This window comes from Diadema setosum, chromosome 16 (assembly GCF_964275005.1).
Source record: "Diadema setosum chromosome 16, eeDiaSeto1, whole genome shotgun sequence".
NCBI lineage: Eukaryota > Metazoa > Echinodermata > Echinoidea > Diadematoida > Diadematidae > Diadema > Diadema setosum.
In genome coordinates, this window is record NC_092700.1 from 14947390 (window position 1) to 15008453 (window position 61064).

General features: G+C 37.9%; 2 protein-coding genes across 2 annotated transcripts in view; both read right to left on the bottom strand.

Moving 5' to 3' along the window:
• Positions 1-2665, bottom strand: part of LOC140239550 (uncharacterized) — a 10559-nt gene extending 7894 nt beyond the window's left edge. The window contains exon 1 of the mRNA XM_072319383.1: positions 2650-2665. Within this exon, the coding sequence (XP_072175484.1) occupies positions 2650-2665 (16 nt within the window). The remainder of the gene's footprint in view (positions 1-2649) is intronic.
• A 7424-nt stretch (positions 2666-10089) lies between these two features.
• On the bottom strand, positions 10090-36516 carry LOC140239600 (uncharacterized). Its single transcript, XM_072319431.1, has 12 exons — positions 36501-36516; positions 29894-29967; positions 27507-27555; positions 25631-25798; positions 24798-25076; positions 23554-23773; positions 21720-22131; positions 20012-20057; positions 16753-16929; positions 15942-16196; positions 14393-14621; positions 10090-10490 (listed from the first exon to the last, which is right to left on the bottom strand). The coding sequence occupies exons 1-12, from the start codon at positions 36514-36516 to the stop codon at positions 10097-10099; spliced, it is 2319 nt and encodes a 772-aa protein (XP_072175532.1). The 3' UTR covers positions 10090-10096.
• Positions 36517-61064: the final 24548 nt, after the last annotated feature.

The following is a 61064-nucleotide window of genomic DNA, read 5'->3' on the forward strand; positions in this document are numbered from 1 at the left end:
GGCACATGAATAAACCCAGGTAGCTCGTGAGAAATTTCCGGCAGAGACCGGCGGGCCGCCGCCGGTACGCCTACGGGACACCGATAGATGACCTATCGATCACCCGTCGGTCTCTGAGCGATTTCGTAAAAATCGACCGGTGGCCGGTGTGAGATCGTCCAGTTGCCGATGGGGCATCGCTCGGTGACTGCTCAGTCTCTGCGCGGAGAAGATCCCCATATTTTGCATTTTTTACCTAAAATCGACCGGTGACCAACAGGATATCGACAGGGCATCGCTCGGGCATTGCTGAGATTTTATTAGCCTGCTCGACATTTCCAAAAACTGATGGGCAGTGCCAAAATTTCAGCAGCGACCGAGCAGGCTACAAATCGGTCGGTCGACGCTCTGAGTTGTGACCGTAGCCTTAATGTAGTGCCCAATGACATAAATAATATAAGTTCCTATACGATGTCAGTGAATTAAAGTAATAAAGTAAAGTAACTAATTGTTTGATTTTCATGTCTTGGTTATCTTGAAAGAATTTTCTGTAAACTGTATAAATGACAGTAAAGTAAGTTAACATGTTTCCATGTAATCATGGTATCTTCTAGATGTGGCACTTTGTAATCCAATACCAACGTTTATAAAACGTATAACATGTATAATGCGCCAACCCATGTAAACATAATTGGTAGTCACCAATTTTGACCAAACCGACAAAGGGTGCACTTGGTTACTTACTGCTTTCGTTTTCGAATGGATTGCGCAAATGAAAACGTATTTTTGTATTTTCTCTTGAGCATGATATGCTTGTGTGTCTGTGTGCGTGTGTGTCTGTGTCTATGTGTGTGGGTGTGTGCGTGTATTTTTTATGAAAAAGGAAAAAAAGTATCTTGTTTGGCAGGTTTTTTTTTCCTGTTCCTACCGGGGAATACCAGTCACACAAAGTCCTATATTATGTACTATGGATTCTGAAGTAGGCGACTGAAATAAATCCCGACAGAGCCCGTGTCAGAGGAAGTACTGAAAGGTTGTCACCACACACAGGAGAGGATGGAAGGATAAGGTGATCAAATATACCTCTTCAACTCTTAATCTGACAAAGTCTAAAAAGCAACATATTAGTGGTCCTGCATGCGCAAACCTTTTTTCTCTCTTTTTTTTTTCTATCATCGCTCGTATCTGAAATGCAAAAGGAAACTGTAGCTGCGCTGTTTCGTTTTGCTCCATGCTATTGTCAGAGTTCATGATCAAAGGATTATTCTTAGGTCTTGGGTTTCCCCACCTCCTTTGTGTCGTCATGCGAGAACAAAGTAATTACCGTAACGCATGGTTAATAGTGAATTGCCACGAAGTTTGTGTCGTTCAGTTTACGCGTGAATACTTTAATGTTGGAGGTTTAAATGCATGGTAAGCAGAGCTAGAGGTAAAGCAGTCGTGATATAGGCCATATAAATAAAATGTCAGAGATATGTCAGAGGGTGAAAAAAAAAATCACACGGGCAATAATACCCGTGGAATGAAATGCCAGGATTTAATGTAAATTTGGGCTGGTTTTAATGTCCAATTTTGCGATTTTTTATTTCTGGTGTTTTACCTTCAACATTGGCAACTCTGGTATTTAAGAATGCTCTGTCAGTTTCATCTCAGCAAATTTCATTTCGAACATTTTGTTAAATATCTGACTTTTCTTCCTTAAACAGCGTTAATCTCTGACTTTTTTCTCAAGAGGGAAGTTCAATGTTCAGTATTTTACACATAATTATTGTATTTCTGTTTGTTATACGGAAGGAGGATTGACCCAATTTTACAATGCATTTCAAACACTGAATATACATCAGTATTGAATAGTTGATAATCGAAATTCGAACCACAATTCCCTCCCATTCACAACGTATTACTTCAGTTGTTAGATCCCCCTTGTGTTAATTAATATAATAGGCGTATTGTATGCTAAAGTTCCCTCCCTTAGACCCTGTATACTTCATCAGGACTGCCTAAATTTCTGAACCCCCAGAGTGCGGCAGGATTTTCTCCGACTTTTCTTGTCTTGGACCCCCTCCCAAGTCTGGAACACCGCTACATGCCCCTCTTGAGCTTGCATTCCAAACTCCTCTCTCAAGAACAGACACCCTCAACATTGACCATGTCCCTATATCAGAGGAGCTGTCACTCTCGATTCCCCAGCCCATCCCCATAACGATCATTCTAGATCAGAAATCATGTAATTAAAGCACGATTAGTACACACGACAATCAAAGACACTGTTTTTCAGAACGTAAACCGAATATATATATATATAATCAAGAATGTGAAGTAGCAATCCCTAAGGAATTCACAAGACACAAGTCATAAGCAGCATCAAGCTTTGAGTAGATCGGTAGTTGAAGACCGTTATCGCTGATTAGGGTTCTAGAGCAATTACCCTCTGGACAATATCATTATTATCACGTCCTTCCCCTGACACTAACCCAAATCCTAATCCTGAACCTAATCATATAGCCCTAACCCAACCTGTAACCATAAACCTAACTGTAACCATAATCTTAAATTCTAACCTTATCACTAACCAGTATTTAGCCGGGGGATAATGATTATTGTCCTCGGAGGTAATTACCCAGATACGCTGATTAGTTAGGATTACTATAATACAATGTATGTACTCACCTTCGGCTGCCGCCATGACGCCAGCGAAGCTTCACAGAAAAAAAAACAAACAAACAAACAAAAAAAAAACAACGATCACAGCTTCTAAATGTCAATTGAATGTGACAAAAGTTACACGGGAAAGAGCTCGTCACCTGATGATTTGTCTTTTTCTACGATCCCAGAAATTTGAGCGCGGGCTGACCGAAAATCAGCTGAGGCTGTCTGAAAGAAATCAAAGGACTTCCTCTATCCTTGGCTTTGTAGCTTGGTTTTGTGGGCACGGAATCAAGTAGCGAACTGACGGACGTCTCTGATGTGTTCTTTGTGTGTTATGTTGTCTGTGCGTGCGATTCGTTGATTACAAGATTGCCCAGATTGCCAGACCCCGAGTGCAGTTGTATATTATTTAAGCTGCTGACATAATCATACTATGCTATAAAAGTGCAGAATGTCATCCTGAAATGTCACGTTCACGTAGCCAATACACGTATTGTCATTGCCGTTGCTCGCCTTGATCCATGCACTGTTATGTGGCAGTATACAATGTGTGATGTACGTACAGCACACGGTACTTCCCCTTTGTAAATTTCAGTGGGGGAATCCCCACAGTGATGTAATGTCTGTAGCAAAGGACATTAAATTAATCCATGGGCCAAGACCCGAAAAATGGGTTATTGGTACCACCTGAGGTGGCAAAACCTTTTTGGTGTCATTTTGTTTGTCGGGCATAGATATGCTTATCAAGCTATGATAGCATTTCCAAATGAGTAGCTTAGTCATAATAAATGAAATTTTAACCAATTTGGTCTCGTTTTTATATCCCTATACTTCTGAATCGAAACTAACCGCTATACAAAGAAGAGCACTGTTTTCTGTATGTCCACAGGTGTTCTGTTGTAAACGCGGTGCTCTTAGTCTTTATCTAGAACAATGTACCGTTATCATATCTAAAGTTCCTAATAAAAGGGATTATCTTTACTGTTTTTATACTACCCTCTAAACAAATACATCAGTTTTAAACAAAAATCACTCTGTTCATTTACAATATTATTTATTATAATGTATTGTAGTGTACCGGCACATTGTTTTTGCATTATCTTTCATTGTTGGATGGAAATAAAGCGACATTGGCATGGTATTAGCGTTTTCACCGTAGCGTTTTCACCGGAAAATGATAAATAATTGAAAAATACGGTAAAATTCACGAGGAATTTGTTGTTGTTGTTGTTGTTGTTATTAGATTAAGGGATATACACTGTATCATAAGCTTTGAATATTCCCTTCGCCGTCTTGAATAAAGACTAAGCGCACCGCGTTTACAACGGAACACCTGTGAACGTACAGAAGACAGTGCTCTTCTTTGTATAGCGGTTAGTCTCGATTCAGAAGTATAGGGATATAACAACGAGACCAAATTGGTTAAAAACTGGCATTTATTATGACTAAGCTACTCATTAGGAAATGCTATCATAGCTTGATAAGCATATCTATGCCCGACAAACAAAATGACACCAAAAAGGTTTTGCCACCTCAGGTGGTACCAATATCTGGCCTGGCCCATGGACTAATTCCACTACAAGCCTTTGTGAAGCCTGTATTTGTAAAAACGTCTCACTGGGATTTGCAAAAACGCTGCCGGGAAATGTAAAAATAATGTACTTCAATGGTATTACATACCGATGGTATAGATGAACTCGATGTCAAACAAAACTGCTCATGAACCTTTACCGTTTTCATTTTCTTGTAAACCCCACAACGGTTTTTTCACCAAACTTGGCAGATAGCTTCTTTATGGTGATAATAATGTGTGCTGAATTATCATTGCAATATTGGAATAATGGCTTCAGTGGGCTAGTAAAACAGCGTACCAAACGTAGCGATTTTGTGCATTATAGATGCGCGCAATAATGCGATTTTCGGCCTTCCATAATAAATTTAATGGGCTAGAAAAATGGCGTACGAAACGAAGACACACAATGATCGTTTGTGCTTCTGACAACTTCTCAGTAAATACAGGGGCGGATCCAGGAATTCCATAAAAGGGGCGCCTTTGCAAAATTAAAGGAGGGGCGCATGTGCCCCCTCCCATTTTTTCCTTTTTACTTCTTTTGTTTCAACAAAAATTAAAGAGGGGGCGTGCGCCCGGTGCGCCCCCGCCAGGATCAGCCACTGAATTATATAAGATTATATCTTACTATAATCTCAAAGTTTAGGATGAAAGTCCTTCATCTCTTGGTTCTGTGTAAGTTTAAAGGGGAAGTCCAGTCAAAATATAAGTTAGTCTGATAAAAAAGAGTAACATTTTACGAGTTCAAAAATTTGACTGAAATTGGGTGAAAAGTAAGGAAGTTATGACATTTTGAAGTTTTGCTAATTTTTGCAAAACAGTTATTGTACAGTGGATATGAATATGCAAATGAGTGAGCTAACCATGTCATAACCTCACAATTTCCCATTGATCGTGTACAAAAAATGACGAAAATTCAATGTTTCTGTCATTGAAGTCTGCAACATGATGTTATTCCTGGTTGAATAACTTCAGAATAGTGATCAGTTAGATATACGAGGATTTCAGCCTCGGGCATAATTGCGTTTGAATGAAAAACTGGAAATTTCAAAATTTTATGTACAAACTAGGCCTATATGGAAAGTTGTGAGGGGATGACATGCTCACTTTGTCATTAATTTTGCATATCATATTGACCGTTCAAGAAGTGTTTCCCGAAAAAATAGCGAAACTTCAAAATGTCATAACTTCTTTATTTTTCATCCGATTTCGATCAAAATTATACCGTTGAACTCGTAATATTTTACTTTTTCTTATCAGACTAACTTATATTTGGACTGTATTTCCTCTTTAGGGCTACAGTATCACTTTGTTCACAGTTTTCGATTAAAATAAAAAGGATTTAATCACCTTTTGTGTGTTCCGAATTCCATAAGATTACTGTTTAGCGTAGGTTATACGCTAGCGTAGGTTATATACGGTATACGTATAGTGTAGATCTGACAGCTACGCATTGTGTATTATGCGTTATGTAATAGAGTAATCATAACGTCGTAGACTTGTATTTTTCTCTTTCTTCTATCACTTTAGCCATGAGCTGACATGACGTGTTAACCAGAGCTCAGAATTGTCTACACGGTGGCAGTCCAGAAGTAATTCACAACTTCTCAGACTCAGAATGTGATCGATGCTGATGTTGAACTGTCCAGTTTATTGATTGATACTTCCAGGTGAAGATTCACATGTAAGAATCTAGGTTGGATATGATACATGTGTTAGTGATGTAATTCACTAGCAACTTCTGTAAAGTATCTATATGTTTCTGTTGGAATGGGAAAATGAATGAATGAATGAATGAATGAATGATTGAATGAATAAATGACAATACCGTGTAGAGTATTGGCCCTACTTAATCAAGACAGGATTTCTTCTTTTTTTTTTGCCCAAATTATCCTTGTTGAGTATAACAATAATTATGCTCGGACATAGAAATGGATCGTGGCGATGTAAAAGTTCGCATAATAATAGGGCCTTTGCAGTGCTAGCAATGCTGAAGAGGTCATTCTGGGTCAATATATAGGCATACATAATTATATATATATATATATATATATATATATATATATATATATATATATATATGTGTGTGTGTGTGTGTGTGTGTGTGTGTGTGTGTGTGTGTGTGTGTGGTGTGTGTGTGTGTGTGTGTGCGTCAGGCTCTCATGTCATGCTGTCCTTTCTTTGTTCTGTACGATTAAGCATAAGTTTCTCAGTTTAATTACGTTGATTTTGTTGAATGTTTGTATTCGTTTCACTGTGAAAACGATGGTGATATCAAACGGAATTCCAATATCATTAAAAGAGTGTGTGTGTGTGTGAACTGGGAAGTCCCACCACCATGAATTTTTAATCATCTTCAACCTACATCAATGCATCAACACAACATAGAGGAATCTTAAGCAAAATTAATCATAAATACAGAAACACTATGACGAAAGGTAGTTAATCATGTACACTGTTGTATTTTGTACTTCATAAAGATTTACATCACTATATGTGGGGGTTTTAATGATCACCGTAACAAACACGAAACGCGATCCACGACGGCCGGAGAAAGCTACAACACTTGATTACGGAAAGACCTCAGGACAGTTTGCCAGTTTGCTAATGAAAATAAATGATAATGTGTCTTGTTTTGTCAGCACCAAGGATCCGATTATCAAGTCATTGTAGATACAAGCACATTCCACTAAATGTATTGCATCTTTTGTATCTTGTATCTTGAAGGTTAATCGTATCTCAAGCATACTAAGTAGATGACAATGTACATGATACATAACTCTAAAAGCCGCTTCACTCTTTGTCATTATACAGCATTAGTAAAAAATATTCTGCTTATATAGTGCAATAAAGATATATTCTTAGTTACCTTCTCATATCAATGATTACCTTGAGTGATATAGACGACAGAAATATAACTTGATTTAACCATGGACCCTACCACAGGTCCATGATTTAACAATGCTCCTCGACAAAACATTGAAATCAGTGGAAATATAATGCAGACAATGTTATGCTACAAACGGCGTGTTCATAATTGATAATTACGACAAACGGCGCGACTATACACATGCAAGTCAGGCCTTTAGGTGATCATGTTAAGCACATTGTTATAGTGTATCTATCATCATAATAATATAGCAGTGATGAGGCAATGTCGTGGAATGAGAGTAGCACACCAATACGTTTAGGCAAAGATTTCTATACCATAAGCCGCGGAACAAAAGGGGAAGGAGGGTGGTCGCAGTCCTCCCCACTTTTGGAGAACATTTTTGGAGAACATTTTGGAGAATATTTTGACTGAAAAAGAGGTAGGTTTATTACTGCAGAATACTCCGTCATGGTCCAATCTGCGTAAATGTACGCACATCCGTGCGTAGCAAGCGACTAAAGGTAAGATTATAGTGTATAGACTGATATAGATAGCACACGCCCTCAAAGTTATGACGGAGTATTGTGCAGTTGTTTCAAAACAGAAAAGAAAACGCACATTGTACATTTTGACAAACTTCACGCTGCTCAGGAAGTTCAGCAGTCTTCTTCTGGACAAGATGTTACATAAATAATATGTTACGAAAATAAGACATTATATTTATCACCATAAATGTTCTTCACAATAACAAACTAAAGCCTATCAAATTGATACAAAATGACAAACCGGAGGGATAAGAGAAGGAGAATGTTTGAACCTGCAAGGCAAGGACCACATTGTACAGTGCTCCTAAGATGTTTCGCAAAATAACATCAACAATAATCCACATACATGCATTGAAAATGTACTAACCCGAAAGTGTTTAAGACTTCATTATCATTAGTAGGCCCTATATACCTTGTGTTCGTCATTTCCGAAGGGTCCTCTGGGGACCATCTAATAGCTAGAATATGATACAACAAACTAATCTTACTACTTTTATACTCACTTATAACTCTCTTGTCTGATGGTGGGATGCCATCAAGTTATCTAAACAGAGCTATGCCTAAATACTTCACATCAACATTGCGAGGCTAAAAGTCAAAGAAAATAAAAAGGAAATTTTGCCAAGAATTGTGGTAGGTCCTATTCATTGTCACTTCGTTGTTGTTGTTGTTGTTGTTGTTGTTGTTGTTTTATTATTTATTTATTTTTTTTTTGGGGGGGGGGGTTAGGGGTTAGAGAAAAAAAAACTGGACATTTATAAATTTTTCATACAGTATGTACAGAGCTCACATAGACATCCGACTCTGAATATTCACTATCCACTTCATAAAGATTCACGAAATCAATTATCTTTGTTTTGTTTTTTCATGATCACCTTAACAAACACGAAACGCGATCCATACGATGGCCGGAGAAAGCTTGACTACGAAATACCTCAGGCTCCGAAGCAACAATTCATAAGGTAATGAACAGTTTGCCAGTTTGGAAAGGAAAAAGAATAATAATGTGTCTTGTTTTGTCAGCATCAAGGATCCGATTATCAAGTCATTGTAGATACAAGCACATTCTACTAAATGTATTGCATCTTTTGTATTTTGTATCTTGAAGGTTAATCGTATCTCAAGCATACTAAGTAGATGACAATGTACATGATACATAACTCTAAAAGCTGCTTCACTCTTTGTCATTATACTGCATTAGCAAAAACTATTCTGCTAATATAGTCCAACAAAGATAATATGTTCTTACTTACCTTGTCAAATCAGTGATTACCTTGAGTGATATAGATGACAGAAATATAACTTAACAATGCTCCTCGACAAAACATTGAAATCAGTGGAAATATTATGCAGACAATGTTATGCTACAAACAGCGTGTTCATAATTACAAAAAAAAACGGCGCGACTATAGGCTACACATGCAAGTCAGGCCTATAGGCGATCACGTTAAGCACATCGATGCAATGTATATATCATCATAATAATATAGCAGCGATGAGGCAATATCAAGGAATGAGAGCAACACACCAATACGTTTAGGTAAAGATTTCTATACCATAAGCCGCGGAACAAAAGGGGGAGGAGGGTGGTCGCAGTCCTCCCCACGTTTGGAGGACATTTTTTGAGAACATAGTTTTTTTTTTTTGACATAAAAAGGGGTAGGTCTGTTACTGCAGTAGGCTTATACCCCCGTCATGGTCCAATCTGCGTACATGCGCGCACATCCGTACGTTAGCAAGCAACTAAAGGTAGGGTTATAGTGTAGAGTGATACAGATAGCACATATCCGCCCTCAAAGTTATGAGGGAGTATTCTGCAGTTGTTCCAAAACAGAAAAGAAAACGCAGATTGCACATTTTGAAATCTAAAGCAATTAACAAAACTTCACACTACTCAGGATGTTCGACAGTCTTCTTCTGGACCCGATGTAACATACATAATTATGCTACGAAAATAAGACATTATGTCACCATAAATGTCCTTGACAATAGCAAACTAAACCCTATCAAATTTCACCAAAATGACAAACCGGAGGGATATGAAAAGGAGAATGTTTTAACTCTCCCTACAAGGCAAGGACCACATTGTGCAGTGCTCCTAAGATGTTTCACAAAAAACATCAACAATAATCCACATACATGCCTTGAAAATGTATACTACTACTATGAAATGATACAATAAATTAATTTTACTGCTTTTATGCTCACTTATAACTCTCTTGTCTGATGGTGGGATGCCATCAAGTTATTTAAACAGAGCTATGCCTTACTTCACATCAGCATTGTTAGGTTAAAAGCCAAAGATGACAGACAAATTTTGCCAAGCATTATGTGGTAGGCCCTATTTATCATCACTTCGTCGTCGTTGTTGTTGTTGTTATTAATATTTTAGTTATCATTTTCTCTCTTTTTTTTTTTGGGGGGGGGGGGGGTTAGGGGTTAGAGAACAACTTGACATTTATAATTTTTTTCATACAGAGCTCACATAGACATCCCGTCCTGAATATTGGCACTGTTAAGCGACTCTCCGAATGACGTCGGCTCTACGTCAGGATTTACACCGTCTACCATCTCGCGCGCCCTCAAAGGATCAATCCGGACCCACACCAAGCATGTGTTCACAGGGCAGGCGGCGCCGTGCTTCTGTGCAAAGCTCAGCCAGATTGAAGGTAGTACTGTTTCATGCTGCCGACTTTCGCGATATCGGCTTTGGACGTGGGCGGAGAACTCGACGAAGTCGAAAACTTTCTTCACTTTGTCGTGTTCCAGTTTCGATGACTCTTTTTTGGTTGTCTCGACATCGGACCAATAGACGTGCGTCTTGCACAGCCTTCTGACGAAGATGTTTCCGCTAGTATCGGAGTATATTCTGACTCTGCGCACGAGTGAAGAGAAGAAGACAAATATCACATCATTATGCCATGAATGTACACATATTGTGCATCTAAAACATTGATATCCTAATTTTGTATCTTGATATTACATTATAGGTAAGGATTTTCAACAATGGGTCAATGGTTTGGTAGCGCAAAATTGCACCCAGTCACCAGAACTCGGTTCGGAAAAACTTTACACGCACTGTAATTCACTTCACCGACGGCCGACGAGCGAATCCAAAAATTTCATTGTAAGTAACTTACAAAAATATTCAGTGGCTTCTCCGAATAATCTTGTATGCATGTGTTCAGAACTCACGTTGTTATCTTTGCGAGGCATAATACTGTGGTCAGGTTTTACCACGCGCTTTACTTGCGCCTGTGCCAAACTATCTCACTTAACCATTTTTCGCCTTCATGTAAAACGTAGGTTCGTTACACCTACGTTTTTTGTATTAAATAGCTTGACTGAATAAGGTTTGAAGCAACAGCTACCAGTCTTATGCCCCTGTCACACTTTGCAGGATAAGGCAAACACATGGGAAGCGAAGGTCGATTTTTGGCATCATTGATATCCGTCAAAATGCGTGTAATGTCCTTTTTATCCTTTGGATGGGCGTTTATCTTCCGGTGATTTCCGTCAGAGCGGCCAGAAAACTTTGTGCATGCACAAAGTTTTTCCTCGCCAAAAAACGGATAGCGCGATCCGACCCTTGTCCTATAGTTGCTCGTTTTTCCTGTATCTGTACTGTACTTTGTCGTTTTCGATCCGCTAGGCCTTCTGTAAAGTCCGTTGCTGCAAGAGATGGAACGGGTAGAACAACTATGTTCAGCACATCGAACGCATACCCACGGCATAGTCACATGACAATTACCGGGCAAAACGCATGTAGTCACGGACGACAAACGGACAGGACGATCATTAGTGATGATTACAGCATATCTCAAAGTTATCTACAGCACATCCACAATACGAACAGCTAAATGAAGCCGATGTTTAACGAATATATACCAGCCTTGCTACAGATACAAGGAAAAAAAAAAAGAACGTCTTAGGACCTCGCCCTTTTCAGTTAATGCCTCTCTGTCTCGATAAACTGCTACCGACTCCAAGCTGCAGTATATAAAACATCGATACAGGGCAGCCTTATAGGCAAATATGAATCTGCAGAATGCCAACATGCATGACCCTCAAAAAGTATATTGCCGCCTGGAGGAGGCAACGCAAGCAACAGAGAAGGCAGATGCGGTCCAAGAAGTGGCAAATTGGTCCTGAGAGACACAGGCAATTTAGTTTGTACGACCAGTTATTGTAATAGACACAAAGGCGAAACAAATTCGAAATACTTTGCTAAGTCTCCCCGAATTTACCATGCAAATGTTGTGTTTCAGGTGAAAAGATGGGAGGCACATCAAAAAAGAAAGCAAAATGCATATGTTTTAAGGTCGGAATGACCACCATCTTCTTAAGGGAAAAAACAACTTCTCATCCCTCTGTGACAGGACAACAAGTCTTTCGGAAAAGCAAGATTTTCAGTCAGTTCACTATCATAGATTAGCTGTTGTAAGAATAATGAGGAACTGCAGAGATCTGAACAAATTTAGTGCAGCATCATTATCACATATAAAACACTAGTTGTAGGTTTTACCACCAAAAAGGGCAGCCTTGATCAGATTCGCTATCATGGGGCAATAAAGTAGATTCGATATGACTGGGCATCAGCTGAGATAAACTCTTGGATATTCACAGGTTAAAAGTTGTGAGTGAACTTTGAGTTGAAAATGAGAGAATGAGTAGAAGCCATCAAAATTGAAACCCATGACGTCGAGGTTCGAATAGCATTAGGAAATCTAAATGAGCCATCGTACTGTGATGCATTTGATTTGACGTATCACAGAAACTATTTAAGAGAAAATAAAGACTGCTTCAAACCTTGAGTCAATGTCCAAACATGAAAATTGTATTGCTGACATTGATATTCTGAATCCAGTCAAGTGTTCTATGACTTCAGGATCTTCAAGTACAATGGATGAGTTCAATTAAGAATGATTTTGTGCCTTTACTTGAGAAAATAGTAAGAACATCTGAAAAAAAAAAATCAATAAGAAACAAAAAGAGAAGGTTAAAGTTGTGAAGTAACATCGGGCATGTATGACAGTGATTTTGTGGCAAACTTTCAGGTAAATCGGCATGTAAGTGATAATTAGGACCAAAATGAAGAAAGTGGTGTCAAAGGTCAAACAATGATTAAGTAGCCATCATATTATTGAGGAGGAGGGTAAGTCTTGGCCTTCGATCCCTGGGCTTTGGCATATTGATGGGAGCTGATATGAGATGTGACGTGAAGTGTACAGGTAGTAGAGGCAGAACTGGTCGAGCAGTGGACGCTCCAAGATGATGCAATAAATTTATAATCCAATAGCCGTCAGGTCAATGGATCTCTGACTCTCGATGTACGTCTCATGCGTCACTTATTTGTTCCTCGCGCGTTTTGTCCTGTGGGCAAGCTGTTCATATTCGTTTCTCATGCGTTTGCTTACGTTCCACTGTCCTGTACACAATCGCCCCAGGTGCATTATTTCTTCGTTTTGTTCGGTCCCTAAACCGTGCATGTACGCTCCTGTAAAACGGAATCTTTGCACTTTGTCCACCGGATTGACGATTTGAACAACGGATGAGCAAAATATCTCCCGTTTCTTGTACGGTGGGCCTATCCGGCAAAGTGTGACAGGGACTTTAACTGTTACAATTATCATACCTCCACGGGATCAGACTGCATCGACAGGTAGGGTTATATGCTTTCTTACTGGAATTATATGGAAAGAGGACCACTTCTAAGAACATTACGCAGTAATGATGGTTATCATAGTTTCTATGTTTTTCTTTAGTTTCCCTCGTTATTTCATGTACTGTCTTTCATATACGTCAGTACATGTCTGATAATGTTGTCGATGTCTCTATACTCGCCTATCACTCTTCGGACATGCGCCTTTTAATATCATCTTCTTTTTTTTTTTCTAAGATATAATTGTGCCATACAAATTTTGTGAATCATCATCAGTATGATGATTAACAGCATACATAATATATATATATATATATATATATATATATATATATATATATATATATATAATATTCCTCCACTTGTACATCGAAATATTGTTCACATGTATGTCATTTCCTTTTGTACTATATCTGTATGCCTGTATTACGTTACGGGTAAGATTAGAGGTTCCCGATTTGGTCATTTTTATCGTGTATTTCTTTGTATTTCTGTACAATTTTATTTGTACAAGTGGACAAAATTTGTAAAACAAAATTGAAACTGGAACTGAATTACCTGCAATCAAACATCTTTTTCATTTTTTCCCCCAAGTTGACCAGAGGCCCGTTGCATAAAACTCCAACCGGATTTTTTTCCGGTTGAAATCACAAAATTCCGGTTGGAAGCTCCCAACCAGAGTTTTTATGCAACGGATTTTACATTCTTAGATTAGCAACCTTAAAAAATTCAGGTTGGGCAAATCCCAACCTGAATTTTTTAAGGTTGCTAAAAAAGTTTTATGCAACGGGACCCAGATGTTTAATGTTGTTTTCCTTTGGTACAAAAACCCCCACAAAACACCAGGTTCATGTCACTGACCATTTCTTTCGATGTAACTTTGTGTATAAAATCGTGTGAAAACAACTGGAATGAGATAAAGAACGCAGCGTAAGGAAATAAAGCGTGTATATACGATATAGCTTCCTTTTGGATGTCCCTTGATACAGCACTTGTATCAACCAGGGAGGTGAGTCTCACCTCCCTGTATCAGCCCATGCTAGTACCTTCAGGCAGATCACAATAACTAACTGAGATCACTTCTGAGTTTGACAACAAAGTGTATCTAAACTTACCCTTCGAGACAGTTCTCGAGTATCTTCAGCGTAAGGCGCTTCTCCTTGTTTCCCTCATTATTCAGAAAATCTGTATGTGACGTCATGATTGGAACTTTCGTCGTCGTTGCAGGGGTCACCGGGTCACTGTCGTGGTCCAGGGATTTATAGTAGAGCGTGCAGTCTCTTTCCTTCTCCCTTTCGATCACCTGTTTTTTCCTAAACATGACTTTCAGTCTAAAATCGTCGCCTGAATGGAAACAGATAAGTTTTAGAACATTGTCAGGGTAAGATTATCCGAAATACAAGTTCTACAGCAAACAGTAAATAATTTTGTAAAAAAGGTGAACAATTGAAGGTAAAACAAAATTGTCTAAAGCAATTATAATTCATCACGCGAACTCTTCTTTGGTATAGTTTCTATCCGTTCTACCGTGTCTCACAGTGTGTTCACAATGTGTTCACATAGTCGACTATGTGAAAGCGCTCGAATTTCAGTGTGAAGATGCTATGCTCGGTTTTCGGTTCACCATGTGTGAGTCCTTAAAAGGACGGAGTGAAAGGAGGAATGAGAAGGTAGGAGAAGCAAGAAATTGAGTGAGAGTATTCTTTCTGGAGTGTGTGTAGTCCTGAAAAGGACTACACACACTCCAGAATAAATCTAAAATCAACCTCCCCCCACTCACACGTCGCCCAGGACACGTACTACTCAATAGTCCACACCCACGTCCGCATACACACTGCCGCCGCCACGCCGGCTTCACCCACGTCCGCATCGTACCTACTTAATCTCCTTCATCTCCAGCCTCTGTAAATATTCTCATTTGTAAATATTGAAATAAATAAAATTAGATTTTGTAGATAATTAAAAGTAGTGTAGATTTTTATAAATGTATTTAGATAAATATTTGAATTCAATATATCTTTTGGAGTAAATTGCCCACCCGGCAGAGAGCTCCATAAAGTTAAAAGAACAACAACCTTACGTTGCCATGCGCCATGAGCGCCTGACTTGGCGGATACCGGCGCTATACAAGACTTCATCATCATCATCATCTCTGGTTCACAGTCCTTTTCAGGGCTAAACACACTCCAAAAAGAATACTCTCGCCCAATTTCTTGCTCCTTCTCCTGCCTTCTCATTCCTCCTTACACTCCAACAGTCCTTTTAAGGACTCACACACATGGTGAACCGAAAACCGAGCATATGCTATGTGCACCACCATACAAACTCCTTCCTTCAAAAAGTGAGTGTGAAGATGATTTCACACTGTGGTACGGTATTTCACAGAGAGCTCACATGGTAATGTTTTGTGTTGAAATATGTGTTGAAATTTTACGAAAGAAATATGCTATGTAAAAATGTATATCAAACTTTTAGATGATATTACTCTTTATTGATGAAATTATAAAGCAACGCCGTACAGAGAACAAATTAATCGAATCAAATCAAATTATACTTCTATGATTCGAGAGATCTCCCAAAGATGCTTTTGCAAATGCTTTGAATGGTATGATGCGAAAAATATGATGTCATTTTCTCATACTATCATAGTTATAGTCCACTTACGGAGCGACAGGTCAAACGATAGCTCGGACCTGGTACTGTTGTCTCTCACCACCTGGGCCACCTCCGTCGGTGTGGAGGGTGCCTGGTTCTGGACTCGTACTGATGCTGCACTTGCAGCCGGGCCTGACGTCTGTCGTGGTTGAGCGGGCGACGGGAGTGGCAATACAGGCGCTTGCTGGTCTGTCCCTCCTGTAGTCCGAGGCAGTTCGACGTTAAAATGACCACCAACTACGTCCCCTTGCTCATTGTATTGATCTGTACCAAACATAAAGCACGATGAGTCTTAGCTAATGACACGTGCAGTTATTCCTTTTCAAGAAATCATGATCTGTAGTGACATTCTATCATTGTGACATTTGGGGTTCCTTTAGCCCTCACATTGGAATCATCACATAAAAGAATAAGGCTTTTGTCTAGCTTAATAAATTTGCCACAATTTCTAGCACTTATACGTTTTGATATATCTGTTGGCATAATATGCTGAATACACAATTTGATAAAAGGCAACCGTCTATATGGACATGAAACTGTTGCCTTAAACCATAAACCTTGTGGAGCAGTGATCTTAAGATGTCAGGCTTGACTGTTTTGTTCGGGTTACTAATCAACCCGCGAGACGATACTCTAGTGTTGTTTTCAGATCACTCAACATAGGTAAATGTTCACTTCTTGGATAAGAAGGTATCTTGCAATGATCCATTAGAAGCGAAAGCACGTACCACTACCACCGTCCCGACAACCAGCTTCACAAAATGAACGAACAAACAAATGATCCCTAATAATTTTTAGAATATAATTGTCAAACAATCACCGGAAGTGTTCAGCAACAGGTTGTTGCTCTCTGAGGGATGCGCCGCCGTAGTCGCTGCTAAAGCAGATATCAGATCAGCAAGTTCCTGCTCACTGAGCTCGGACATGTCGGAGTGGCTTTGGAGCTGTTCCAGGAGAGACCTTTCGGTCCTCGCAATCCCCGCTGTGGATTCGCTACCTGGAACCGGTTGAAGAATGATATCAGGGTGTTTCACTTAATGTCTCATTAGGTGATCCGAGTATCCTCTCGGATCACCTATTGTATCTGTACTGATTCTTTCTTCTTCTTCTTTATTTCTTTCTCCTCAAATCTTGTGCAGAGGTTAACTCAAAAAGTCCTCCACCTATCACTTTCAAACTTATACCATATATGTATCACGTCCTAAGGACGACAGATCTAGTGTATCAATGTGATAAGTCAACCGTGACGTGACGTCATTATCTGAAATCACGTTTACATTCATATCTCATTAATGGAATGGAATTTTTCAAAGAAATGTACATCACATATAGTTCAAATCAAGCTCTATTGATAAATTTCATAAAACTTAATCACGTTCATAGTAAACGAGCGCTACGCGAAATTTGAACATGCTCCAATCGAGCTCAAAATTGTTCTAGACACGTTTCAGATCATTTAGAGCATTTAAAAAAAAACACACAAATCGACGGACGCGTACGCGCGCGCGCATGTACGCACGGGCAGCTCGTATGCAATATAAATTCCCCCCCCTTTTTTTTTTCACATGGATCAGATGTCTTACATGTCAAGGAATAATTCTACCAAGTTTCAAGTCAATCCGACTCAATATGACGTCATACGGGCCCGTCAAAGTTGAAATTCCGCGCGCGCGTCAATGGCGATATGCATTGGAACTATGCCAAAAAACCGCCAATATTAATTCCGATTTTACTCGTCAGGATGGAGGGTGACCCCCCCCCCCCTCCCCATTTTCTTTACATATTCTGAAAGCTGATGAGTTGAACATGTCATATCATGGGTTGGCAATGCTGTAAAATGATTATAAGATATCAAATTTCTTAATGAAATGAAAAAAGTAAATTTTCACAATGATGTCATCAAATTTCAAGGTCACTGGAGCGTATGTCACTTATCCTTTGCCGATTTTCACCCAGATTTCAGCAAGTTGTAGCTTATTAAATGCTGTGCCATCAAAATTTTGATTAGATGACGGCATCACCTCGTAAAAATTTGTCAAATTTGACCAGTTTACGTGTTATCTCTATGGGAGTGCAGTTTTTCTGGAAATGAAAATTGACATGACTATTTTTATCGAGCTCTAACTCACTTATCCTTCGGTGAATTTCTCCCAGATTTTAATATGTTGTAGCTGACACTTTGGGCTATCGTCAATGTGCCCTCCATTTTTTCATACGACGTCGAGATCGCGTCGAAAAACTTGGTTGAAATTGGCACTTGGCTTCGACGTAGCGTCATTTTGCTTGATACACAGAGCCTATGGGGGATGAAATAGGTCATTGCATAGCGCACCGGACTTGTAATCTAAATGTCCCGGGTTCGAGCCTCACCCCAGGTTTTTTCTTTTTTTTTAACACTTTTTTCTTCTTTTTCTTTATTCATTCTTATTCTCCCTTCCTAACTTTATCTTTTTCTAATTTTTTTTTTTTTTTTATGCTTCTCCTTGGAATTTCTATACATTATCTTAATTTTTTCTTTATTTTTCTTTCTCTGTGCAATAGATCAACACAACCCTGGCTATCAACCCCATATTTTGCACATGTTTAGTTCATGTCACGAACATCATTTCATAAAAAAACAACTACTCCCTCCGACACCATCTTGGGTAGGTAAATTAGGGTCAAAGGTCAAAGTGTGTAATCCTGTATCTTCGTAAATACACGTCCTATCTTTCCCACATTTTGCACACGTAAGGAACGTGTTGCAAGAATCATTTCACAAAATAACAACTTTTTGCTCAGAAGCCATCTTGGCTGTGTAAAGTGGGGTTAAAGGTCAAATATACTTCCTTCTGTAATCTCATTAGTGTATATGGTATCACCGTCATAGTTTGCACACACATGGACCTCGATAGACGGATCATTTTCTAAAATAATGACGCTTTGGTCGGACGCCATTTTGGCTGTGCAAATGGGCTATTATCGCTTCGGGAGTATATTTTTTCTGGAAATGAAAAATGACATGACTGTCTTTATCGAGCACTAGCTAATTTATCCTTCAGTGAATTTCTCCCAAATTTTAATATGTTGTAGATGAAACTTTGGGCTATCGTTCATGTGATCCATTGTAATTGGCAGTCGGAATTGCGTCCAAAGACCTGGTTGAAATTGACGCTTTGCTTCAATGTCGGGAGATATGTCTTTCTTTCGGTAACTTTCTTTGCAATAGCTCAAGATAAACACGCCCTTTCACTCCCACATTTTGCACGTTTAGTCCATATCAAGTACATCTTTTTCATAAAATAACTACTTCATCAGACACTGTCTTTTCTAGGTAAATTAGGGTCAAAGGTCATAACATTTATTTCCGAATATATCGGATCACCTAATTTGTCAGTGTTGACAAAATTCCAAGTCTAGTTTTTCTTCTTTTTTTTTTTTTTTTTTTTTGCCGTGAGGGATCATTCGTGAAACAGTCAATGATTCCAGCTATAAAGATAAAAAAGTAAAGGCGTCAGTGAATTGATTATAACAGGGACAGATGATTAGCATTTGCGTCAATATTGAAAAGAAAATGTTACGTATTCCTGTTAATCCTTTCTGTGCCAGGGACTTTGTACAGTGTGTATACAACGCTGTGTGGTTTTCTGTGCCAATCAGCACTTGAAAGAGCTGGAGTAACATTCACGTGTTACCAGAGAAAGAAAGTGACTGTAGTACAAACTTATACAATCATCCTTCTGAAACTATAGATGCATTAAGTTTCACAAAATCAGTCAAAAATGACAACGTTACGACGGAAATGGTTCCAAAATGTACAAATCATCTTTAAGCATCACCATTTCCTTTCTTCCAATGACGAATACCGCCCCCCCCCCCCCCACCTCAAGGAAAAAAAAAAAATCAAATTTCAGGTAAATTCAAGAAGTGGAATTTAGGAGGGCAGTGTTGGTTACAGGACTTTCAACGTTTTAATGTTTTCAAAGACTATATGTGTCTCAGCCATGATTTATTCAAAACACTGGATAATCCGAGTTTATTTACGTCGATGAACTTAGAAGGCAAATTGTAGATGAAAATTGGTGAAGCAGCCGACTTACCATTGAGTGGGTCTGTTGGAAGACATCGGTCTAGACTGAATTCAAGCTGCAGCCACGGAAGGGTGTAAAACAAATAATTGTGTACTTAGATCTCATTGAGTCATGCATGCAATTTATACAAATTCTTGACCTGATTTCAAATGCCACGACATGTCCTTGTTCTAGAGTCATTATCATACACTTCTGCACTTATGTAGGCCTATATATATATATATATATATATACATTAATGGTCCATAGGGGGAATATACGTCCGAAAACGATCTTACGGGGAATTCTCTCCAAAGGGGAAATGTTTTATTCCCTTTAAGGTTTTGACAATGTTTTCTAATGCCTTACTGATCTGGGGCTTAAGGACTACTCCACAGTAGGACACAGATGGCGTAGTGTATGTAGATTGAGGAATGTATACCATCAATACAATTTAGGGGAGATTGTAAGCGATGCAATAAAAAAATGGGTGTGCATATTGGATATGCATTTGGGGAATGTAGGTACATGTCAGCATGTATATCTGCTTTTTCAAAAAAAAAAAAAACAAGTTGTATTTTCTCATTAACATAAAGAATTTAGTGGTAAAAGATGCCTTTTGTACTCTTTCAATCCAATGCTTCATTGAGACCATATCAACGCATTCCTGCTGGAAAGAAGACAGCGTCGCCACAATGTGAGGCACATTGTGAACACAATGTGAAATCTCTTCACACTGTTAAATTCGAGCGTTTAACAGTGTGAACACAATGTGAGTCATCAATTTATAGTGTGAAACAAAGCATTACTATGTGACCATTCTGTGAAAACCACACCACAGTGTGAAATCATATTCACACTGTTACATTCGAGCATTTTCACAACGTCGACCATGTGAATACACTGTGAACACACTGTGGGACACTGCGTTCTTTCCAGTAAGGATATAACTTTTCAAAAAGGCAATATTTGCATTTTTTTCTGAATATTATCAGGCTTTTAATCAAAGTTTCCAAAGCTATCATTTATTCCGCATTTCCCCTTATGGCTGGAAATAGCGTAATATTCTCTCTCTCTCTCTGTATATATATATATATATATATATATATATATATATATATATATATATATATAAATATAAGGTGAGAAATAGTTCCCTGGGTCCCGAACGTACGCGGTGCCGCATTGTTGGATGCATATAGTTGAAAGAAATTGGACTGAGGCGGGACGTTGCTCTCGATCTTAGTCTCCCTTTTATTTGTCAAGCTTTCGGCTCGTCATTGGGCCTTCGTCAGGACCTACCAACAGAACGATTATTATATGAATAACCTGATGTGTCATATAATATATAATGCAATTTCACATATTACCAATCTTCTCTAAGTTAGAGTGGATATTTGTATTGAATTGAATGATTGATTTGTGTATATAAAGGAAAGGATTGAGAAGATTGGTAATATGTGAAATTGCATTATATATTATATGACACATCAGGTTATTCATATAATAATCGTTCTGTTGGTAGGTCCTGACGAAGGCCCAATGACGGGCCGAAAGCTTGACAAATAAAAGGGAGACTAAGATCGAGAGCAACGTCCCGCCTCAGTCCAATTTCTTTCAACTATATATATATATATATATATATATAATATATATACATATATATGTATATGTATATAATTTGATTTATAGTAGAAGGAATGACGGGATAGAGAAATGCATTAAAGGCATAATTTACCATTTGCAGATGAGATGAAAACATAGACATCCCACTCTGAATATTGGCACTGTCAAGCGACTCGCCGACTGACGTCGGCTCTACTTCAGGATTTACACCGTCTACCATCTCGCGCGCCCTCAACGGATCAATCCGGACCCACACCAAGCACGTGTTCACAGGGCAGGCGGCGTCGTGCTTCTGTGCGAAGCTCAGCCAGATTGACGGTGATACTGTTTCATGCTGCCGACCTTCGCTACATCGGCTTTTTAAGTGGGCGTAGAACTCGAAGAAATCGAAAACTTTCCTTACTTTGTCGTGTTCCAATTTCAATGACTCTTTTTTAGTTGTCTCGACATCGGACCAATAGACGCGCGTATTGCACAGCCTTCTGACGAAGATGTTTCCGCTAGTATCGGAATATATTCTGACTCTGCGCACGAGTGAAGAGAAGGAGACAAATATCACATCATTTATGCCATAAATGTGCACATATTGTGGATCTAAATCGTTGATATTTAGAGTTTGCATGTGGAAACGTGAGAAGGAATTACGCGGTAAATATCATGACCCCTGTCTAAAAATATAATTTACCATATTCTTAGCACCAGGCCCTGAAAAGTAAGTTTTCGTATTCTGCAGCAAGAATGAAGCTCAGAGTAGAGAATCCTTGGAGACCCGGCCAATTTGTTTTGCTTAATAGGTCTTTGAACTATAAGATTTCGATAGAACCAGCGTTTGGTACTCACACTGACTAAAAAGCGCAAAATTGCGCCCAGTCAGCAGAACTCGGTTTGGAGAAACTTTACAAGCACTGTTATTCATTTCACACAGACGGCCATAACGGCCGGCGAGCGAATCCAGGAATTTCATTGATTGAATTAAGTAACATAATTATTCAGTGCTGATCTGATTTGGGGCGCATCTATAATAGGCTTCTCCGAATCATTTTAGATGCATAAATTATGTACAAGCTCACTTTGTGATCATTGCGAGGTATAGCAGTGGTCAAGTTTTACCATGCGCTACTTGCGCCTGTGCCAAACTATCTCACTTACTGGGTATCCATTATATTTTTTTCTCTCAGTGTTAAACGTAGGTTCGTTACACATACGTTTTTTCTACTTTAGATCAGCTTGACTTAATGAGGTTTAAAGCAACAGCTACCATTCTGGAACTGTTACAAAATGAGTGTATTGACAAGTAAGGTTATATCCTTTCTTACTGGAATTATATGGAAAGGAGACTATTTCTATAAGTACTACGCAACTGATTATAGTTATCGCAGTTTCCATGTTTGTCTTCAGTTTCCCTCGTTATTTCATTTATACATCTTTCTCATACGTCAGTGCTTGTTTGATATTATGTTACCTTTGTCTCCATACTTACCTATGTATCCGTACTCTGCGCCTTTGAATACTATCATTCCTTGTTAAGATATAATTATGGTGTCATTTTATAGGATGCTGTGAATCATCATCAATACCAGCAATAAAACATTCTGTGTGTTTTTTCAAGTAGACCCGACATTTCATGACATTCCTATGGTACCAAAAACAGGCCTGTGTCACTGACCAATTTGACCCTTTGTCGTGTTTGTATTTAAGTTCAGTATAAAGAGTAGGCGTATTCGGCTGTGAATATTAATTGGTTATCTTGATGTATCTTTGTGTATGAAATCGTCTGACGAACAAATTCAATGAGATAAATAACGCAATGTAAGGAAATACTGCGGGTATGGCTTTCTTTTGGATGTCCCTTGATACTTGTATGACCCATGCTAGTACCTTCGGGCAGATAACAACAACTAACTGAGATCAGAATGAGTTTGACAACAAAGTGTATCTAATCTTACCCTCCGATACAGTTCTCGAGTATCTTCAGTGTAAGGCGCTTTTCCTTGCTATTCAGAAAATCTGTATGTGACGTCATAATCGGAACTTTCGTCGTCGTTGCAGGGGTCACCGGGTCACTGTCGTGGTCCGGGGATTGATAGTAGAGCGTACAGTCTCTTTCCTTCTCCCTTTCGATCACCTGTTTTTTCCTGAACATGACTGTCAGTCTAAAATCGTCGTCTGGGTGGGAACAGATAAGTTTTCGAAAATTGTCAGGGTAAAATTATACGAAGTACAAGATCTACGCGCATATCAGAAAATAGTAAATAATAAAAATAAATAATAATAAAAAATAGTAAATAATTCTCTTTGAATAGTTTCTATCCATTCAATCCTTTTCCTATTGGAAAGAACACCGTGTCCTACAGTGTGTTCACAATGTGTTCAAATAGTCGACTATGATGTGAAAATGCTCGAATTTAGAGGGATTGGTAAAAGGGAGGATTGGGCTTTTATCTTTTTGTGAGATACCAAGAAACCACTTATGAAATAGTAGAGAATATACCATTCTAAGACAGATTCAGACTTTGTTTGATGAAAATCAGTTTGGGAATGGCTGAGACGCGAAAAAACAAAGTAAAACAAGACGATCGCAATAAAAGGTGGGTCCTACCTTTTATTAGGATTACTCTGTTTTGGGTATGTCAGCCATTTCAAAACCAATTTTCATCAAATAAAAGTTGAATTCATCTTGCAATTAATGTTTTGTTTCACATTCTGAATTCATGACTCACAATGTGATCGCGTAAAGCGATTTCACAGTGTTCACAATGTGTTAACGCTGTTTCACATTGTGTTTCACACTGTGGGACACTGCTCTTTCCACCAGGGACTCGGGACCCCTTTGTTTTATTGTATGGCTACCAAAGAGTCACGCTTTATGCTTATTGCTGGTGACCATTCTGTGTGAAGATTTATAAAGCATCTAATCAAATCACAGATGCACATGCGTATCCTAAAAAAATGCGTTGAAATTTTACGAAAAAAAAAATGCTGTCTAAAAATGTATATTAACCTGTTATATGATATTACTGTTTATTGATGAAATTGTAAAGCAACGTACGACGTACAGAGAATAAATTAATCGAATCAAATCAAATTATACTTCTATGATTCGAGAGATCTCCAAAAGATGTTTTTGCAAATGCCTTAGAAGTACGTGGTGCGAAAAATATTATGTGATTTTCTCGTATAGTCCACTTACGGAGCGGCAGGTCATACTTCGAGACATCGCTTGTGGCCGATGGCTCGGACCTGGTACATGTACTGTTGTCTCTCACCACCTGGGCCACCCCTGTCGGTCTGGGATGTGCCTGGTTCTGGACTCGCACTGATGCTGCACTTGCAGCCGGACCTGACGTCTGTCGTGGTTGAGCGGGCGACGGGAGTGGTACGGGCGCTTGCTGGCCTGTCCCTTCAGTAGTCCGAGGCAGTTCGACGTTAAAATGACCACCAACTACGTCCCCTTGCTCATTGTATTGATCTGTACCAAACATAAAACAGGATGAGTCTTAGCTAATCACACGTGCAGTTATTCCTCTTCAAGAAATCATGATCTGTAGTGACATTCTATCATTGTGACATTTGGGGTTCCTTTAGCCCTCACATTGGAATCATCACATAAAAGAATAATGCTTTTTGTCTAGCTTAATAAATTTGCCACAATTTCTAGCACTTATACGTTTTGATATATCTGTTGGCATAATATGCTGAGTACACAATTTGATAGAAAGCAACTGTCTATGGACATGGAACAGTTGCCTTAAACTTTAAACCTTGTGGAGCAGTGATCTTAAAATGTCAGGCTTGACTGTTTTGTTCGGGATACTAATCGACCGAGATGATACTCTAGTGTTGTTTTCAGATCACTCAACATATCTAGGTAAATGTTCATTTCTTGGATAAAAGTTTCTTGCAATGATCCGTTAGAATTAAAAGCATGCACCGCCACCACCATCCCAACTACCAGCTCCACAAAACGAACGAGCAAACAAATTATCCCTAATAATTTCTAAAATATAATGATCAAACAATCACCAGAAGTGTTCAGCAACAGGTTGCTGCTCTCTGAGGGATGCGTCGCCGTATTCGCTGCTAAAGCAGATATCCAATCATCTAGTTCCTGCTCACTGAGCTGCTGGCTTTCAAATTGGTGTTCGAGGAGAAACCCTTCGGGGCTCGCAATATCCGCTGCGGAGTCGCTACCTGGAACCAGTTGAAGAATGATATCAATGTCTCATTTTTTTTTTCTGCCCTTGAGTAATCATTCGTGAATCAGTCAATGATTCCAAATATAAAGATAAAAAGTAAAGGCATCAGTGAATTGATTATAAAGCCTCCGTCACACTAGAGCGGATCGAGCCAACGAATGCCCAACGAATTCGAAAATTTGGAGATAAGCTCACATCCGTTGCTCGTCGTTCGTGACCCGCTTGATGTTCGCTGCATCCGCTAGCTGTTCGTAGAGATTCGCAGAGATTTTTTATTTTGGACATGTCTTGAGCGGATGACAAAGCGAATGACAGTCCGCTTTGTGTTCGTTATCGTCCGCTGTTCGAACGTTTTGCTCGCTCTGCGTTCGTTTCTTATTTGTTCGCCTTTCCTCCAAAGTCGCCCAGCAAATATGGACAGCACAGGCACGACAGGTAGCGTTTATCAGCTGGTCATCAGAAATGGATGACGTTCTGAGATTTCAGATACAATATCTTCTGGCTGTTCATCAACATGAGTATGACCTATACCAGCTGGCCATCGCCCAATACATCCAAAGCAAGAGAAGACGGAGAAGAGGAAAGCATCGAAAAACGATGTGGACCTGGGTCTGGATCCGAAGGCGAAGGCAGTTCGGATTGTATGATCAGCTTCTCATCGAGCTCCGACGCGAGGATCCCAGATCCTTCGTACAATGTGTCGTACGTGTCGTAAACTTCATGCGAATGTCACCAGAGATATATGATTCTTATTTTTGTGTCTGCTTGGCAGGTTGCTTTCTTCTCTTTGGGGCCATTTTCACAGCCAGAACATTACTTGCGACTGTCACTGCTCAAAAGGATTTGGTGAAGTGTGCGTCAGCCGAGATTCGTCACGTGATTGACGCAGCATCGCTTTGCATAATGTTAGGCATTTCGCTGGTTCGTTGGATGGCCTGCACGCATTCGCTTTCATTCGTTACTTTATCCGCTCGTAACACGGTTAGCATATGCTCGTCATTCGTTAGGCGAACGTTCGAAAACCACATTTTGCTCGAGAATTCGAGCGGATTCTCAGCGTATCTGGACTTTGCCAAATTTTGCCCATAAAAATGGTATCCGCTAGGCATTCGCTGATTTATACGCTTTAGTGTGACGGCCGGGGCCTGAGGGACAGATGAATAGAATTTGCGTCAATATTGAAAAGAAAATGTTACGTATTCCTGTTAATCCTTTCTGTGCCAGGGACTTTGTACAGTGTGTATACAACGCTGTGTGGTTGTCTGTGCCAATCAGCACTTGAAAGAGCTGGAGTAACATTCACGTGGTACCAGAAAGAAAGTGACTGTAATACAAACTTATACAATCATCCTTCTGAAACTATAGATGCATTACGTTTTACAAAATCAATCCATAATGACAACGTTACGACGAAAATGGTTCCAAAGTGTACAAATCATCTTCAAACATCACCATTCCTTTTCTTCCAATGACGAATACCCCTACCCCGCCCCCCCCCCAAAAAAAAGTAAATTGGAGGTAAATTCAAGAATGAGAATTAAGAAAGGCAGTGTTGGTTACAGGACTTTCAACGTTTTTAACGTTTTCACAGAGTATGTGTCTCGGCCATGATTTACTCAAAACACTGAATAATCCGGGTTTATTTACGTCGATAAAAGGCAAATTGTAGGTGAGTAAATTGGTGAAGCAGCCGGCCGTCTTACCATTGAGTGGGTCGGTTGGAGGACATCGGTCCGGACTGAATTCAAGCTGCTGCCATGGAAGGGTGTAAAACAAATACCTGTGTAAGTGAATCTTACTGAGGTCATGCAATTTATACGGATTCTTGACCTGATTTCAAATGCCACGACATGCCCTTGTTCTAGAGTCATTATCATACACTTCTGCACTTATATTTTAGGCATATTATATATATATAATTATGTATATAATATATATATTAAAGGCACAATTCACCATTTGCAGATGAAACGAAAACCCAGCATTAGTGCTTCAAAATAGTTCTTTAATGTGAGTTAGGGATAGAAACACCCAGTGTAAAAAAAATTGAACCAGTATAATCGATGTTAAGTATTGTTAAACATACAAAATGTGAACAATAGATACAGCAAAATGTTTCCATACTAAACCGTCTACAGTTACGGTTTAATGAGAAAAAATAGTGATATCTCCTTATATTTTAGACAGGGCTCGACACTAACGGTGGCCCGGTGGCCCGGGGCCACCAAAAACGCACGTCGGGCCACCAAAATTTCAGAAATGAAGAATTTGGTGGCCTGATCGGGCCACCAAAAAAGGTCGGATGTTTGCCTTTGGGCCACCAAAAATAAAAGTTAGTGTGGAGCCCTGTTTTAGACTTTATTGCAAAAATTGTATATGGTAGGATGCTTTGTGATACAACTGACCTTCACATATGCATTAAAAGTGATATCTTGAATATTTTTTTTTTTAAATTACCTGCTCCCAAAGGTAAACAGGACCTTTAATTGCCAATCGGCATTCATTAAGATTCCAAATTTTCTGGGGCTCCCGAAAATTTGGAATCTTACTGAATACTACTTGGAACTTAATACATTTCTCTATCGCGTCATTTCGTTTATATAGTATACCACTATTACTGCCAATGCGCGGATCAGATAATTACACATGAATAATATGAATATCATATACATATAGTGCGAGAGATAGTTCCCTTCCCTAACGTGCGCGGTGCCTCATTGTGGGTAGCATATATACTTAAAGAAATTAGACCGAGGCTGACGTTGCTCTCGATCTTGAGTCTCCCTTTTATTCCGTCAAGCTTTCGGCCAGTCATCAGGCAATTGTCAGGCCTTCCTCGGGATCTACCAACAGAATTATCTGAATAACCTGATGTGTCACAATAATAATATAATGCAATTTCATATATCACCAATCTTCTGAATTATTTCCTTTTTATACACAAATCATTCAATTCAATACAAAAATCCAATCTAGCTTCATCTCATCATATTTGTGTAAGCTCCTTACTGATAGATTTCTGTATTGAATTCAAAGATTTGTGATATGTTTCGGACGTGGTTCCGTTCCAGAGCTCTTGTTTCTTTTCTTTCAATGAGGCCTCAATCGAGTCAAGCTTCAATTCTACCAAGTCGATTGTTGTGTCGCGTAGAGAGCAAGATGCGTCCCAAAGGATGGATTGCCATTCCTCATTTTGTGGGGGCAAGGCAGCATGGCTTTTAGAGATGTAGGCTTTTTGGGATGATGTCTTTCTCCTTGTAGTGGCATAGGAAGTCTAGGTGTAGTTGAAATTTCTGTTTCCGCATCGACGTCTTCCGTCTTCCGTCTTCAGTATTATATATATATATATATATATATATATATATATATATATATATATATATATATATCACACACACACACACACCATAAAAACCTAAAATGGTATTAGACTAAAAACGCTTTATCCTGGCGAGGAAAGAGCATGATATAGAAATAAGACACCAAACAGGTTAGTCATCGCATTCTTCATCAGCGACCAGGGAGCGATGTGATGTTAGATTAAAATCCGTTTCTGAAGCAGACATACACACAAGGGTATACGTCTGCTCCTGGTGGATGGATTAATGTATATATATATATATATATATATATAAAGATATGTAATATATCATGCACATCATTATGTTTCTTATTATTAAGATGAAGCTATTATATCGAGTCATTTGTTTTGTGTGCTTTAAAATAAAACAAGTCTCAATATGCGTATATACGCAGTATACGAATTTTATCTATATCAGAAACGTAGAAACGCAAAATGTTTGAATTCGTTTTTAGATACGCCTCATCCACCACGCTATCTTAGCAAGTAAATCAGGGGGGCGTTTCATCAACGAGTTCGTCGGAGGTTTTCACCGACGAATTTGCTATCAGCCAATCAGACGCAAGGATTTACACTGACAACTGTTAAAAGCTAATGAAATCCTTGGTCTGATTGGCTGATAGCAAATTTGTCGGTGAAATCTCCGACGAACTCGTTGATGAAACGCCCCCCTGAAGTCACTTTTTCCCACTGTCTTTAAAATTGATTACTTATAGCGAACTAACTCACCTGATTACGGTCAAGTTCTTCCCAAAATTCCGATGATTCGCTTATCCGCCGATTGCTCATCTCATCTGTAATGTCTGTTTACGTGAAGGTAATTAGCAATTTATCACTTTTCGATACTTGATAAATTTGCTTCACGCATTACGCGAAAGTTATAGGGCGCGTTAGATTTTCGCGCCGCGGACTTAAGACAAGAAAAAAAAATGTTCTGCTCATGCGTCGTGATCGTCTGAGTTTTCACGACGAGTTGTGGGCCATTTTAGAGTTCGATCAAATTCACGATACCAAGAGCTATTTGATGCACTGATCCTATGGGGGCCATCTCACTTTGTATATTGACTGCGTCTTTAAAAACAACAACAAAAAAGCCTAAAGCTACTTTGCAACTCAATGAGGGAGAGAGGAAAACGACCGATGCAATTGTCGTCTTAACGTCCGCGTCGCAAATCTAAAGCTCCCTGTTGATGAAGTAGGGAAATTCCGAGGAAGGAACGAAGACCAGTTCAACGAACTATCCTCTCCCTCAGCAATGATCAATAGTTCATTTTGAGTGCATGTACTTATCTATGTATCACACTACCAAGCTATATCAGTATATACCCTTCCCCCTCCCAAAAAAAAACAACAATAAAAAACGACAACAAAAAAGATATGAATGCAAATGTGATACGAGGAACTGACCACTGAGATTACTTAATCCATAAAAAATAATCAACAATAAATTAGTTTGAAGACAACACAGTACATTTAACGGCAGTAAAGTGCATGACACTAATCTTATATATCAGTAAAACAAGCAGACAGTATTTAGGATTAGCTTGTTAGCACAGCTCTCTTTCTTTCCTCTTATGTGACGTGTAGATACTTTTATAAATTAAACTTATATATATATATATATATATATATAGTAGAAACTAGAGCACGCACTTTAGTGCGCGTTTGAAAATCTCAAAAATGTTATTTAAACCTCAAAAATGTTCAAAAAGGCCAAATACTTTCAAAATGGAAAAATTATTCAACACGACCAACTTAGGCACACTTTTAAATCTGGCTAAATATTGCAATACCATTATGCTTCGCTTTTAATCTTCTTTACTCATGTGATCAATCAAAATAGCTTGACTAATCATCAAGCAATTTTTTTTTACTATATTTGTCGTGTGTATAATGTACACAATTTTACAATTATTGTTAATTTTCGTTTTCTGTTACTGCTGGTGCCTTATTACGCATCGCTGTGTTACTGTTAAAGTTCTCCTTTAGATGTATTAATATGCTAAATAATTTCACATTATTTCTTATCTAAGGCTATAAAAATTAATCTTTAATATACAGATTTTTCCCTGTGTAAATATGTTTTATACTGTAGTGTAAATAATATGTTTCATCATACAGTGTAAATAAGTTTCATACTGGATTAAGTGTAAATGTGTAAAAGTGTAAAAAGTGTTTAAAAAATCTGCATCAAAGTGTAAATATGTTTCATGTTATGCTGAAATTGAGTTCTCCAATACCCTCGACATGAGAATAAATTACTGTCATTACTGTCATTACTGCAGCTTGAACTCCCAAGTTCATTGACCCCACCTTTCAAAATATCAAAAATCCTTCATAAATTCCCCCAAAATTGTCGGATCACTACCAACATTTAATCATTTGTTACTTGTGTCATTCTCAACCTTTCCTGTAAGTTTAAACCAAATTCGTTAACTACTTTTTGAGTTGCACACGGACAAATAAACAAATCAACGGTAACGAAAACAACCTCCCTTGGCGGAGGTAATTACTAATCCACAGACAGGTTGGAAATTTTTCAAGCTAGGTAGCAATGACGACTGACTGACGAGCGCGGAACAGGTTTATGTATGCAAAGCGATTGCGTTTTGTGTTGACGGGATTCCTTCATATTTCGCAATGCCAAGAGACAAGGCAGGCACGGTTTGCGCAATCAACGGCTTTGCAACACGGGCTATTGCAACATCCATGAGTAATGTAGTCTCCCTGCAAGCACTTTTTTTTTCGTTACTATTTTAGTAAAAGCTTCAACAGACTGGTCAGCCTTTTAATGATACTTGTGGTTTTATTCTATCGTTTCAACCTGTACCAAAATAAGAAATTCTTTTACACGTGTCCTTTTGAGTGTGTCTGATGTATAGCCCTTTAGTAGTCGCAATTCAAGTCACTGAGAAAATTATTTTTCCTAAAGTTCATAATCTTTGCTGTCACATTTAATAATTTTACTTAACTCATTCAAATAAAAAAGAAATATATCTCACGAAAGGCGAATATAAGGAATACACCATAAACAGAATGGTTATTACAATTGTTTTTTTTTTTCCAAACAGATTGATTCTCAGCACGTGCTATCATAGCTGTCACAAATTTAGTGTACTGCTATGCAAAGCCGAACTCGTTCTCATTGCATACCACTTAATACATTGAATATCAAGACTATACTTTATCGAAATATTGGAGACGACTGAATTTGAGGCTAGGGTGTTGCGCAACTGAAATCTTCAGTCCTGGATGAGATCAGGGGGGTGTTTCATGAAACTTTTTGTCAGTGATTTACACCGACAACTGTTAAAAGCTACTGAAATCCTTGCGTCTGATTGGCTGATAGCAGATTTGTCGGTGAAAACCTCCGACGAACTCGTTGATGAAACGCCCCCCAGGGAGGTGGAAAAGAGATCGAGCCACACGGAGAAGCACTGCTGCACTGTCTTCCTGACTTTTGCTAGAATTTGTATCATGGTGTCATGCAGCTTTCAGAGCAACGAGAAAAGGTAAGAAGGCAAGGTAAGAACGATCGTCTGCCGGTAAGAATCATCAATTGTTTGATTTTTGTTTACATTTCTTAATGAATACTATGGTTTTTCCCTTTGTTACTGTTCATAGAATAAATAGGGCAATGATGGCAACGCCCTATTTTTTTTTTTTTAATGAATATGATTTGCATCTGAACGGGAAATTCTTGAATGCCTGTATTACTAGTCATCAAAGCCCTCCTAAAGTTTGTTTGCTGTTTGGGTGAGATAAACAAGTTATACGGAGCACTGAGTTTCCACAGTCAATGGTGTACAAGTTTTGTTGTTGTTGTTGTTATCATCGTTCTGTGTGCACCCACTCACTGAGGGAGTACATAATCCAGGACTTATGTTTAACTACTACCGTCGTTTTTATGTTTGATTATTGTCAAATAGTCTAATTATGATATGATACATCATTATATGAATGATATGATTATGATATGATTGTGATATGCGTGATAAAGTTTCAATTCACATTTCCTTAAAAAAGGGGAGGGGGTCGGCGTTAATTGACCAGTGAAATGATAAGTGATACGGCGTCCGAACTGTCCACCATGATCATAATCTACAGCTGACCATTAATGATTTCGTGCAATGCAGTCCGTAATAAAGTGGGGAAAAAATATACATTCCTACACGATAGCACTGAATTAAAGTAATAAAGTAAATAAACTCCTGGTTAAATTTTCATATCTATAGTTATCTTGAAAGAATTTTCCTTAAACTGTATATAAAGTACAGTCAAGTCAGTTAACATGTTACCATGTAATCAACCAGGGCATATTTCTAGATGTGGCACTTCTTCATCCATTACGACCGTGTATAAAGCATTATATACGCCAACCAATGGAATTATAATTGGTAGTCACCAATTGTGACCGACCCACTAACGAAACATAGCTACTTTTTTGTGTTTTCGTTTTCAAATGTATTTGAGCAAAGAAAAACTTATTTTTGTATTTTCTTTTGAGCGTGATATGACGAAATCGTGTTCTTGATTCTGTGTGTATTTTACTGATTGGTTGATTTTATTTATTTATGTATCTATTTGTGTATTCATGTATTTATGTATGTATGTATGTATGTATGTATTTACTTATTTATTTATTCATTCATTCATTTATTTATTGCCTTTCCCTATAGCGGGGAATACCAGTCCCGGTAGTCTTTGTTTGAGTAGGCGACTGGAATAAATCCTGTCAGAGCCCATGAGGAAGCACTGAAAGGTTGTCACCACGCAGGGGAGGATGGAATGATAAAGTGATCAAACACACCTCTTTGACTCTTCTGACAAAGTCCAGTTTGGTATTTAGTATTATGAAGAAGCAGCATATAGTAGTCCTTAGCAAACAGTTGTTGTTTTTTTCTGTCATAATTGCTCGGACCTGAAAAGTTCATGAAACGAAACTGTAGCTGCGCTGTTTCGTTTTGCTCCAGCAGGTTATTGTCAAAGTTCGTGACCAGAAGACTAAGTCTGGTGTTTCCCCACCTCCTTTGTGTCGTCATGCGAGTACATTGTAATTACCGTAACGCATCTATGGGTGAGTTGCTACGAAGTTTGTGTTGTTCAGTTTTACGCATGATTAACTCATATCATATTGGAATGGCTGAGGAGATTTGCTATTTAATAATTATGAGAGGTTGTGGGAGATAATGGAAGATCACTTAAGAGAATACTAAAGCAAAATTGCAATCAAAATGGGTGCAGGTATGCAAAACTAAAAAAAGGAGAAATGTTTGTGTTCAGCTTTGTGCGCTCCAAGCGATTAAAAACGAATTTAAACTTGCAATGAATGACAGAATTGCTTTCGGCTTGGGTTATAAAATGTATATCAATGTATTATCTTCAGATAGAGATATGCATGAGGCGCATACACTTACAGATGTCTTCAATAATATCATGAAAGGAACTGCTCTTTCACAATTCTTCTCAAATTTTTTTTTTTTGCTATTTTTTTTTTTTTTTTTGGGGGGGGGGGGGTTGTTTTCCCAACATCTACGCGTAACTAGCTGATACGATCTTTAAAAACCATCATTCTCTCTGTCGCCATGGTAACTCGAAATATCGGAAGTGCAGCGTGTTCCTCTGTCAAACAGAGAGGAAGCTGTCACGGGGGCTTGCTATGATCGGGCCCTGAACATTGTTTTCCGCTGGCTGCCTACTGTGCCTACTCAGACATTAAATGGAGCCACGTACAATGCATAATCTCTCTCTCTTTCTCTATGATATATATATATATATATATATATATATATATATATATATACATATATATATATATATATATATATATATATATATATATATATATATATTATGTACATATTAATGTAAATGCAGGTAATTGCAAATTATATTATATCATGCATGATGAAGTGTATTGTGCTTAATCCTTTCCAGTTTCGTTTACCTCACGCAGGAAAGAAGACCACAATAAGTTCACATCTATACTGCTTGCCTTATCATCATCATGGACAAACCTTTGGAATCTTTTATCAGCAGAGTGGTATGGTATAGTGTTTGTATAATCTCAAACTGATGTCTGATGTCCCCGCTATGCAAGCTGCCCTTTGGCATACAACACCTGTCTCTTTGGTGGTCATGTTGGTACTCTTTTTTTTTTTTTTTTTAGCAATCCACCAAAGAATCAACATCAACTAACATTGATGGTGAATTTAGTGTAACTACGCAAGATGTAAATACTGTCATACTGGAGGTTAAAATAGTACGCAGAGCTAAAGACGTCAGAGATAAAACAGCCGTTCTATAGGTAAAATGTCAGAGATAAAATGTCACATGAGGAAAAAATATCACAGGTAAAAAATACCCCGAGGAAAAAATGTTAGGTTTTGATGTAAATTTAGACTGATTTTTGGTGTCCAATTTTGCGATTTTCTTTTAAAAAATCTCTGGTGTATAACCTTTAACATTAGCAACTGATATTTCAAGTGTTCTGTCAGTTTCATCTCAGAAATGTTTACTTCGAACATTTTTTTTCCTTCAATATCTGCCGTTTCTACCTTCAACAGCGTTGATCTTTGACTTTTTCCCCTAGAAACATGATTCAGAGTTCACTATTTACACTTATTGTCTTTCTATTTGTCATACGGAAGGAGATTGACTCAATTTTGCAATGCATTTCAAACACTGCATGGTGTAATATATACATCGGTATCTATTGAATAGTTGAATCGAAATTCGAACCATGACATATTACTTCAGCTGTCATTGATTCTCCACCCCTATCTCAGTAATGTTCAGCAGGTGTTTAGGGTATATAGGCGTATGCTAGTTCCCCTTTCTTATATACTTCATCAGGATACTGCCTAGATTTCTGAGCCCCCATGGAGTGTCGCGGTTTTTTCTCAGAGTTTCCTGCCTAAGTTGGACCCCCCTCCCAAATCTGGAACACCGCTCAATGCACCCCCTATCTCAAATGAGCTTTCATTCCAAACTCCTCTCAAGAACAGACACCCCCAACATAGGTAGGTCTCTATAATATCAATCAGAGAAGCTGTCACTCTCGATTCCCCAGTCCACCCCTCTATAACGATCATTCTAGACGAGGTATCATGTAATTAAAGCACGATTAGTACACACGACAATCAAAGACACTGCTTTTTCAGAACTTAAACCGATCAAAAAGAAAAAAAAATGTGAAGTGGCAATTCGTAAGGAATTCACAAGACACAAGTCATAAGCAGCATCAAGCTTTGAGTATCGGGAGTTGAAGACCGTTATCGCTGAATAGTTAAGATATCGCGATATTTGCGTCGATGAAGTCAGATTATGTACTCACCCTGGTCCGCCGCCATGATGCCAGCGAAAACTTCACAGTAAAATAACGATCACAGCCTCTAAATGTGACAAAAGTAATACGGGAAAGAGCTGGTCGCCTTCTGATACTTGTCTTTTTCTAAGATCCCAGAAATTTGCGCGCGGTCTGACCGAAAATTAGCTGAGGCTGTCTGAAAGAAATCAAACGACTTCCTCTCCTTTGTAGCTTGGTTTTGTGGGCACGGAATCAAGTAGCGAACTGACGGACGTCTCTGATGTGTTCTTCGTGTGTTGTCTGTGTGTGCGATTCGTTGATAACAAGATTGAACGCGTGTAGGGCCTATGCCAGACCCCGAGTGCAGTTGTATGTTAAAGCTGATGACGTAATCATACTATGCTGTAAAAGTGCAGAATGTCATCCTTAAATGTCACGTTCACGTAGCCAAGTTGGCTGTTGCTGAGCCGTGCACAGTTAATGTGATCATGAACCCTACCTGTGGTACCCACAGCACACGGTACTTCCCCTGTGTAAATTTCAGTGGGGGAATCCCCGCTGTAATGTGCTAGTACTGTCCGTAATGCCCGCAGTGAAGAAATGCAAACCCAATATTGTACATGTATGATTGCCTACCGTAAAAGTCTCGCTGTGCAAATGTGCTACATACGGGTTTTTGCCTAGTTATATAGCACGTAAAGAAAATCCCTATTCCCTCACATACTACTTAGTATACTAAAACGATGTCACAGAATATTTCTTCACTATGTCTTACTGTCTTTGTGTGTTCATAGCGACGTGCATATACAAAAATGTTAATGTATAACACTTGAAAGGAAACCCAAACCAAAATATAGACAATGATTGGGTGAAAGCAGCGATAGGCCTATTAGTATATTACAAATCAGTGAAAGTTTGAGGGAAATCGCACATTCGTTTCAAAAGTTTTGAATCTCTAAAGTTTCGATGCCGTCATCACTGCAGGACGAATACTACAGTTTATGATGTAATGTGTGGACAACAATATAAAGAGATTAAACATAAATTTTCTAGCATATTGAAAGGGTACTTGTTACCCTTAATATGTCACTAACAAGTCGGAATGTGTAGGCCTACTTTTCAACAAAAAAAAAAAAATTGTGGAATTCTTCTTACAGTCTATTTTCTTGCAGCTATATACACAATATACGTTGATGCGGAGTGTTCTTTTTCCACATTTCTGTGAAAGAAAATTGGTGCAGGTCATTATAAGTGCCTCATTTAAATTGTAAATATGGCTGCGGCATATCATAATAACAATAATGATAATAATAATAATAATAATAATAATAATAATAATAATAATAATAATTATTATTATAATAATAATAATAATAATAATAATAATAATAATAATAATAATAATAATAATAATTATTATTATTATATTATTATTATTATTATTGCATTAATATATGTCACCGTTTCGTACGAAAAGCATCGAGTTTGAAATTCCCTAACAGTCAAGCTTTCATTCTGTTCCTTTATAGTGAACTTAAACAGACATATGCAATGAAAATGCATTTAGACTTAATAATAATGATAATAATTGCATTTATATGGCGCTTTATACGGGTGTTTCTACGCGCACTGGTGCTATTCATACAAGAAGACTAGAAAACACAACATTAGGACGATGCAAAACCAAAATAACAGTAACAAAAAGAAGAAACAAAAACAAAAATGATAGAAGTGATACAGTGAGACAATGATTAATAACTGACTGCGTGCGCCTCAAGAAAAAAAAAACCAACTGATTAAACAAATGAATTTTAAAAAGAACTTTAAATGATTCAATAGATGAGGCATTCTGAATATGAAGAGACAGTTTATTCAAAAGGTTTTGGGCATTGGACGTGTTGGAAGAGAAGGCTCGGTCACCATAACGGGTTTTTGTACGTGGGCCATGAAGTAATTTGGAGAGAGGAAGATGAACGGAAAGATCTGGCAGAAGAGGAGGAGCGCAGAGAGACTAGGTTTTGAAGATACTTATATAGGTTGCTTTATAACATGTTATGTCACTTATATGTGGCCAAATGGATACCGAAATTTACTTGCCATATAATGAAATGTAGACTTTTTTCTTCAGACTAATTGAATACTCCGACAAAAAAAAAAAGAAAAGAAAAGAAAAGAAGTGCAAATCATAAGATTCTGGCTATGACATCACTATTCTGTCAAACACTGCTATGTAATAATATGACTAACAAAAACCATTGGAATGCACCTTCCACTAAACTTAGCATTGCTTGGATGTTTTCATGTTACTAATAATTATATGATTAATAAAAACATATTGAAACATGCAAGTTATTACATGCCGAGTCGATGGGAAGGTGCATTTTGTTACGTCGTAGTCTACATATAGTGTCTCATTAATTATCTCTAAACTTATCATTTAGAACTGCTCGATATCGTTAGATTGCACAATGATCATCTATAAAGAAAATCCTCTATACAATCCTCAGCACAGGTGTGCAATAAGAGTATAAGGATCTTCTTCTGTTCTGCATGGGTCTTCTATAGAGTATAAATACCCCAGCCGCTAATATATTGTTTCCTGATTTATATTACCAACGCAATATCTAGATAGGGAAAATCTCATTGCCAAAGGGAAGTGTAGTTACCCTGTAACGACCTTAGCCTCATGTTGACTAAATTATCTTCACACGGATTGTATAATGTGAATCTATAATGGCAACTGAACTTCGTTCATCTGCAGTATTCTTCAGTATCTTTCAAACTGTTTGTTGAATCTCGTCTCTGCGTCTCCTATCCCTCTTTCACACACATTATATAGCGCACAAACACGCACGCCATCACACATCACACACACACACACACACACAGATATCTATAACAGTAAAAGGCGAAGTTGTTGTTGTTGTCGGGGCCTTATGTATTTCCTGTTTTATTCCGGCGATGCTGGTTTGTCTATCTCCTCCCGAGCCGTCGGCTCCGGGGCCCCGAGACCGGTGCCGTCGGCAGCGGGAGGGTCTCCTACGTGCCTTGGACCGGGTTTCGTCCGCGCTCCGCCTCCGTGTCGACGTCGAGGACGAAAAAGAGAAATTAATTAGATAGATGCATAATGCATTTTTGTGCGTGACGTCAGAGCCGAGCGTTTTAATATTCACCGATCCTGCGCTGGACTCCTGCCTTTCTCGATCGTCCATCTTTTAGCTTGCAGAGACAGTGGGGATACTAAAGTCAAAAATATGATGGCGTGCAGCGAAATCTCTGTCATATTCCGGCGGACACGCACGCACGCACACACTGTACTCTCGGGTACGGTATGCCAGTGTGTGGCCTGCGCCTGTGTATGTATTGACGATGGTTACACGAAACACTATCTGCGTGCGCGTGATATGGACACTCATTATGGTACAATACACGGCGCGGTCATTGTTAGTACAAGGGCATGCTTTACGTACAGCGACGTTCGCCATTCGCGTGCCCAAATGAAAACAACGAATGCTGTTATCTTATTGTATTTTGCACAACTGCAGGATACTATGCAGCTCAGGTACGTCATTTAGTTTACTCTCAAGTCGGGTATCATTGCACTCAGACTGTTCAGGACGGCTAAATATCTACTTAAATTTTGTCCTTGCCGATCGTACCCTTCCATATCAGAGTACACGCGCCGCTGTTCATTCGTTTACTGCATGGCTGCTGTAAACATGAATATTCATGAGACGAGCGGACGCGGGGGAAACCCTCGCTTTGCTGACCGCCAATTTTTGAAGTTACAAGTGGACATCAAATGTGTGGTTCTATGGTGCATCAAACCAAGTTTTGGTGATAAAAATAAAAAAGAGGGAGCAAATGACGACAAAAATATTCTTCTTTCTCCCATAACGTGGGAAAAGAAATATTAAAGAAAAAATACGAGGCCCTGAGACCCATGGATTCTCACGGGTGCCTACTTATTAAAACCAAATGACTATGATCTCCCCCTCCCCAAATATGACAATGATGATTATAATGATGATATAATAATAATAATAATAATAATAATAATAATAATAATAATAATAAAATAATAATAATAATAACAATATTAATCGTGATAGTTATAATACTAATAATAACAATAATGATGATAATGTACAGCCTGAAGCAGAAGATTAAGAAGGACATTAATGATTATGATAATAATGATAATAAAAATGTACAGTCTGAAGCAGATAAACGGGTGGTTCTATGATCCATCAAACCAAGGTTTGGTGATAAAAACAAAGAGAAGAGAGCAAACGAAGACGAAAATATTTTATTTCTCTCAGCACAATAGTTACAAAAATACTAGGGGTCTACATAAAAAAGTCCTACTCAGCACAAGATTACGTATGTTAGTGCAGGGAAGCAGTTTTGGACAGTTTGCGCAGGACTGTCTTCGGAAATGCTTTTTATCAAGAGCAGAAAAATGGGGGAAACAGATTTTTACAATTCCTAACAAATTAACATTTCCGCCTCCCTTGGTTGATCATCCCTGTATTATGACTCTACTCTCTCCTCTCCCGTAAATAATAATAATAACGTTAGTAATAATAATAATGATAATAACAATAACAATAATACACTGAAATAATGATAATAATACAATAGGCCAATGCAATAATGAATGGGGAGGGGGTGCTATGATCCATAACTTAAGAGTGGGCGGAAGAGACACAAACAGGTACTGGATTGTTTTGATGTTTAAAATGAAATAGCAATATCAGTCGTAGAGAAAGCTTGACATGACGGAAAAAAAGATATTCACTATCCTTGATCGATAAACTTTTTTCCTTAATTCCCTTGATTCATCCCCATGCAATGAATAATATAAAATAATAATAAAACCGAATGACTATGATCTCCCCTCCCACAAAATAACAATAACAATAATAATAATAATAATAATAATAATAATAATAATAATAATGCTATTTATTATGATGATAAAAACAATGAACAGTATCAATGAGATAAACGGGTGGTTCTAGATTCATCAAACCAAGTGATGATTATGAAAACAGAAATGAGGGAGCAAATGAAGACGAAAATATTCTTTGTGTATTTCTTCTCTCATAACGTGGTTGAAGAAATATTAAAGAAAAAATACGAAGCCCTGAGACCCGTGGATTCCCACGGTGCCTAATACTTATAAAACTTAATGACTATGATCCCCCTCCCCAAATAACAATGATAATTATAATAGCAATATAACAATAGGGGCCTGAGAATAATAATATAATAATAATAATGATAATGTATAGTCTGAAACAGATAAACGGATGGTTCTATGATCTATCAAACCAAGTTTTGGTGATTAAAAACAAAAAGGAGGGAGCAATTGAAGACGATCAAAAATATTATATTTTTCTCTCATAACGTGGGAAAAGAAATAGGAATGAAAAAAAAATGCTAGGCCTTGAGACTAGCCGTGGAGTCCCTCGGGTGCCTGCGTGGATGCAAGAGGAGGGGGTGTAATTAATATCAAAGTCATAGTGTCAATAGTATCTCCCCATTCCGACGGGAAGAATCTGTGGGCAGAACTTCCGGAGAATCTCATAAGCGTTTTTGGTAATTTTTCCCTGAATGTTTGTTTTTGGGTTTTGTTTTGTTTTTTGTTTGTTTTGTTTTTTGTGTTTTTTTTGTTTTGTTTTTGTTCTGCGGGGGTGGAAATGTGTGTGTGTGTGTGGGGGGGTGATGGTCATGGGTAGAGGAGATCGAGCACAAGTAACGAAAGAATGATAAAAAAAAAGTCTTTTTAGTTTTTATTTCATCAATAAAAATGTGCAAAATCGTATCTATTAGAAAAAAACAACAAACAAACCCTCAGACCCGTGGATTTCCACGGGTGCTGCTAGTATATATATATATATATAATATATATATACATATATATTTATACATATATATATATATATATATATATATATATATATATATGTATATGTATATATATATAAATACAAAACATACACACAGATACAAACATAAACACACAAACACACACACACACACACATCACACAAGCGTACATCACCTTTTCCTTCAATGTCAAGTTTACGATTAGCCTCTGCTTCTGATAAGCTGCCGAAGTGGCAAAACTTATTCATATCTTCGGTAGTGGATCCAGTCTACCCAGCAATCACTATGATAATGTGTGCGTCTTTCCTTTCTTCTTTTCATTCCGATTGCCCAGCTATGAAGCTTGCTTTGAGATGTAGAAGTCAATCATTATTACATTAGTTTTACATGTATATCAGTATGTATATTATATTGTTGTAATAATATTTCATTTCATATCATTTGATTTGTACAGTCCATGAAAAAGATTGCACGTAATACAAATAATCGATCATAACAGTCACTGAATCGCATCCGAATAGCAAACACATTTAGAAGATTCGAAATGTGTTTACTAAGATCAGCATTAGTACCTGTAAAAACTATGAAGAAATGTTACATTTGAAAAAGGAAGTTTGAAGCCACAGCAAAAGCGGCGTATATAACACAGTGTTCGATTGACAGGAAATTTAACATGTGATGCAATGTGCGACTAAATCGCCAATAACTAATGAAAATATAATGACGCTCTTCAAACACGTACGGAACGTGACATTATGATAAGAGTCTAAAAAACAAACGAACAAACAAACGATTATTTACAAATTTCCATTCATAAACATTAGAATCTATTACTTTATGATATTTCCTAATGGTTGTTGTATGAGCGTAAATTAAAAAAAAAAGCAATGCAATACAAAGGAGATCTCCAACACATTGTCCTAAATCCTTCAGGGTATTTTTTTTTTTTTTTTGGTTTTGTTTTTGTATTTGAGTGTATATTGGGTATAATACAAAACAACAACGACAGGGAGACAGAAATCTCCTATTGCAGCGCAATCTTACATAGTTAGCTACGTTTTAGAAATATACTTATTATCACTATAATCATTACCATTTCCACTGAATTAGGGCCCATCTGATAACGAACATTGATTTTGGAGAGGAGTGAAAGTTTGGTCTGGTTCGATGTGGTTAACCACATCGTTTACTATGCAGTGACAGCCATTTTGTACGATTACATTGCTGAAAAACCACCTACGCACGAGTCAGCAAATTTCGCGCAGCTTAAAGGTCTTGTTTACCTTTGGGAGCAGTGATTTAATAAAATGTTCAAAATATCACTTTCGATGCATTATGTGTAGGTCAGTTGTATCACAAAACATCCTACCATACAACCAAAATTTTTGCAATAACGCCTAAAATATAAGGAGATATCACTATTTTTCTCATTAAACCATAACTGCAGACGGTTTAGTCTGGAAACATTTTTATTATAACTATTGATCACATTCTGTATATTTAACAATAATTAACATTGATTATCCTGATTAAAATTTTAACAGTGGTGTTTCAATTTAATGCCTAACTCACATTTGAGAACTATTTTGAAGCACTAAAGCTGGGTTTTCGTTTCATCTGCAAGTGGTAAATAATGTCTTTAAAACCTGAATTCTTAATATAGGTCACACGTGACTATGACTGTAATAGAGAGGAATCCCATTTCAACGTAGGGTTTTAAACCGATTTGACAGGTCCACGTAACTTCGACAATCATGTATGACATCCCAGAACTTATAACAGATTGTGCACATGGTGGTGTTGGTTGTGTGTGTGTGTATGTGCGCGGGGGGGGGGGGGGGCTGCTTCAAAATGTCATCATCTAATGCTATAATCATTATCATAGTAGTCCAACAAAATATACCCCATGCACTCGCAAAGGAAGTGTACCAAAATTATCCACAAGTTGGCTACAGTGATACAAGTCTCAAACTCTCATTTGCTCACACTGCTGGCAATTACCCTCCTCTTGTTTAAAGGGGATGGCTAGTAACTGATCAGTGGGAATCAGTGGGAATGCTGGCAGGGGATGATTGTTCCAATCCTTGTGGGATTCATTGGAAGAGTAGCCTACATTATATATATATTGTTGTGTGAAAATTATTTGCTTCAGAATGGTATCATATTCAAGTAATGTGTAGTTTAATGTGTCCAGGCTAGCATGCCCGTACAGTGACGGGGCATTAAACTGCACATTACTTGAATATGAGACCGTTCTGAAGCAAATAATTTTCACACAACAATAGATATATAAAGTACTCTTAAATGAACAGCACAAGAATTGGAATAATCATCTCCCAGCATTTCCACCGATTGCCACCGATCAGTTACTAGCCATCCCCTTTAAAATTGGCTGAAAAGCCCAGAATTACGATATTGTTAATCCACACAACAGTTGGCAAACTGAATTTATCTAACATGTTAAGATTGTATCGGTTTGTAACTATAAATCAAAACAACAACAACAACAACAACCGGGCGGGACATATATATATATATATATATATATATTTTTTTTTTTTTTGATGGAAAACACACAAGCGAACATTCACCCCACTCTCATAGGGGAAAATTGCACGATTAATGAATGAATAACGAGATTGTATAAGCCCTATCTTCAAGTGTACTTTCATAATATTATACGCTAACGTATTAATATCAAGTACTGATGAGATTTTGTTGCAGAAAATATCATCTGGTCATTATCAAATTAACAACTCTGAACTTCGCTGTATATCTTTTATAGGTGAGAGATTGAGCTAGCTAACTTCAATACTTTGCCCAATTTCAGGCAAATTATAAACAATTGCCAATTTGAGGAAGAGATGAGAGAGAGAGAAAAAAAAACAGGAACTGTAATCTTTCAAAGAGTGTTGACATTATAAAATTAAGTTATGTCTAAAAGACGTATCATGCAACCAAAAACAATTAATGAAGAGATACGAGCTTAAATGAAAGATAATGTTTTGCTGCACCTCAGAAGCCATCAACAGTATTTGTCGTAAAATGATACAGTGTATCTAAGAGATACAGCATCAAACCACTGTCGTTTGTGGGACTTTATGGGTTTAACATTAATAAACACCCAACAGGAGAGTCTATATATCCCCTAAGATTCTTATGTCAAAATATTTACTGAGAGTGTAATAAGGCGCTCCTCTAATCCACGACATTTGGTATCGCACAGCACTCATACCGGCCACAGTTCTCCTATCTTTTTTTTTTTTTTTTTAAATAATTTTATCATCCTTTCACTTTTGATAGTCTGTGATGATCCGATCACGATAAGATTGCTAACTGGTATAATTTTGTACGAATTCATCAATTTCCAGCACGCGTTTTCATCTGTAACAATCATTACTATATACATGCATTACATAACAATTTTCATACAGAACGGTTGCCTAATTGATAGAATAAGCAAAAAGCTTTACTGTTTGATGACCTATGATAACATCCATGATACAGAAAAGTAAGGACAGGGTCCAACATAATGTCCATGGGGTACACCAAGGAAAGAGCGAGAGAGAGAGAGAGAGAGAGAGAGAGAGAGAAAGGGGGGGGGGGGGGAGGGAGGAAAAAAGGGGAGTAATAGAAATCCCGATATAGTCTTGCCAGATCAACTCTCCGTTGATACTGATAATGCACTTCATTTTCATTATATACACATTGTCATTATAACACATTGTCATTATATACACATTGTCATTATAAACACATTGTCATTACGATACATTACCATATTCATGTACGTTACCATGATATTCTTTGACGCGAGAATCTTGCATGTTGTCTGCAAGCCATGCAGAAACTGAAACACTGTCAACCTTGACTGTATAAATCATCAACTTGTATACTCACGCACATACGTACGTTTTATTTCAAATAATTGATTTCATAGTATATGTTTTGTAAAGTGAACAACTTCAGCTTTTGAGCTGCATGTTCTTGTTTTATTGTGAATGAACCTATAATGAATTGAATTGAATTGAATAGGTAGAGAACACAAAAATACAATGGACAATAATAGTGAACTTACTCTCTAAAAAAAAAATCGAGTGAAAATTTTCACTCTAAAAAGAGTGAATACAAAAAAGAGTGAATTTCGAGTGAAATTGGAGTGAATTTTGAATGAAAATGCTCATTTTCACTCATTTTGGAGTAACGTCAGGGATCACTCCAAAATCTTCGAGTGATCCCTGACGTCATTTTTTTTTTTTTTTTTAGAGAGTAATGAGTAATGAGTAATGAAATCAGCAAATCAGCATTTAAAAGCCACATCATGAGCGTATTCACACATAATACACACATATTTTAATAGATTGGTATTGATTATATATCTCCTTCCCCAACGCGTGCATGGCGTGCACGTGATCCTTACGATTTCCTCGGTTATTCCTCTTACCTCGTAAAATAATTTCCAAAGATCGATTCTCAGTGAATGTGTGACGGTGCGTGTGTGTGTGCGCGTGTGTATCTGTCTGTCTGTTGGTGTGCGGTTTGTTGTAGATATGTCACACAGGTTACCATAAACCAGCAGCACGCCCAGCTTGGGCATATTGGGTAAGAGCCTGTTGTGTCGAAACATCTCTTCATGAATGCGCAATGATGTCTTTATAGAGGGCAACCGGTAAATATTGCTAACAATAAGAATGATTTCCTACTGTTTAAAAGCAATATCAAACATTTTTGGGAAGTTGTGAGGCGACGATATCATAGCCTATCCAGTTTGCTCAATACTGGCAACCGCTATCACCGTTAGGACAAAACCAAATTCAGGGAACCCCTTACATTCTATCTGATTTTCCTCCTTGTAGTCCCAAGGAGGTACTAGCCTAGTACCTCCTTGGTTGTCCAGTCTATTCTTAAAGCTAGAACTGTGATGGAACGCTCCAGTAGTGTCCTTCATTACGCGCGGCCGTAGGTGGGGGTGGTGCAGACGGTAGCCTCCGAGGTCTTATCGCAGCCGTGTGCGTGCCATTCTCCGTCGTTTTTCAGCTGCATGCATGCGTCGTTCTGAGCATCATGTCCACTCTTCCAATCTGAAAGGAATCATCACCATCAAGAAACTTACGACAACACGACAAAAGACTGTGATGTAACAGCCAGTTTTTATTTTGTTTTTGCTTCGAACAAATGATGACGAAAACAACTTAAAAGGAAAAAAAAACTCATATAGGCCAGTATTAGGCTAGTCTTTTTAAAGTTTCTACGCTGTTGTCTTGCCGCCAACAGTGACGAGTGAGGCGAGCTGGACAGTCCAGTTTAACAAGCTGAGCTCATTATGCGGCTTGCCCCTCGCCGGTGTTTCTCATGACCCTAAAAGTCCGTGGTCATTAAAAAATTGGGGGTTGAACACCATTTCTGTTTGTAGTGACTTTTCCAATGTCAATGGGCCGAAAAAGAAAAAAAGGCACGTGAATAAATCACAATTGTGCATCATGGCTCTATCGGCTGCTTTTAAACATTCATAGTTTGACCTGGCTACCATACAGACTTTTTAAGATATTTACTGCATTTTTATTGATTGCCCTGCTGCTGTACTTTGTAAGGTGCAGATGACCCTAGCTCTGCAAGAGAAGTTATGTAAACTTTTTTTTTTAAACCGTTTGTTATATTACTTACTATCTATCATAATTGTCATAATTATTGTTACTACTGTCGTTATCATTATTACTATTACTGTTGTTATTGTAACATTATCGTTGAAAACAGGGACGCGTGAATGTAACACGACGGAATAATGTGCTTACTATAATACCAGGGACCGTGGTCATCATCCAGGGGAAAATTCACGGGAGGTACGGCCAAGTCGTCTCTACACTCCCAGCCAGTGTTCTGGCTGTTGGTATAGCAGCCATACGACAACACATGGCCAGAGACACTGCACTTGGCGAGCACCTGAATATCAAAAGGAGTTCAATCTCGAGTTCGATTAAGGTGAGTGAGGGTATATTATGGTAAGCGCTGTTAAGGTGAATGAGGGTATACGGTAAGAAATATTCTCCTGTTAATCTAAATCAATTTTTAATAATTGCTTTCTTTGTATGAATTTACATGCATCATTTTTGTCACTGAAGAAAGTGAGATTTATGTTTATATTATATTACACTTGTATTTCACTGTGAAAAAAAAAACAACAACCCACGAAATAGATTTGAACTGAACTGAACTGAATCACCCATCATAATTACTGCTAATCAGGCAAGTTTCCAGGGTCAAGCTCCGTAGTTTGTACGCTGATTGCTTGAGATTTATCTGATAAGGGGGTATTTCACTGAGCGGCGAACGTTTGCGAACGTAGCGAATTTGGGATTTCGCCAGGGTTCGTAAGTAAAGGGTTGCAAAAGTTCGTCAACAGTTGCAAGTTCGCAAACGGTTTTTGATTGTCGCAAGCAGTTTTTCTTGTCACAGCGAATTTGTATTTTCGCTAACGGTTGCAAACATTCGTAAAACACTCGTAAGAATTCGCAAACGGTCGTAATACGGTGTCACTAATTTTTTTTTTTTTTTTTTTTTTTTTTAATGATTCGCCACTGCTAGCGAACAAATAACCATAATTATGGTTCCCATATAAAATTGACCCATTGAAAGAAATTTGCCATATAGAAAGTTCTTGCAGCTCTTGACATCTCCATCATGTGACTGCTGCAAAAGCTTTTCATATTGACCAAAGTCTGTCCTCTGCAAGGATCACTCTCTGACCCAAACAGTCTTTCTCTTCTTCCTTTCTTGTTTTTCTTCATCTTCTTTCTTTCTCTTAAGCTGCACGATAGCTGTAGCAGCAGCCATGCAAAGCAGCTCTTCGAGGATAGCAGCCTCTACTTGGCAGAAATTCGTTTCCATATTCTGGAAATCCATCTTGAACGGTGGTCACAAGAGATCTGAATGCAGTGGAAGTAAAGGTTGTACGTTCGTTTTATGGGTCCGACTATGCATAATCGCCTGGTACTTTTCCAGATCCCAAAACATTCGCAAATTGTCGCAAGGGATTGGCAAACAGTTGCTAATGTTTGCAAAACTGTCGCTAACATTTGCAAAACTGTCGCTAACATTTGCAAAACTGTCGCTTACATTTGCTAACAGTCGCTAATAGTCGCCACCTGTGTTTCGCAACTCTTTCGCAAACATTCTCTCAAGTGTTGCCAATTGTCGCTAAACATCGTTAAACTCGCTAACTGTCGGTAATGGCAGAAGCGAAACCTGACTTATCGCAAACATTCGTCAGAAAAATGGGCGAATCTCAAATTCGCTACGTTCGCAAACGTTCGCCGCTCAGTGAGATATCTACTTTCAAGGCTTGTCCAATTCAAGCTAACGTGAAACTGTATAACGTTAAGTGTGTTTATTTGCACCAGTTGCACTTCAGAAGTACAATGATTTAACGTGTTACAGACATTATACGCCTAAATCGAAAACACAAATACAAGTAACAATGTTGGCTCACACATCACATCAAACAAGACAATGTTTAAGTGTGGCTGTTAGTTTCCATGACCTTACTGTTCTGTGATATCGTCAAAATTTTCATCCCTAAATTTAGGCTTTTGTCATTTCATGACAAATTGTGATCAAACTTTCACGCTTTTGTCGCGATCGAATGTATTATCTTATCCAAGTCATGGAATGAACATGGATGGAATGCTGTAAATATTCATCTCTTACCAGATCGAGAAGCGCCTGTGCTTCTTCAGCCGTTGGTGGCGGCAGCACGATCGTCTGAGACTCGTCTTCGCAGAATTTGCGCGCATCTTCCCAATTTGCCGATTCCCTGCAGAACACCGAGTATTGTCGTTCTCCTGCGCAGTATGATCGTATAATTCGGGCGTGAGTATATCAGTATTGTCAAACAATAGTAAACTTTTCGTTGGCAGCTTCTGAATTCTATCATATCAGTATATTTTGGCACGGAATGCCATCGAAAGCGAGCAATGTTGTAATAGTCGTGAAAACTCAAAGTAAGGTATGTTTATTTATTATTTTCTGTTTGTGTTCAGCACTGTAAAAAAGGCACTCACTTGCGAGATTTTTTTTTTTTGATTTTTGATTGTGCACTTTTTTTTTATACTGTTAATTCCCTTTTGGAAATTGGAATGTAGATGTGGTAGAGCAATTGAAATAGTATTATATAGGTCCCATCCACCTATGAGACTATGCTTTTAATGGTGATCTCCTCTTGATCTTTTTACGTCTCACAATTCTAGCATAAAATGCCGCTACTTTGCTCTGTGTTATGTCAATGGGAAAAGTGCTGACCATGATTACTATAGTGTTATGGAATTGACAATTCCTGCATCAATCTGTATCTATGACTTCGTATGTATTCTTTGTGTCTATCTGTAACTGTAACTGGGGTTAAAAAAGTAACAAATAAAATTAAGTGAAATCAAAATTTTTAATTAAATGATAAAGACATAAAGATAATGAAAATGTCACCAATATTGACAAAAATCATCAAAGTCGTGTCAGAGTCGCATTCCAGCAATTAGGGCCTACCTGGTGTTGTCATCATAGTGGTTGACAGCGTTGTTGTTGCTACACGCGTGGTCGTGCGTGAGCCAGTCGTAATCGGAGCTGTTGTATGCTCGTCTGTCGTGAACTTAGCTGTCGTTGGTGAATCCGTCGTAATCTCTGCTGTAGTCGGTGTCGTCACTGGCAGTCCGCTTCTGGTGGTCGATTGCTTCGTGGTCGTCTGGCCATGTTGTGTCGTGATAGTCCCCCTTGTTGATGTTTTTTGAGTTGTGATCGTAGAGGGCGCAGTGGAGATTGCGATGGTCGATGGTGTGACGTGAGAATCGGTCACTGGCGATAGCGACGATGTTGGTGCTTCGCTTGCCAGCTTCGTAGTAGTGATGTCATTTTGAGCTTAAAAAATGTCATGGGCTAGCCGTTAAAGCTACTACTTACCATTTGCAGACGAAATAAAAAACAACTTAAGTAGGCCCTACTTCAAAATAGTTCTAAAATGAGTTAAAGATATACAATCAATACGAAAATCTTCAGCAGTATAATCAATGTTGATTATTGTTAAGTGTACAAAATGTGAACAAAAGTTTTATTAAGATCGTGTCTAGAATAAGCCGTCTATAGTTATTGTTGGCTATATGATTTATTGAGAAAAATATTGATGTCTCCTTATATATTCGTGGCTTTATTGCAAAGTTTTTTACATAGTATGAGGTTTTGTGATACAACTTAACTATACTATGCATCAAATGTGATAGCTCGAACATTATTTCTTAAAATCACTGCTCCCAAAGGCATACAGTGCTTTTAGCGTCACATCACCACAAACATTGCACATACATTAATGATAAATTATAATTCCATATACTAGTAGTAGCTCAACCGACGAAATGAAAAGTGCAAGCATGCAATCTATACATTTTAGGTCATAAAGTATAATAACGCCGTTTTATTCCAGGATATATATCTAAAATCAACTCCATTGTAAAACTGAAAGTTTCTTACTGGTCTCACAGTTGACACCAACGACACCAGTGGGACAGTGACACTTGTAGAACATCTTAGTCTCCTCGCACCAGCCGTTTGCACACGGTTTGTCCAGACAATCTGAGAAGGATATTGACGTGTGAAAGGAGCGTTACCTGTCATATGATTTTTGAATGCTTTTATATTAATAGGGTTTGATATCAGGGGGTTAATACACAAATTGGTTTGATTCCAGATGAAATTTATTGATTTTAAGGAATAAACAGAGAAACAAGAATAAAGAATAGGCAAAAATTAGGATGACTGTGAATCGATCATCACAACAACGCAATATTGACTATACAAGCATGACAAGTCCGGTGTGTTTTTTTATGTTTTATTTGTGTGTTGTATGAAATACTGCAAGATAGGATACTTTTGTGCATGTAAGCTATTCAACAGGGTTTTCACGCGCAAATTATGTAAACAATCAGTCTGTTGAGGGAAATTATATAAAGAAAGATAATGTTACAATGCTACAATTTTTCCCATACTTCACTATCTCTCCCTTTGCTTGTACAAAAATGTGTTGCTATCAATGTTTGCAGTTTGTAAGAAAAAAAAAATAATATGGTTCCTACTGCCAGCGCTTAAAGGGACTGTACAGTAGTGGTTGAGGTGGGGATTCATATTTTGAACATTCCTAAGTGAGATAATGAGAAACCTCTTACGAAATATGAAAGAGCATGGAATTCTAAGAAGGATTCAACGTTTATTTGATGAAAATTGGTTTTCAAATGGCCGAGATATCCAAAAAAGTGTTGATAATAATAAAAGACTACAGGCCACAACTTTATTAGAATCTCTTTGTTTCACCTTGTTTTTGGATATCTCGCCCACTTCAAAACCAATTTTCATCAAATAAACTTTTGATACCCCTTAGAATTGCATGTTCTTTGACATCTCATAGAGTGGTTTGTGAATATCTCGCAAAACGTTAAAAGCTAAATCCTCACCTCAACCAGAACTGTACACACCCTTTAATCTTCTGATAACCACTTGACTTACAGAATATTGCTTATCACTCATTTTTGTTTTTCAAATTACTGGCAGCGAAAATGACATAATTACTGCACTAATATTGCCTAAAGACGGCAAGAATTATCTAATTACAAAATAGGCAGATGTATATCTTTCAGCCCGAAGGGCAAATTGATTTGAAATCATCAGTATTCTGAGTTTGTAATATCACATTGTCAAAACTCTCTACTTATAGATTTATATTGCTTTTCTTTCCAACCAACAACATGCCATTGTATTACTGATTTTTTTTTTTTTTTTGGTGTCATTATGTGTATTCAAATGTTTTATCGCAATTGCAGTTTTGTTGTGAATGATATAAACGAAATGAAAACGAATGAATGGACAGTTGTATGCGAGTACACAATTATGTTTAACTCACGAGGTGCGCGACAAATAAGGTAGCCGGCCTTGATGTATGTGGCACCGGAACACGACGTGTCCACCAGTAAACCCCATCGGACTACTTTGGGGATGAGCTGTACAGCGGTGCCGTTGACTAGTTTGACGCCGCACTTCGTCTCCCCGGGCAAGGAATAAGTCAAGTTATGTCCACATCGTGTTACCGCTGATTTTGTTTTGCGTTGCGTTGTTGTTGTTGTTTTTTGCCGTGTATATATATATATATATATATATATATATATATATATATATAATAGATATATATACATGTATATATATATATATATATATATATATATGCACGTGTGTGTGTGTGTGTGTGTGCGTGTGCGTGTGTGTGTGGGGGGGGGGGTAGGTCGAGTGGTGGGCATGAAGGTGAAGGAAAATATATACATCTTTGAATGTTTATAGAAATTGGAATGAAAAGAAATCTAGAAAACAAATAAAAAATAATATTCTATAAAAAGGTGAATACATTCATCTAAATGAGAATACCTATGGCCATGATAATGACGCGACATAGTTAGTAGTCATGAAAATACTGGTCCTTTTAAAAAACCATCACCTTGTTGCTGGCGCCGACAATCGGAAGTGATGACAAGAGGGTCGAAATGCCGGTGCCTTGCACATCCGCTCTGCGAGGACCTTTTCAGATCAGGTAAAATGTGATCATCATTCCTTTTTTTTATTATTATAAAGGTAAAGCACACATTCCCTTGACTTATCACTGACAATCTTATGTTAAGGTTATTTATTTCCCCCCTTGATTTATGAAAGAGTGAAGTCAAATGCTCTTTTATCATGCTAGAAATGTGAAAATGTGTTGAATTTTCTGTACACTTTCTCTATGTCGTCCTGCGGTGACGACGTGGAGCGTTGTCAAATAGTCTTCACATCGAGTGATGTCGACAGCGAAAATTACAATAAAAAAGATAAAGATTGTTCCTTCTGAACGAATTGTCCGATATTCCTCACACTTCCCTGATGTGTTCTATCATCATTGCTGTTATACATTCACTCAATCGACATAATGTTTACTTCATGGTTACGTTCTCGTTTAAATTATCTGGTGCGGCGTAACCACATACGAGGTATGTGTATGTGTGGTATTGAAATTGAATCACATTGCAGGCGTTCATTCCAGCAAGGAATGATATGCGCACATAGTATAATCATACGAACATACGATGAATTTGTCAGCTTCTTAAGGAAAAGCTGAATGGGGAAAACTGCAGCAGCACAACATGTCATTATTTTTCTCCATTTTTGTTACTGCTACTTTTTCCCCAATATGACTCTCATACCGGGTAACAGGTATCACGGGATTTACATTTTGAAATATATTTCCGACCAAATTCAGTTAATTTTATCAACGCTAATGGACTTTGAGTTGTTATCGATCAAGTCATCGAGACGGAGAGTTGTCCAGCCATTTTTAACTTTTTGGAAATCTACTAAACCAAGAAAAAAAAAGAGAAAAAGATAACATGGACTTAGAATTATGTATACGGAAAAAGTTGTAGTTATTCACTACCTGCCATCTTCATCAAACGAAATGCTGTAATTTTCTTCCGTTATTACCATATCATCTGACAGGTGGTGACAGTTTTAATCATTCAAAATGAGATCATTGTTGATGCGAGTCAATCAATTACAGTTTCCATGACTACGTTGTCGAATAGGTGTAGGAAATGGGAAAAGCAGCCAGGTGTAACCAATTATGAATTACAATTTATACCGGCCGCCACGTGCCACCGTCATTCCAATGTCAGATATTTTTTTTTTTTCGTTTAATTCCTCCTTGCCCATTTCTAATAGAGTTGCGCTTGATCACTTCAACTGAAAGCTGAGCATTAGTGAGATTAACCCCGAGTCACTTAAAAATGGTAAAGCCAAACAACAACAGAAAAAAAGGCAAGCAAGCCAATTAATAAACAGAAACGCTGGTGTATCTAAATGAACCACTCTGACTCCGAGATATTGTGATATCACATGTACATTATTTTGGATTAATTAGGCCTCTCACTGCGTAAGAAACCGGGTTTCGAGTTGGCTCCGTTCTCTTGTCCGATTGATGTCTTCACGGATTTTTGTATCTTCTCCGCTACAAATAAATTCTCGTTAAACGTCTTCACAGAATGGGAAGCCCAACCAAAAGTATAATTAAGAAATGAACAAAGATACAAAAAGAAAAAAAAAATCATGAAATTATGACAAATCAATAAGAAGGTTTTGACGTAATTAGTCGGTCATATTTCATGGACTTTTCCCTCTCTCTCTCTCACTCTCTCTCTCACTAAAGAAGAGTATAAAAAAAAAGATTTGCCATGACATTAATTTTCATCTATAAAGCCCAAAGCATCACTTTGGGTAATACCGTCCCTGAGATTTATTGGTGGCTCGGATATTAGAGTTGATGTGTTTCATTTGCCTATCCACTTCCTCCATCGTCATGCTGCCTTGAATCTCTCAAAGTGGCTGCATACATTTCAATATCAGAAAGGTTTCCATTTAATTAATTCGACGACCGATCGTATTTAGGCCTATTCCTGGAAGATCACTATAATCCCGTATATGTGCCTTAAAAATATTAGTTTGCTTGTTGGTTAGAGCTACCGTGTAGACATGTTGAAGGTTAACACGCATATGGTTGGAAAAAAAAACAGCAAATGAATCAATGTCGGAGGTTAACAGTGACAACAGTGCGTAACAAACTTACTAATGATATTACTCAAATTCATGCATGCGTCACCACCACTTTCTTAGTGTTTATATGCCTACTGCATACTTTTTTTTTCGCGGTGTCTAAAATTACGTTATAGCACAATATGGATAGTTAATCGGTGATATCAATATCACCGCAGGTTTTACTGCAAGCATATTTACCTCTGGGTTTTTGTTGTTGTTGTTGTTGTTGTTGTTGCTTACCACATACTTCTTACCACTAAAACTTCGTTACTATCAGGGAGGTGACTCCTCCCTGTTATCATTGACACTTTTACCTCTGATGTTATAACACCTGAAAAAGAATACCTATCAAGCAAAACTTTGCAAATGTTTTATATTTGCTTCCGAATATACCACCATAAAAAACAAAAACACTGGCGTTTACGCGAGGAGTCCGGGGTAATTGCCCAGGGGGTAATTGCCCTAGACTCATGTAAATAAGTTAAAAATGTGAAAGTGATTAAAAAAAAAATGGAAACAAGAGTTACAATGATAAGGTTCATATCTTGATTAGCTTCAGGTCACTTTTACTTAATATGACTTGAATTTAATTTTTAAGTGCTGAAAACATCAAAACATTTGATGGAATTTATTTCACTGGAAAAACCCTTTTGTGAGGTGGATCATGTATCCGATCGTGTATCCAAAACCCTTGAGAGAAGACTATACTTTACCATCAACCCATTAACATTTAGATGAATTTAGTTAATGACTGTATAATGTGTTTATTATGCAGCCCCGTGCATTCTCGTCACTATAGCAGCCCGTTGCATAAAAAAAATGTAAGAACCTTTACAACCATAATGTCAAATTTGGCAACGTTATCTCAGAGTGCTATATACTTAATTTTATAAAAGTTCTTTTCAATAAGTCTTTAGTCCACTACTGGATTATCCGTGGTGGCATTGATGATTATCATCGTTTGAGGGCTCGACTGAAGAAAGGAAGAAACTCAAACAGCACGTAATAATGAAATGAGAGATACAAGAAATATATTGATCTCATTGTGAGATATCTGTGGCGCGACCAATCTCTCGTACTTAATCCTGTCCCGTATAATGGGAAAATTCGTTTTTATAGCCGTGTTTACATATCTAATAAGTCCTTACTTGCTTACGATCGATTAAACCAACATTCAACAGCGCTCACCTGACACGATATTGAGACAGAAAGCGGTGGAGATGAACACTCTCATCAAACCCTTCAGCGTCTGTACAAAGGAACCAATGGGTGGCATGCATTCACTGATATATTTCAATCTAATTTTGACATTCTACCGCGAAACTAATATAAAAATTTCAAGTATAGGCCAGTCTACAGGGGAAAAAGATGACCTCTCTGTATCACAAAGTATTGCGATATAACATGTGCTATGAAAGAATTGTTAGAATATTAATGCCCAAGAACATTAGATACAGTGTATTTGCTTCTTTCAGTCATCATGTGTGTGATTTGAGACTTTCAAAATTCTTCTCACATACAACGTAACTGCCAAAACATTTGCAATCAGTACATGTCATTATTATCCCATGCAAATGCGATGGACGGATTTAAGATTTACAAATATTGGAGATCTGCCGTTGTTATGTGAAAGCTTGTATTTTGTTCTTGAATTATACGCATCTGTAATTTTCATGATATACCAACAATATTATAAGCAGAGAAGAGGAGAAGAAACCACTTTATAGCAAGCAATTCTGCCGCGAAGTACCATCGTCAAGGGTTGTAAACGTATTTTCCAAAAAAACGGCTTTATTTGCTCAACTTTTTTTTAAAGCATAATCATCCCCCACCCCCTCCCCCACGGCGAACAAGCCAAACATAAAAGTTGCGTCGAAACACCAAAAGCAAGTATCCATAATATAAATGGGTTATGTTCTCTTTTCGGAAGGTTTGTCAATCCGATAATGAATTAAGGTTCCTTTTCCTTAGGGTTAATTTATCCGAAAATGAAATAAGGTCGTTCTTTTGAAGGTTCGATAGTCCAAAATCAAATGAGGTCCATCAATCCGAAAATTAAAAAGCGATGCGTATCTCTATTGCACCTTCGGAATTTATATTTTATTTTTGGATTAACGAACCTTGGAATACGTTTGTATTTGACGTTTGTATTACCTATGTATATTGATTGGAAATGAAAATAAAAACAAACATGAATGAATGAATAACGAACTTTGTTTCATTTTCGGATCAACGAACTTTCGAAATAATGAGCCTTACTTTATTTCCGAAAGAACGAACCTTCGGAATAACGAACTGTAACCCTAAACTTGGGATATACAAACAGAGTTAGGTGGATGCATGAGGACTATAGGCAGATATTATGTAGCCGAGGTTCCGTCGATCGCCATGGTCATGATCGCTTCAGCCTTTCAAAAGATTTGTGACGCTAGAAAACCAGAAATTACATTCAATGTATCATGTTATCTATTAGATAACTATAAAATTTTTATTTGAAAAAGGAAGAAAATCTAAAAAGTTTCTGTGACTAAATGTCAGGCAAAATGATGCTTTCAAACCTTCAAACTGACTCAGTCTGTTTCATGCCATTTATCCTCGTCGATAAAATCTTCCTGACATAAGATGATTACAGAGCTCGCCATTTTTAACGTTTTCATCACGGTTATTACGAAATTCCGGTTACAACGATTAAGTTAAAAAAATCAGGCCACAACATTGTCAACTCTATGTATTTTTAATGTTTATTTGTTCGGTCATAACGAAATTTCAATAAAGTGCACTCCCATTATAACGAACACGGTTATAACGAAATTCTGGTTACAACGAAGTAAAATTTCAGGCCACAACATTATCCACTCTATGTATTTTTATCATTTGCTCGATAATAACGAAATTTCAATACAGTACATTCCCATTATAACGAACACGGTTATAACAAAATTCCGGTTATAACGAAGTAAAAATTCAGGCGACAATATATCCACTCTATAAGGTATTTTTTTTTTGTTCGGTTATAACGAAATTTCAATATAACGAAAGAAAACTGCCAGTCCCGAGGACTTCGTTATAACGGGAGTCCACTGTAGTTTCATTTTATCACCAACAGTTTCTGACAGTAGACGATTCGTTTCATTTATCAACATATGAATCACAAGATATCAAACTTTATGATAACACCGTGTAATGTATAAATGATTACCAAGCAAAACCATCTACATGTCTGAACCCATTTATAACAAAGTATACATGAAAAAAAAAATTCGCGAACTTACCATTGTATGTTTCCTCAGCCGTCAATCACTCTGAATTATGAAATGATGACAAAAAAAAAATGATGACAGTCATCAGCAGCGAATATAGGCTGAACTGTACATTATATATATATATAAATATATATATATATATATATATATATATATATATATATATATATATATATATATATATATATATAGATATATATATATATATATATTACAGGTTTTGCTCCAGCAGGCAGTTTGAAAGAACAAGCTCAGCGCATTTTATTCAAATATTGATGTCCCTTTTGGTTTGATATGAATCCATATAGCAGCTGGAAATGTTCAGATATTTAAGAATGCTGCGACCATGATACATACATGTACACTCATGGCGACGTGTGGCTACAATGATGAAATCATCATTTGCCAAATCGCCAAATGTTGAAGCTGTCGAGACCATGAATTACCAGCTCTGATCAGCGCAGAGCGATGCGACCCTGGCATTGCCAATTATACCTGTTACACGTCAACGCGCCTAATTGTGATCGTATATAGATCGCACTCATTTCCTCAGACCAGCAGCAACTGGTGTTCAGCCATCTCTTCACATCAGGTTGTGGTAGAGCGCAATGATGCAACTCGGAGGTCAGCAACAGCAACGTAACGATGACTTTGTTTGAATGATTTGTTGAATTATTGATTATTCAGTGTATGGCTGTCCATTATTATCCAGATCACACGAACCTTTCACGGTATATCATAATCAAAGTAAGTGCACCGTTGTTAAGCGTTGTCAGCAGGAAAATGGCAATAGGCACAGAATGACGCTCACTTTCAGTGAATCCTTTCAGGAAATAACCACAAGGCCACATCACAAACCCTAGAGTGGATTGAATTCTTGAAGAGACGCCGAGCGAAACTTTTTAATTTACTTATTATTGACGAGTTTCCGCGGTGGACGGTGGATTGGCATGGATGAAACACGAGCCTGACCAAGCATGACACGGCTATATGCTAGATATCTACGCATCGCTGTTTTATCTTTTTCTAATTTCTTTTGCTTGCAACCTCCTCCCCCACAGATGCAATTCCACACCAGCTGGTTCTAAAGGAAGGGTGATATTTAACATAGAAAATGGTAGAAGTGTATACCATGCAATGAGGAACCTGCAGTGACAAAGTTAGGACGCAAGGCTTCACGTGCTTTTGCAGAATAATGGTATTAGTTTTGAATGAAATAAATCATCGATTTATATCAAGAAAATGGGAAAATTATTTTGGTAGATAATCAAGCATCTAAAACCACTTTCCCCAGAAATCGTTATTGGGCCATTACTAGATTTCAACACTTAGATCATCATCAGTAGTAACTCTACGACCGTGAAAAGGCTTTTGTCATAATCATCGTTTTGAAGCCTGATTCCTCCTCCTCCTCCCCCTCCTCTCTCTCCTCCTTCTCCTCCTCCTCCTCCTCCTTCTCCCCTCCTCCTCCTCATCATCATCTTCATCATTCGAAATACCAGATGTATTTCTCCCTCCATCCCTAGCACCACCTAGTTCCCTCTAAAACTTGTTTCGCTGCCGCATTCTCTTCTCTCAATTCTAGTCTATATTATATTCTTTCATTAATTTTGAATCATGAAGAATATAATTTATTATGTGATGTATTATTTCTTTCTGCCCCCTTAAACGTGCCCATAAGATCAAGAGCACATATCATCATCTCTTCCCAAACCCGACCATTTCCTCAGCCTAATCATTTTTTGAAAGTCACCCGTCTCTTCCCCCACCCCCCCACGTACACAACCGCACA

Excerpts from the sequence above, each read along its gene's own strand:
- LOC140239600 (XM_072319431.1), bottom strand. Across the intron at positions 25,799-27,506 it reads TCCAACCGACCCACTCAATG|GTAGCGACTCCGCAGCGGAT; the intron begins GTAAGACGGCCG and ends AACTGGTTCCAG. Across the intron at positions 10,491-14,392 it reads CTCGAGAACTGTCTCGAAGG|AGTCAGAATATACTCCGATA; the intron begins GTAAGTTTAGAT and ends ACTCGTGCGCAG.